This window comes from Emys orbicularis, chromosome 7 (assembly GCF_028017835.1).
Source record: "Emys orbicularis isolate rEmyOrb1 chromosome 7, rEmyOrb1.hap1, whole genome shotgun sequence".
NCBI lineage: Eukaryota > Metazoa > Chordata > Testudines > Emydidae > Emys > Emys orbicularis.
In genome coordinates this window covers 98,250,843-98,318,932 of record NC_088689.1, presented here as the reverse complement: position 1 = coordinate 98,318,932, position 68,090 = coordinate 98,250,843, and the positions used below count along the sequence as shown (strand labels likewise).

The following is a 68,090-nucleotide window of genomic DNA, read 5'->3' as shown; positions in this document are numbered from 1 at the left end:
TCCCCCGGTGGTGACTCCAGCGCTGCGAGCTTCCCTGTGGCAGTGCCCCAGCCAGGGACTAAAGCGCTGCGAGCTTCCTTGTGGCAGTGCCCCATCCAGGGACTCCAGCACTGTGAAATTCCCTGTGGCAGTGCCCCAGCCAGTGACTACAGCGCTGTGAGCTTCCTTGTGGCAGTGGCCCAGCCAGGAACTCCAGTACTGCGAAATTCCCTGTGGCAGTGCCCCAGCCAGTGACTCCAGCGCTGTGAGCTTCCCCGTGGCAGTGCCCCCAGCCGGTGAGTCCAGCACTGCGAGCTTCCCCGTGGCAGTGCTGTGGCAGATACTCCATCCCCGCCCAGTTTGCGGTTCCTTACCTGCGCCATCAGCCGGGCAGCGCTCGCAGCGGGCCCCCCAGGCCTTGCCAACGCTGCAGCAGCACATCTGGCGGGTCAGCTTAGTGGGCAGTGGGTGCTGACACTGGAGTTCCGGGCTCACCAGCCGGAAACACAGGCTCTTCTCCCCTGACTTCTCTGCTGCAACCCCGGGAGAGACAGGGTCAGTGCTGCTCCGAGCCCCTCTCCTCATCCCCCCGCCCCCAGCTGGGTTCCCCAGAGAGACACTGAGCCCCCATCACCCCCCCAGGAGACAGGGTCAATGCAGCTCCAAGCCCCCTGCCCAACCCTCCCAGTCCCCCTGACCCCCCAGCCTACCCCCGGTCCCCCTACATACGGACACACTGGCTGCGGGATGGGCCCAGCATGTGGCCAGGTTTGCATGCGCAGCGAAAGCTGCCCTGGGTGTTGAGACACTCGCCATTCTGGCACACGCCCTGCATGGCACACTCGTTAATGTCTGCACGGGGAGAGAGAGGGGTCAGCAACACAACACAACAACACAATGCACACACAACACACATACATCCCACAGGGCACACTCGTTAATGTCTGCACAGGGAGGGAGAGGGGTCAGTAACACTAGGACACACAACACAACGCACACTCCCCACAGAGCACACTCGTTAAAGTGTGTTTGGGGAGAGATGGGTCAACAGCACAGCACAGCCCAACACACGACACATTCCACGGACACAACACACACACAGAAGCAGGTCTTCAGTCCCCCCACCCAGAGAGTGCCCGCCGGGTACCCTGGCAGTGGGTGCTGTTCAGTCTCTTGTATCCCTGTGGGCAATCACCCCCGTGCTCCCCTCGGATCGGGCCTGTCTTCTGCACCCCCGAGTCTGCAACACACAACAAACCCCAGAGGGGGAATCAGCGGGAGCGAGGACGCAGCGTGGTGTACAGGTGAGGGCAGGACTCTTGGGGTCTAGCCCAGGCTCTGGGAAGGAAGCGGAGCCTAGCGGGTTAGAGCAGGGAGAAACTGGCACTCAGGACTCCTGGGTTCTATCCCAGCTCTGCCACTGACCTCAGGCAAGTCCCATTCCCACTCGGTGCCATTCCTTCCCCTCCTATTCATTTGTCTAGACATTGAGCCCGACAGGGCAGACACTGTCTCTTGTATCTGTGCAGGGCCTGGGGCAGGGCCCAGACCTCAGGCACGGGGGAGGGGGCTATGAGGGTCTGCACGGCACCTAGCCAGACACGGCCTAATCTCCAGCTAGGGGGGGCTATGGGGGTCTGCATCACCATTGCAATAGCAGAGGCACAGACACAGCCCAGCACGGGTGCCAGACGCTTGCACAGACGGCGGTTTGGACGCACTGCCTCTTGGCCCAGGGTCTCTGGCTCCTCGCCCCCCTCAGCAGCGGCCCCGGTGGGGGTGGTGCTGGGGGAAGCAGTGATCAGCTAGCCAGCGCCTGCGCTGGTCTCACTACCACAGCCAGGCCAGCAGGCGCGGGGGGCGGGGACATGGGACGATGTTCATTCCAGCAGGCGTGTGCAGCCAGGCTGCTCCTGATCCGTCCAAGCTGGGGAACATTGGGGGGGGGGGGAAGCGATGGAAAGAAAGACTGAGAAGAAAGAGAAAGATGCACTGGGGGGATGCTGGGGATGAGGGGGGTTGTCCCAGTGAGATTCAAAAGGCAACAGAATTCCAAGGGACCATGGGAATTATTAACCTGAGGGACTCACCACCACTGGCCTGTGCAGAGGGCAGGGCTGGGAAAAGGGTGAGGCATTATCACAACTCACATGGGCAACAGAGGCAGTGAGAGACAGGGGGAACAGGGACAGCCCCCCACCCCCGAGTCACAGCTGGCTACTGACTGATGGGTAAGGAGAAACTGCCCCCAGGGGCAAGTTAGCTCAGAATGGCCGGCTGAGAACTCCCCCTGTGCTCCTGCCTCACTCCACACAGTGCCCTCTGCTGGGAGAGGCAAGGGCTGGAGTAGCCAGGAGCTCCCCCGCAGCCAGCTCCTGCCCCACTCCCTGCAGCACCCCCTGCTGGGAGAGGCCGGGGTGGCAGCACCCGTGCACTCCCTCAGGTAACAAACGGTTCCATTCTCCTACCCCACATGCTCCTCTCACCCCCAGGGGGTGGGCAGTGCTTCCCACAGGGATGGGTGGGTGGCGGCTGCAGACAGGAAGTTGCCCAGAAGAGCCAAAGCGTGATGAAAGGGAGCGGGGTGGGGGGGCCCTGCCCAGCCGGAGAACAAGGAGCCAGGCCATGAAGCACATTCTTGGCTACCTCTAACACAAACACCCTGCGGCTCACAGATCCCCGGGAGCTGGAAAAGCCATTGAGTGGGAGCGCCAGGAAGGGGGGGTAGGTGCAGGGGGAGGGGAAGAATGGAGGGTTGGAACCTGCCACCTGATCCATCTCCTCCCCATCTTAGCCAGCTGGGCATAGGGCACAGTGCCCCGCATCCCCCGCCATGGTGCCCTGGAAGCTCTGGGAGGGACCGGTGGGCACTGCCCAGCCAGCTCCCAGGGCGAGATGCTGGAATGTGGCAGCCCAGCTGGCCACAGCCTGGCTACGTAAGGCCCCATCCAGGCTTCCCGTAAACCCCGTGCCAGGCTGGGAGAGGTCGATGCCAGGCCAGGGGGAGAAGTGGGAGCACCAGCCAAACACCAGCCCTCACCGACCCTCAGTGGGTCCGTCCTGGCTCCCCCGCACTGGGCAGCCCCTCTTGGCTAGCAGAAGGGCTGCAGGGTCACTGGCTGGGGGAGCTCCTGGCTACTCCGGCCCAGCCTCTCCCAGCAGGGGGCGCTGTGGGGTGGGGGCAGGAGCGCTAGCAGGGGGCAGGCCAGGGGGGCTTGTGAGGCTGTATGGGGAAGGGGGCCGCAGGCATTACTTACACTGCAGGTGGGGGCATTTGTGGCACTTGTTCTGCCCCCAGGAGGTGCCGATGCTCCCGCAGCAATCCTCCTGCTTGGTCAGGCCTGGAAGGGGGTTGCTCCCACACTGAGAAATGGTGCCCCCCATCGCCAGAGAGAGAAACGACAGGTAAGTGAGACCACGAACGCCACCTTCCCTTGCAGCACAGCACCCCCTGCTGACCCCACTGCTCCCTGCAGCACAGCACCCCCTGCTGACCCCTCCCTGCAGCACAGCGACCCTACTGATCCCTCCCTGCTCCCTGTACCACAGCACCCCCTGCTGACTCCCGCCCCCCTCCCTTCAGCACAGCGCCTCCTGGGGGAGTGGGCAACTCACAGATTGCTTGGGCAGGGTCTCCTGGAAGCAGCGTCCCAGGGGTTTGTGCGTGTGGGGCCGGGCATGGGGTGTGGGGGGTTTCTGGCCCATGGAGCTCTGGGCCGGGTGCTGGATGAGGTGGTGTTGGGCGCCCGGCCCGGTGCCCTCGGTGCTGATGCTGTCGATGCGGTGGACCTGCACGGAGGCATCGGGCGGGTGGTGGACGCGCACATTCAGCAGAGGGGGGTGGACCTGTACTGGAGTGGGGCCCGAGTGGGTGTCAGCACATGGACCCTCCCCTGACACTGACCCCCACCTCCCCGGGCAACAACACCTGGCACTTCCCCTAAATGAGAGAGGCTCCCCCCACCATTAACCCCCTGCCCCCATCACCCCTCTGCCCAATCATTCACCCCCAACAACCCCTGCCCCCATCACCCCCACCCAATCACCCGTCTCCTGCCCCCATCACCCCTCTGCCCAATCATTCACCCCCAACAACCCCTGCCCCCCATCACCCTCACCCAATCACCCCTCTCCTGCCCCATCACCCCCTCACTCCAAGTTACCCTGTCACCCCACTCGCCCTATCACTCCCTCCCTTGCCCTCCATCCCCATCACACTCCCCAGGACCCCACCCCGCTCCCAGCAGCAGTACCTTCAGACGAGTGGTGCCCAGGCCCCAGGGGCACCATGAAGGTGGAGTGGCTGACGGTGGCCTTGGGGCTGTGGCCGGCGGGTGGCTCCCCGGCACCATGCGCGTCGGAGATCACCTGCACGGCGTAGATGGCGTGTTTGCTGGAGCCCGTCTCACCTGCCGGGCCCTCGAGGGGCCCCAGCGCTGCCGGCTGCAGCAGCTGCTGCCCCCCCTGGGCCTGGGCCTGGCGGCTCGCCGGCACCTGGCAGAAGCGCCCCGTAAACTCGGGGGGGCAGAGGCAGTGGTTACGGGATGTGCACTGCCCGCCATTCATACAGGGCAGCGGGCACACCACTGGGGGGAGAGAGAGGGAGATTAGACCAGGGACCCCGACGCTGCCCCCACTGCCGCACCGCCTGTGTCCACCCCGCAGTCGCCTGGCCCCACCCACCCGCAGCCACTCCCTGCTCCCTGCCCCCACCCCATCTACCTCCTACTCCCTGCCCCACCCACTCCCTGCTCCCTACCCCCACCCCATCCACCTCCTGCTCCCTGCCCCTACCCACCCCCTGCTCCCTGCCCCCCCATCCACCTCCTGCTCCCTGGCCCCTGCCCCCACCCACCCCCTGCTCCCTACCCACCCACCCCACCCCATCCACCTCCTGCTCCTTGCCCCCACCCACCCCCTGCTCCCTGCCCCCACCCCGCCCCATCCACCTCCTGCTCCCTGCCCCATCCAACCCCTGCTCCAGGGCACACACGGGGGGAGCCGGCGGGCAAGTCAGGGCACATGCCGGGGGGAGCCTGCAGGCAATCCAAGGCAGACGCGGTGGGTGAGCCGGTAGGCAAGCCAGGGCACACATGGCGTTGAGCTGGCAGGCAAGCCAGAGCACACACTGTGGGGGCAGCCGGCGGGCAAGACAGGGCACACGTGTGAGGGGTAGCCGGCGGGCAAGCCAGGGTACACACAAGGTGAGGGGGAAGCTGGCCAGAGCACAAGAGGCAGGAACTCTTCCTCTGTGTGAGTCTGTGATCTCAGCTGGGCCTCCAGGGACTAATGTAACACCAATGTGTTAACATCCCTGTTAGTATTGGGGCAGCACCTGGAGGCCCCCGACCAAGATCAGGGCCCAGTGAGCTGGGTGCTACCCACACACACAACACCGAGATTAGGGCCCAGTGCACTGTACGTACACACACACACACACACACTCACACACACGAGATCAGGGCCCAGTGTGCTGGGTGCTGTATACACACACACAACCGAGATCAGGGCCCAGTGCGCTGGGTGCTGTATACACACACACACACACACAACACCGAGATCAGGGCTCGGTGTGCTGAGCGCTGTACACACACACACACGAGATCAGGAACCATTGTGCCAGACATTGCACAGACCCATGGTGAGAGACAGGCCTTACAGTCTAAATAGACACAGGATGGGGGGGACACAGGCCTGGAGGGGGAAGGGGCTCACCCGAGGTCACACAGGGTGTCTGTGGCAGAGGCAGGAAAAGAAGCCAGGTCTCCTGGCCCCAGGGCCTTAACCACAAGCCCTTCCTCCCCCACATCCTTCCCCGCAAACCCACACAGGGTGAAATACCCAGCTGAGGCCATTCAGGCGGGAAGTGACATCCCTCAGGTCACAGAGTGAATCAGAGCTGGGGACAGAGCTGGTGCCCTTACTCCCAGCCCCCTGCTCTAGCCACTAGACCCCACTCCCCTCCCAGAGCCAGCAGTCCCAGCAAACACCACCATCCCTGCTCTGACTCCCAGGCTGAGGCTGGTTTGGTTTATTTCCCTGAGTGGGGAGTTTGCAGGGGCAGCTGAACAGCCGTGGCTCAGGGGAGGGAGTGGTGCGTATATACCCGGTTCCCAGGCCCAGCCAGCTGCCCTGGCTCAAGCGCGGGTGACTCAGTGTTGGAGCAGGGATTATCCAAACACTCAGGACAATAACAAAAAGACAGCAAATGGCTCCTGCAGCAGTCCCATCATCGGAAAGGCCGACACACTGCGCACTCAGGGCTTGAGATGTGGCCACCTCTGGGGTGGGGCGTGAAGGGCTGTTGATCAGCCGCACACCATGGTAGGATAGGAAGTGAAGGAGAATCATGGTGTCGAGTTGAAAAAGTGTGCTGGGGTGGGAGAGGGATTTCAGGGACAGAGAAAATTGTAGGTCGGGACTGAGGGATTGTGTGGCAGAGCTCAGGGCTGGGATGACAGGGGGCTGCGAGTCGGCACTGGTGGGCGAAGGGGGGTCACCTGGCGCCTGCTCCAGCCCCCTCACTTCCAGCAGTGACTCAATTTCATTCCCTCCCAAGTGCAAAGTCAATAAAGGCCGCGGTTTCTCGAGCCTGAGGTATTTTTAGTCTCTTTGTGTCACTAAGACAAAACGGGGGAGAGAGGGCACATGCTGGGGTGGGATTGAGTGAGGGGGGCAGGGGAAGCTGTGGAGAGCAGAGTGTGTGTGGCTGGTGCACACGGTGGGAGGGGGGCTGGATGGAGGATGGGGTGAGGTGCATGGATGGGGTGCAGGGGTGCATGGGGGTGAACGGGAGCAGGCAGGGAAGGAAGGGGTATTGGGGGGAGGATGGAGCATGGGGGGAGGAGTGTGGAGGGCAGGGACATGTGGGGTGGGCCAGCTGGGAAGCAGGGGGAGGGTCTCCCCAGGGGTCTGTGACTGGGTGACTGGAGGGGTTGAGGTCTGGGTCAGATCCACAGTGGGGAGGTAGAACTGGTTCAGCAAGGATCAAAGAGTTCACCCCCCAAAAAAACCTCTCCTCCCCTGAACCCTCCACCCCTCCCGCTCCCCCACCAAAGGCTGGGTGCAGGTGCTGGGCCCGCCCTGGGCCAGGAGGGGATTTTCCGGGCTGGATCCAGCCCAGCTCTGGATTCAGTTAGCCCCAAAGGTCACTCCACCCCCAACACCAGCCGTCCCCCAGCAGGAGGATGAAGGGGCACCAGGGATCTTTCCCCCAGCTGGGGGGGGCTGGCATGGTGCCTGGCAGGAGGGGCACCAGCATCAGCTGAGGAATGTTACAAACCAGGGAATTCGCAGCCGGAGCTGGCCCAGGCTCCTGTGAGTGCAAAGGAGTGTGCGTGTGAGAGCACATGTCCGAGTGTGTGCCAGTGGGAGGGGGGTGAGAGTGTGTGGGGGAACCTGCATGAGTGTGCATGGGTAAGCAAGATTGCACGCACGTGTGTGTTAATTGTGTGAGTGGGTGTATGCATGTGCATTTAATTGTGTTTGTGTGTGCACATACATGTGTTAGACTGGGTGTGTTAGCTTGTGCATACGGTAGATTGCGTGGTGTGTGCATGAGATTGCATGTGTGCAAGTGTTAGATTGGGTGTGTGAGAGTGTGTGTATGTTAGATTCCTTGCCTGTGTGTGCGTTGGATTCCATGTGTGTGCGTGTGACGCATGTGCGTTAGACTGGAGGCCGGCTGCCGGAGGTGCAGGCGTCGGACGGGCCCCAGGGGACGGGAGCTGGGACGGGGCCATTCGCTGAGGCGAGATTTTCCTCCAGCCCTGAACTGCTGCTGGAAGAACTGCCAGGGAAGAGGGGAGAGTGCACACACGGCTAAGTGAATGCCAAGCGTGCAAGCCTCTGAGTTCTAGTTAGTGCGTCGGCAAGTGCCCACAGGAGGAAATGCACCCACTTGAGCACGATGGTGGCACAACATGCGAGATTTGTGAGTGCGCAAATGTGTGCGCAGACAAGGGGCCCGGCCACGCACCGTGTGTGGGTGAGGGGCTGGGGGCCTCTACTGGTGTCGGCATGTCAGGGGCACACGCATGTGAAGAGAAGCATGTGACAGGTGGAATGGAGCCGTATGAGCAGCTCCATGTCCAAAGTGCGCCAGGGTGAGTGTGCAAAAGCCTGCGTGGAACCGATGCTGGTGAGACAGGTGTGAGCCACACAGGTGAGTGCAGCCACACAGGCAGAGCCTGCATGCTGATGCAGAGCGGAAATCAGGGAGACGTGTTCCAATAGCCCCTTATCCCCCATGTCCCTGATCTGCCCCCAGCACCTCCCTCCGCCCCAGAGGGGCTCTCCAGTGCACCCCCTCCCCCATACAGCTCCCCCATCCCCAGTGCAGCTCAGTCCCCTCCCTGGACAACCAAAGCCCCCAATGCCCCTTTTCACATAACTGCCAACCCCTGCTGTCCCTCCTCCATGCCCCGTGCTCACCCACGCGGAAGCCCGAGCCGGTCAGGGTGTCAGCCGAGTGCCCGTTCTCGCCGATCAGGGTCATGTTGCTGCCCTGCTTGCAGGTGTCCCGGCACTGGCCCTTGAGGCAGGTCCGCTTGCAGACCAGCGGGGCGAAGACCACCTTGAAGCGCTCCCGTGCTACGGCCGCCCGCTCCGAGGCTGCGGGCGCTGCGGGCTGTGCCCCGGGGGCACAGAGCCAGGGCAAGAGGAGCACCCAGAGTGCCAGCCCCCGGGGCATCTTTACATCGTTCCCCAGCCCCGCCCTGGCACCAGCCGCCTGGCAGGCGGTCAGAGGGGGCAAGGGAGCCCCTGCAGCCAAGAGCCAGCAGGAGACAGCTCAGCCGCCCAGGGACCGCCTCCACACTCCTTCTCCGCAGCTCCTTCCTCCCCTTTCCGCTGGCCCGGGCAGAGGGAAACAAAGAGGGCGAGGATGGAGGGAACGGATCGGCGAGGAAGGAAGGAACGTAACCCCTCGCTCCCCTCCCCGAGCCCCCTTGGCCACCCCGCCCTCTCTCCGGTGCCTTTTCTCCTTCCTTCGCTCCCCCCGGACAGACAGCGAGGGCAGAAAAGACGGACAGACAAGCTCTGCCCCGCTCCGGAGGCCCCTCGTCGCCACCCCCGCCTCCGGCCGGCGCCTGTCTCCCCGCGCGCCGCTGCGGCCGGAGCGAAGGAGAAGGGAGAAGGGGAGAGGCGCAGGGCCGGGATGGCGGAGCGAGGGAGCGAGACAGGGCGGCTGGCCGGCCGGCTGTTTGTGCCGCGCTCAGCCAATCCCGGGCCGGGGGCAGGAATCTGGGCCGGGGGCCAAGAGCCAGGGCTGGCTCCGGGCAGCAGGGCGGCTCCGAGGGGCTGCCCCCCTCCCCGCCTCGGAGCCCTGCCCAGGACACGGCCACAAGGGGGCGGGATGGACAGAGGGGGGCAGCACCCCAATCGGAGCGGCATGGGCTCTCCGTAGGGGGGGATAGATAGTTAGGGTGTATGGGGAAAGATAGCTAGATAGATAGAAGGGGTGCAGGGCCGGATTAACTTTTTGTGGGCCCAGCGCCAAACATATTTGTGGGCCCCCATGGGGTAAGGTGCGGGGGTCGGGATGGGCAGTCTCCAGAGTGAAGGGTGGGCTGGGGGCAATGAGGCACAGTGCGGTGGGAGCAGCCCCGCTCTGTGCAACCCAGCAGGAGGGCTCTGTTTACAAACCTGCAGCTGCCAGATGCACACTGGCCTGCCCAGCCCTGTGCTGCCAGCATGTCCCTTCCCCTTGAAGGTGGGCCCGCACCACACCGCTCCCCTGCCCAGCAGGGCCGCCCAGAGGGGGGGCAATTTGCCCCGGGACCCGCAGGGGCCCCACGAGCCCTGGCCCGTCGGCGGTCTGGATCTTTGGCGGTGGGGGGTCCTTCAGTGCTGCGGAAGACGCGGAGCGACTGAAGGTCCCCCCGCCGCCAAAATGCCGCCGAAGACCCAGACCGTTGCCAGGTGAGTACAAGCGCCACTGCTCCCCCGCTTTGCCTCAGGCCCCCTGAATCCTCTGGGCGGCCCTGCTGCACACTGCCCCACCCTTATGCTCAGCGCCCCCTCGCCCAGAGACCTCCACCACAGATCTCTGTGCCCAGCCACCACCCCTCCCAGAGACCTCCCCCGCTGTCCTCCCACCACAACTGCACAGCACCCTGCACACCACACCGCTTGCCTAGCGCCCCCCGCCAATAGACCTCCCCACTGCCCAGCACCTTCCTCACAGTCCCATCATCACAGCTGCACAGCACCCCATATTCCTGAGGGGATTCTGCACCAAAAAATTAAAAATTCTGCGCACAATATTTTAAAATTCTGCAAATTTTATTTGTCAATAAATAAATGTGGAGGCTCCAATATGGCAGTGGGGAGCACAGGCCACTGGTTGCATGGAGGTGGGAGATTACCCTGCAGCCTTCCCCCACCCCACCCCGGGACAGGGACTCGGCAGTGAGGCTGCACCCAACCCTGACACAGTGCAAGGCCGAGGTCTGCCCCAGAAACACCCTAGGGCCCTGCCCTCCTGTGCCAGGCACAGCAGGTGTGGGTGAGCAGGCTCAGCCCGGCAGCAGGATCCAAGTGCAGAGGGACTTAGTGTGGGGGGATCCAGGTGGGGGTAAGAGTTCTCTGTGGGGCAGTCTGGGCGGCTCAGTGGGAGATCTGGATGCACAGAAGCTCATTGAGGGGTTCCAGGTGCAGGGGCAATGGGACTCTGCGGGGGATCCAGATGAAGGTGTTTGGGGCTCAGCAGGGGGGGTCTAGGTGCAGGGGATGTGGGGTTCAATTGGGTGGGGGTCCAGGTGCAGGTGGTTGGGGCTCAGTGGGGAGGGTGTCTGGGGGGGCTCAGTGGGGTGGTACAGATGCAGGGGAGGTGGGGCTTGTCAGGGTGAGGGTTCGATGGGCCTGCTTAACGGGAGCCCCAGGGTCTGCCAAGGGGATACCGCATGCTGGGCTCCAGCTTCCCCCCTGCCCCCGCTTCTGCCATCCCCTTCTCTTCCCCATCCCATGCCCCTTCCCCACCGCTTCATCTCCTCCTCATCCCACCCCCTTCCTTCTCCCCTGCCCCTGCTTCCCCTATCCTTCTCTTCCCCATCCCATGCCCCTTCCCCACTGCCCCATTTCCTCCCCACCCCATTCCCTTCGTCCCTACTGCCTCTTTCCCCCAGCCCCCACTTCCCCATCCCTCTTCTCTTCCCCATCCCACGCCCCTTCCCCACCGCTCCATCTCCTCCCCAGGCTTGGGGGGCAGGGGGGAACCGCCCCCCAGCATGAGCCGGCGGAGCAGGCTGGGTCCAGGTTGCTCCAGTTCCTGCCGCCCAGTGATTGCAGGGCAGGCCCAACCCTGCACTCATGGGGCGGCGGGAAGTGGAGCAATCCGGCCCCAGCCCACTTCACTCTGCTGTCCTGGCTCCCAGCCTTGGGACTTGGGGGGTAGGGGGGAACCGCCCCCAGCAGTCACCAGCAGCGCGGCTGGGAGCTGGCAGAGTGAAGCAGGCTGGGGCCGGGTCGCTCCACTTCCCTCTGGTGAGTGCAGGGCGGCCCGACCCCTGCTGCAGTCCCCCAGGACAAGTAGTTCAGGGGAGGGTTTGGGGGGGGAAGGGGTGGAGTGGGGGTGGGGCTGGGGCAGAGCAGGGGTGGGAAGAGGCGGAGCAGGGGCGTGGCAGCTGGCAGGGATATCGGGCTGGCCGGGGCCCCTTCTGACTCTGGGCCCGGCGCCATGGTAAACCTAGTACTGAGGGATTGTATGGGGATAGATAGATAGAGGGGGTGTATTGGGATAGATAGGGGTAGGCAAACTTTTTGGCCTGAGGGCCACATCAGGGAATAGAAATTGTATGGCGGGCCATGAATGCTCACAAAATTGGGGTTGGGGTGTGGGAGGGGGTGCAGGCTCTGGCTGGGGGTGCAGGCTCTGGGGTGGGGCTGGGGATGAGGAGTTTGGGGTCTAGGAGGGTGCTTTGGGATGGGTTCAGAGAGCGGGAGGGGGATCAGAGCTGGGGCAGGGGGTTGGGGTGTGGGAAGGGGTGCAGACTCTGGGGTGGGGCTGAGGATGAGAGGTTTGGGGTGCAGAAGGGTGCTCCAGGCTGGAATCGAGGGGTATGGAGAGCGGGAGGGGGATCAGGGCTGGGGCAGGGGTTGGGGCGTGGGGAGAGGCTCAGGGATGCAGGCTCCTAGTGGCACTTACCTCAAGCAGCTCCCAGAAGCAGTGGTGCGGCCCCCAACCCTGTGCCCCGGCTGGATAGCTGGAGCAGGGCCATGCCACATGGTGCGGCCCCCGACCCAGCGCCCCGGCTGGAGCGCCAGAGCAGGGCAAGCCCCAGACCCCACTCCCCAGTGGGAGCTCGCGGGCTGGCTTAAAACGGCTCGCAGGACGTAGTTTGCCCACCCCTGGGATAGATAGATAGAGGGGGTGTTTGGGGATAGATAGATAGATAGATAGATAGATAGATAGATAGATAGATAGATAGATAGATAGATAGGACTGGAAGGGACCTCAAGAGGTCATCTAGTCCAGTCCCCTGCACTCATGGCAGGACTAAGTATTATCTAGACCATTCCTGACAGGTGTTTGTCTAACCTGCTCTTAAAAATCTCCAATGATGGAGATTCCACAACCTCCCTGGGCAATTTATTCCAGTGCTTCACCACCCTGACAGTTAGGAAGATTTTCCTAATGTCCAACCTAAACCTCTCTTGCTGCAATTTAAGCCCATTGCTTCTTGTCTCATCCTCAAGAGGTTAACAACAATAATTTTTCTCCCTCCTCCTTGTAACAACCTTTTAGATACTTGAAAACTGTTATAATGTCCCCTCTCAGTCTTCTTTTTTCCAGACTAAACAAACCCATTTTTTTCAATCTTCCCTCATAGGTCATGTTTTCTAGACCTTTAATCATTTTTGTTGCTCTTCTCTGGACTTTCTCCTACTTGTTCTCATCTTTCCTGAAATGTGGCGCCCAGAACTGGACACAATACTCTAGTTGAGGCCTAATCAGTGCGGAGTAGAGCAGAATTACTTCTCATGTCTTGATTACAACACTCCTGCTAATACATCCCAGAATGATGTTTGCTTTTTTTGCAACGGTGTTACACTGTTGACTCATATTTAACTTGTGGTCCACTATTACCCCCAGATCTCTTTCCGCGGTACTCTTTACCAGGCAGTCATTTCCCATTTTGTATGTGTGCAACTTATTGTTCCTTCCTAAATGGAGTACTTGGCATTTGTCCTTATTGAATTTCATCCTATTTACTTCAGACTATTTCTCCAGTTTGTCCAGATCATTTTGAATTTCAATCCTATCCTCCAAAGCACTTGCAACCCCTCCCAGCTTGGTATCATCCACAAATTTTATAAGTGTACTCTCTATGCCATTATCTAAATCATTGATGAAGATATTGAACAGAACTGGACCCAGAACTGGTCCCTGCTGAACCCCACTCGTTATGCCCTTACAGCTTGACTGTGAATGACTGATAACTACTCTCTGGGAACGGTTATCCAACCAGTTATGCACCCACCTTATAGTAGCTCCATCTAGGTTGCATTTCCTTTGTTTGTTTATGAGAAGGTCATGCGAGACTATTAAAAGCTTTACTAAAGTCAAGATATATCACATCTACCACTTCCCCTCATCCACAAGGCTTGTTACCCTGTCAAAGAAAGCTATCAGGCTGGTTTGACTCGATTTGTTCTTGACAAATCCATGCTGTTACTTATCACCTTATCATCTTCTAGATCAGTGGTTTTCACACTTTTTTTCTGGGGACCCAGTTGAGGAAAATTGTTGATGCACGCGACCCAATGGAGCTGGGGATGAGGGGTTTGGGGTGTGGGAGGGGGTTCTGGGCTGGGGCAGGGGGTTGGGATGCAGGAGGGGGTCAGGGCTCTGGGCTGGGGCTGAGGGGCTTGGGGTGCAGGAGGGGCTCTGGGTTTGGGGGGGCTCAGGGCTGGGGCAGGGTGTTGGGGTGCATGAGGGGGTCAGGGCTCTGGGCTGGGGCTGAGGGGCTTGGGGTGCAGGAGGGGCTCTGGGTTTGGGGGGGCTCAGGGGTGGGGCAGGGTGCTGGGGTGCAGGAGGAGGTCAGGGCTCTGGGCTGGGGCAGGGGATGAGGGGTTTGGGGTGCAGGAGGGTTCCAGGTTTGGGGGGGCTCAGGGCTGGGGCAGGGGATTGAGGTACGGGCACAGGCTTACCTCCAGCGGCTCCCGGTCAACGGCGCAGCCAGGGTGCACTGCAGACTGTGCTGCGCCCTGGAAGCAGCCAGCAGCAGGTCTGGCTCCTAGGCGGAGGCACGCAAGCAGCTCCGCGTGACTCTCGCCCAAAGGCTCCATGTCCCCCCTCCCCCCCCCAGTTCTCATTGACTGGGAAGCCAGTGCTTGGGGTGGGGGCAGCGCGCGGAGTCCCGTGGCTCCCCTGCCTACAAGCCGGACCACTGCTGGCCGCTACTGGGGCACAGCATGGTGTTGGAAAAGGTAGGCACTAGCCTGCCTTAGCTGGGCAGCACCGCTGATGGGGCTTTTAACGTCCCAGTCAGCGGTGCTGACCAGAGCAAGGCGACCCAGCGCCTTACATGTTGTGACCCAGTACTGTGTAGTGACCCACGGATTGAAAAACACTGTTCTAGATGTTTGCAAATTGATTGCTTAATTATTTGTTCCCTTATCTTTCTGGGTACAGAAGTTAAGATGACTGGTCTGTAATTCCCCGGGTTGTCCTTATTCCCCTTTCTATAGATGGGTTTCAGAGTAGCAGCCGTGTTAGTCTGTATCTGCAAAAATAACAGGAGTACTTGTGGCACCTTAGAGACTAACAAATTTATTAGAGCATAAGCTTTCGTGGGCTACAACCCACTTCTTCGGATACATATAGAGTGAAACATATATTGAGGAGATATATATACACACATACAGAGAGCATGAACAGGTGGGAGTTGTCTTACCAAGTCTGAGAGGCCAATTAAGTAAGAGAAACAAAACTTTTGAAGTGATAATCAAGATAGCCCAGTACAGACAGTTTGATAAGAAGCAAGTGTGAGAATACTTACAAGGGGAGATAGATTCAATGTTTGTAATGGCTCAGCCATTCCCAATCCCTATTTAGCCCTGAGTTGATTGTGTCTAGTTTGCATATCAATTCCAGCTCAGCAGTCTCTCGTTGGAGTCTGTTTTTGAAGTTTTTCTGTTTTAAGATAGCCACCCGCAGGTCTGTCATTGAATGGCCAGACAGGTTAAAGTGTTCTCCCACTGGTTTTTGAGTATTATGATTCCTGATGTCAGATTTGTGTCCATTAATTCTTTTGCGTAGAGACTGTCCGGTTTGGCCAATGTACATGGCAGAGGGGCATTGCTGGCACATGATGGCATATATCACATTGGTAGATGTGCAGGTGAATGAGCCCCTGATGGTATGGCTGATGTGATTAGGCCCTATGATGGTGTCACTTGAATAGATATGTGGACAGAGTTGGCATCGGGCTTTGTTACAAGGATAGGTTCCTGGGTCAGTGTTTTTGTTCAGTGATGTGTGGTTGCTGGTGAGTATTTGCTTTAGGTTGGGGGGTTGTCTGTAAGGTTGTCCTCGCTTACAGACAACCCCCCAACCTAAAGCAAATACTCACCAGCAACCACACATCACTGAACAAAAACACTGACCCAGGAACCTATCCTTGTAACAAAGCCCGATGCCAACTCTGTCCACATATCTATTCAAGTGACACCATCATAGGGCCTAATCACATCAGCCATACCATCAGGGGCTCATTCACCTGCACATCTACCAATGTGATATATGCCATCATGTGCCAGCAATGCCCCTCTGCCATGTACATTGGCCAAACCGGACAGTCTCTACGCAAAAGAATTAATGGACACAAATCTGACATCAGGAATCATAATACTCAAAAACCAGTGGGAGAACACTTTAACCTGTCTGGCCATTCAATGACAGACCTGCGGGTGGCTATCTTAAAACAGAAAAACTTCAAAAACAGACTCCAACGAGAGACTGCTGAGCTGGAATTGATATGCAAACTAGACACAATCAACTCAGGGCTAAATAGGGATTGGGAATGGCTGAGCCATTACAAACATTGAATCTATCTCCCCTTGTAAGTATTCTCACACTTGCTTCTTATCAAACTGTCTGTACTGGGCTATCTTGATTATCACTTCAAAAGTTTTGTTTCTCTTACTTAATTGGCCTCTCAGACTTGGTAAGACAACTCCCACCTGTTCATGCTCTCTGTATGTGTGTATATATATCTCCTCAATATATGTTTCACTCTATATGCATCCGAAGAAGTGGGTTGTAGCCCACGAAAGCTTATGCTCTAATAAATTTGTTAGTCTCTAAGGTGCCACAAGTACTCCTGTTATTTTTCTATAGATGGGCACTATATTTGCCCTTTTCCAGTCTTCTGGAATCTCTCCCATCTTCCATGACTTTTCAAAGATAATCACGAATGGTTCATATATCTCCTCAGTCAGCTCCTTGAGAATTCTAGGATGCATTTCATCAGGCCCTGGTGACTTGAAGACATCTGACTTGTCTAAGTAATTTTTAATTTGTTCTTTCCCTATTTTAGCCTCTGTTCCTACAGATAGATAGATAGATAGATAGATAGATAGATAGATAGATAGATAGATAGCCAACCAGGGAAGGCTATGGCTAACAAGATCCAGTGGCGAGAAGTTGAAGCTAGACAAAATCATACTGGAAATAAGATCCCCATTGATCCCAGGGAGGGTCACTAGCCAGTGGGACACCATACCCACGGTGCTGGATTCTCCATCACTGCCCGTTTTAAAATTTCGCAGGGATGTTTCTCTAACAGAGCTGCTCTGGTAGAAGAAGGAACTCATGCAGGGACGTCCTATGGCCCATGCTATGCAGGAGGTCAGACTAGTTGAGCACAGTGGTCCCTCACAGTCTAAATAAATCGGGGGCTCTGTGTAGTGCCCAGCTCGACGGGGGTCTGATCTGAGGAGGCATGTCTGTGTGGCACCCAGCTCAATGGGGGCCCTGCTCTCAGTGAGGGTCTGTGCAGCCCCTGGCCCCGATCTCAGTTGGGGGGGGGCATGTATTGGTTCTACAGTAGTACACATAATAACAGCACAACCAATCTCTTGCAATCAGAAGTGGTTCCCCCTCTCTACCCATGCTCCAATCCTCCAAATGCCCCCTGGGGCAGAAACTCTTCAGGCCGGGCTGGGCCCCTGCACAGGTCATGGAAGGGGGGGGCTTCTCCCATCAGAAGTGTGTGTATGTGGGAGACGGAGGTACCCCCTACACCTGCATGTGTCAGGGGCGAGCTGGGAGACTGTGTCCATCCCCTTGCTGGGGAGAATGAGCCCTGCTCTGTGTGTGTCTCTCTTGCCCCCTGCTGGACACAGTCCCAGCTGCTCCCCCGCAAGTGGCTAACAGCTCTGGGAGATTCCTGCTTTGGCTGGAGGCTGCGGATGCTGATGCTCTGGGAAGTTCCAGCCCCACTGATGCTCAGGGTGGGTGGGCGGAATCCCCTCACCCAGGGAAGTTCACTGTGCAAAAGGGTCATGCTGGCACACGTGTGCAGCAGTCACTGGTGCCCCTCTTCCCCCCGTGTGCCAGGGGCGCACGGCACCAGCAGCACTGCCGGAGACCTGCATGTGTGGGCACACAGAGTACCTGGGTCAGTGCTGAGCCCCCAGTGATGTTCAAAGCCACACTTGGCACCTCCGCGGGCGAGGGGCATGCATGCACATACATGGGTGTGCAAATGGGGCCGAGCCACTTTGGTGTCCTGAGCTTCCCTGGGGCTGGAGTCGGGGTCAGCCTGAATGAAGCCAGGAGCAAAATGTGGCACCTGCAAGAGTCATGCATGCCCTCGCACAGGCACCAGAGCCACGTGCCCTAGATAGCACCATGAGCCCAGGGCCACCGTGAGAGCAAGGCAGTCAGTGTAAAGCAGCAGTGATTGGCACTGCGGCAGGCAGGCATGCGAGGGGCATGCACACAGCCGAGTCCTTTCTGCATCCAGAGGTCTTCGCACACCCACATTTGCTCCCTCCCATGCTAGGCTCATGCCCATACCGGGCAGGTGTGCAAAGGTGGCCAAGCCTCTCAAGGGCCTGCCCTGGGCCTAGTGCACCCTGTGCATTCTCCTACTGGTGCTCTGAGATCATAACCCGGGGGAGAGGGTGCAGCGAGCTGCAGGGGGTGGGTGGGTGGGGACGGAACCAAAGCAGGGGCAAGAATGGAAGCAGCAGGCAGCAGCTGGAGGCAGCTGGGAGTTTATTTGGTCTCAATCCACAGGCAGCCCAGGCTTCAGCTGCTCCCCAGCCTGGGGTCTTGGTGCAGTTACAGGGGGTATTGACATGGCCTGCCCCCCCCCCCCGCCCCCAGGGCAGGAACTCACAGCAGGAGGAAGGGATGGAGTTAACGGGGACCCCACAGATGGGGGAGGGAAGCAGCAGACTCCCATGCTGGAAGTGCAGGTGATGGCACAGCTGCTCCCAAGCACACCTGTCTCCAGCCCATGCATGGGCGAGCATGCCCAGCTTCATGTATCAGTACAGCCCCACCCAGGCCAGCCCTCACACGTGCTCCCACGCCTCCGGCTTCGCACGCACCCATAGATACCAGCACAAAGGCACTTGGGCAGCTGCACACACGCGCACCCCCTGATGCTTTGCACACTCGCCTGAGTACACAGCACTCCCAGCCTTGCACGCACACCATCACTTACACACCAAGGCGCATGCTCACCTGCAGCCAGTCCGTGCTCGGGAATGTAGCAAGGGGGGGAGGGGTGATCCCGAATCGACCCCTCCCAGTGTCCTCCCCCCCACCCAGGGATATCCCCAAGACACCCCCTGCTCTCAGCAAAAGGGGCTGCTACCTTGTGGGAGGGGTGGCTGGTCCCCAACCCAGACACCAGAACCCCACGCTGGGAACAGAGGGGGCCCACTATTAGTGTTCAATAACAGATAGGCTGAGCCAGTGCCCCTCACTCCTTCTATCCCAGCCCTAGGCTCCCCCAGCTCTGCCAGTGCCCCTCACTCCCAAACAGTGATCACTACCTATGCAGTGGTTCTGAGGACCAGGGTGGGAGTTTGGCAGAGACCTGACAACCTCATGCCATGTGTAACATGGCACCAGGCTCAGAGGGTGTCCAAGCCATTGTTAGTCTCTTCTTTAAGGAGAGGGGAGGTTGCCCCAGTTACCCCACAGGAGCTCCCCCGAATTCCCCCACCTTTCCAGTGTATAGTGAAAGCTCCCCTCACTCCCCAAACATCCAACACAGAGACCACCCCAACCTGAGCCTTGTATCTGGTACAATGATCCATGCAAGATGGGACTTCCTGTGCCCAGAACTTGAGGAGGGCAGGACTTCCAGTGTGCAATTGTCCAAAGAGGGCGGGACTTCCTCCATGCAAAGTCTGAGGAGGGTGGGACTTCCAGTATTGCCCACTTTCGTTGTAGGACTTCCTGTGTGCAACTGTCCAAAGAGGCCAGGAATTCCTGTATCGCCCATTTCACTTTGGGACTCTGCTGTCCTCCTGCGGGGATCTGGCCACCCACCATGGCAGGGGGTGGGTCTCTTTGGTCTGCTCCAGAGGGGCAGGAAAGCCAGAGGAGAGGCGTGGAGGGGGCGAGGGGTAGGGACTGAGCTGGCCATGGTCCAGGCGGCAGGAGAGACCGGTCAATCTGGGCGCCGAGGCAAAAGGGTCGAAGGTCTCCGAGTCAAAAGGTCCCGGTGAGGGGTGGAAGAAGGGGTCGGAGGTCATGAAGGGGTTGCTGGAGTCGGGGGTCCCCGCCCGACACCGGCGTGGCTCTGGCTGGGGGGACTGGGCTGGGGAGGGACGGGGCCCAGCCGACACAAAACTCCAGGGGTCGATGCGGCTGCGCACAGGGGAGGGGCGGGGCCGGGAGATGAGGCTGGTGTGTGGGGAGGGGCGTGGCGAGTGGGGGCTGCAGGGGGATGAGGGCGATGGGAGGGACCCACCTACGGTGAGAGAGAACAGGGGATGTTAGAACAACAAGTGGGTGGGCACCTACTGGAAAAACCCAAAGCCAAACCCCATCCCCCAAGCTGAACCAGCCCATCGCCTGCCCTGGGGCTGGGTCAGAGCCAGCACCCCCTAGAGGGGAAAGGCCCCATTCCCCATCCCCCTGACTCAACCCATCCCCCATCTGGAGCTGGGTTGGAGCCAGCACCCCGAGTGGGAAAAGTATCTGCATCTTCGTCACTCCCCACTTACCCCACTTATCCGCCCTGCTGCCAGGACTCCACTCCTCCTCACATCCTGGGCTCTTTGGTGACCTCTGACCCCACAAGGGGGTCAGGGACCCTCTGTCACCACCTGGGACCAGGTGGATGAGCAGCTCCGTGGACCCTGGTGTCCGGGCCGGCCCCTCCTGGCCCTGCTCCGTGGACCCTGGTGTCCGGGCCAGCCCCTCCTGGTCCTCCTTCGTGGACCCTGGCGTCCGGGCCAGCCCACCCTGGTCCAGCTCCACCAGCAAGGTGGGGCAGTGTGTGTCCTTGGGGGAGAAGCGGATGAGCTCAGGAGAAGGCGGGGGGGTGGGCACGGGTGGGGGCTCCCCCTTCTCCTCCCGTCGGGCCTGTGACAGGTCCCGGCCCAGCCCAAGAGAGGCCAGCAGTGCTGTGCCCCTCAGCAGTGCTCTCTGGATGAGTTTGGGGGTGCTGATACGCTCCGGAGCCGGTGCCCGCTGCTCCTCGGACTCCTGGGTCCCGTTGGGGCCTAGAGAGAGGACATCACCTGCAAGGAAGGGACAGAGCCATAAGCAACAACGCCCATGCTGGGAATCCCCTGCCTGGGATAGTGCAGGGAACAGGACACACAGCCAGCATGTCCCATTCCCCCCAGCAAATTCCCCTCCATCCATTCACCCTCCCACAGATCCCTCGCATCCACCCTCCGCTCCTCCTCCGCCCCCATCCATCTTCACACACACTCAGCTATTCAGACTGTGAGCTCTTTGGGCCAGGGACTGTCTCTCTGTGCGTCGGTGCAGTGCCGGGCCCAGGGGGGGCCCCTGATCACAGCTGGGGGGGTCTGTGTGGAGCCCAGCCCAAGGGGGCCCCTGCTCACAGCCAGGGGGGTCTGTGTGGTGCCGGGCCCAAGGGGGGCCATGATCTCAGCAGGGGGAGCATGTGCTGCCCAGCCCTGACCTCAGTCGAGGGCAGCGTGTGGTGCTCAGCACATCAGCAGGAGCTCCTCTTGTACATGCAGTGACACGCTCTCTGGGTGCTGAATTCCCCAGGCCCTATGCTGGGGAGTCTGGGCCTGACACCAGAGCCAGCCCGTGTCCCCTCCCCCATGGGGACTCACCGTTCAGGGCAGGCTGGGGTGGGGCCGGCTCCACAGGATTGGGCTCCTCCGGCTCAACATACCAGGTTGTCTCCTCCGGCCGGGACCTCCTTCTGCAGGGGATGGGGGTGGGGATTAGAATCCTGAGAGGGACAGGGAGGGGGGACAGCCAGGAGCAGCAGCTAGAGGAGGGACAACGAAGACCCAGGAATCCTGACTCCCAGCCCTCCTGCTCTAACCCACTAGACCCCACTCCCCTCCCCAAGCTGGGCAAGAACCCAGGAATCCTGGCTCCCATCTCAGTACCTGGCTCAACATTATTAATATTATAGTTAGTGATCATGGGGGTCAGCCGGGATTTCTCCCCCAACCCCAAACACCAAGGTGAGGGGCTTAGGGAGGGGAAAGGAAGGGTGTATGGGAGAGGGGAAGCAGCATCCCCTACCTGCCATTTTGGGTGCTGCCCTCCCAGGGCTTGGGGGATCCGGGACCCCAGTTCTTGCCAGGGCGGCGCTCCCCATTCCAGGCCTCATCTGTGCGGCGTGGTGCCTGTCTGCCCCAGCTCTGGCTGCTCTCGGCGGGCTCCACTACATGGGAGGGAACACATGGTTCAGTGGGGGATGATGTTATGCCGGGCCCCCTACTCAGGATGGAGAGCATTGGTCAGAAAAAAAGAACATCATGGGTGAATATTTTGTGATGTCAGCATGTCCCCCGTGATATCATTTCTTTCTGATCAACCAGAGAAGCACAAGTAATGTCACATATAATCCTAATTACATCATTTCTTTCTGGCCAATTAGAAAAGCACACATAACTAAGTTACATGCAATCTTTGTGTGATATCATTTCATTCAGACCAATCAGAAATCACAAGCAATGATGTCACATATAATCGCTTGTGATGTCATTTCCTGCTGACCAGGGAGGCCCAAGAGATGATGTCACATGCTCTGATAAAATTTAAGTCTCTCTGATCAACTTGTGTAATGATGTCATAAGCTGTGATGTCATTTTGTCAGCCAATCAGCACAAAGCACAGACCACAATGGAACAGCAAATCCCTGCATCCTCCCCCACCAACTTCTTCCCCCAGTGTAATTTACTCTGGTCCAATCGGAGCTAGTCACAGGAAGTGATAACACAAGCAACTTCCTGTGATGTCGTTTTCCTTCATCCAGTCAACACCATGTTGAGTCATCAGACTCAACAACAGGTGATGTCACTTCACTCCATCCAATCAACATAAAGATGGACATGCTAAAGGCACAGCAGTGATGTAATTTAATTCTGGCCAATCAGTGCTGAGGGGAGGGGTATATGTGTGTGTGTGTATGGGGAGAGGGGGGAATATAAAGCAACCCATGGATCATTATACCCTGTGCAACTGACCTCTGGGAGCGGCTCTTATTGTACAAAATTATATTATGGCCAAATAGTTATAACATCATAGTTAAGGCTAAGATTTTGTCACGGAAATTTTTAGTAAAAGTCAGACAGGTCATGGGCAATACACAAAAATTCACGATTTTTACTAAAAATAACCCTGACAAAATGACAGGTTTCAGAGTAGCAGCCGTGTTAGTCTGTATCCGCAAAAATAACAGGAGTACTTGTGGCACCTTAGAGACTAACAAATTTATTAGAGCATAAGCTTTCGTGGGCTACAACCCACTTCTAAAATGGGGAGTGGGGGGGTCCAGCACCCACCGCTGCTACAACTCACAGCGGCTGGGAGCTGCGGGCCCCCACTGCCCGTGGAGGCTCGGAGCTCCAGGACTGGTGGGTGGGAGCTCCGGAGGCCGCCCATGGTGACTCAGCTCTGTGGAGACCCCTGCTGTAGCTCAGATCTCTGGCAGTCTGGAGCTCTGGGCATGCACCTGGGAGCTGCAAGACCCCCCATTGCCCATGGGGGCTGGGAGCTGTGTGTGTGTGGGGTCCCCTGCCACAGCTTGGAGCTTCAGGGCCCCGGCAGCTGAGAGCTCTGGTGCCCTCGCTGGCTGACAGCTCCAGCCCCATGGCCCTGGAGCTGAAGCAGAAAATGTCACGGAGGTCTCTGGAAGTCACAGATTCTGTGACATAATCGTAGCCTTAATCATAGTTTGTGCTTCTCTGACTGACCAGAAGGAAATGACATCATGGGTGAATACTTATGATATCATCACCTGTGCCTCTCTGATTGGCCAGAAGGTGATGACAGCACAGCTCTCCCTCCCCAACCAGATACACCCCAAATGATGGAGTAAGTTCAGGGGACCACCAAGCCACTATTCCCTAGAGTGGGGGGCATGGTGCAAGCACAGAGCCTTAATCCAGCTCCTGGCCCCTTACAGCTGCAGTGTTTCACTCACACTGGATGGCTCTTAAGCGCGGGAAGGTCGGGGAGCCCCCAGCCCCAACCTCAAAGACGTTCTTCCTCTTGTCCAGCCCGGGGGAGGCCTGCACCGTGATGCGGTGTTTGAAATCTAGGAGGCAGGGAGAACGAGATGGGTGAGAACAGCCCTCTGCCCCTCCCCCGGAGTCACCACCTCCAAAAGATCACTGCACCCCACTGTACTGGGGTCAGGGCCGGATTCTGATCTCAGCTCCCCAGGGTCAATCCAGAGTCACTCCCTGACTGCAATGGGGTCAGGGCTGGATTCTGATCTCAACTCCCCAGAAGGTTTCCACACTGGTGTCTGCCCGGACACTCCAGATTTACACCAGGTGTCTCCGTTAGCAGCATTACCCGCACCCGCCCCTGCTGGGAAAGAAGAGTAAACAAGGTAATTAGCTTTGAGTAACCACAGCCTGGAGCCCTCCATACTCCCAGCCAAAGCCCAGAGTGGGGCGTGGCCTGGGCACATGGCCACGGAGGGGAGCAGGGTGGCAGAGGGAGAAATGGGGACTCAGAGCAAGGGAGGGGGAGCAGCCCTCCTGCTATGAGCCCTGGGTTGCCCTAGCCCTCAGCCCTGCTAGTGCCCCCAATCCCAACCCGTAGCCCCCTGCCATCCCAGCCCTGGGCTCCCTCCAGCTCTCCCGGTGCGTCCCAACCCGCAGCCCCCAGGCCTGTACCGAGGGGCATGCTGATCCTCTCGCTGTCCCGCCCCTTGAGCTTGTTCCTCTTGAAAGTGCCCTTCCTGCGCTTCACATTGGGGGGCTCCTTGTTCATCTGCTGGATGAGCAGTGTGAGCTCCCGCTCAAACACCTCCAGCTCCCACTGGGCCAGCTGGTGCTCCCGCTGCCGCAGGAACTCCTCGTGGGACTTCTGCTCCAGCGCCGCCCGCTGCAGCTCCTCCTCCCGGCTCAGCAGCTCCTGCCGTGAGGTGAGGATGGGGTCACCGCGCCGCTGGGGGGAGGGCAGGGGGCTCACGCTTCACTGGCAGCACTGACCGCAGTGCCCCTGGGCACCATTAGGGGGCGCGAGGGAGCAGGGAAGGGGCGCTGTGCTGCAGGGAGGGGGGCAGGAGTGGACTTGGCATGGGGTGCTGTGCTGGAGGGGGGCTCAGAGGGAAATGGGAATGCCAGGCTGTGGGGAACAGTCAGGGGGCTCAGTGGGGAGTCTCAGTAAGGAGTAGGAGCCAAGGCTGTGGGGGCTGAGTGGGAAGGGGGGGGCTCAGTAGGGTGGGGGGGCTGGGCTTTGGGGGATGAGTGGGGGGGCCTGGCTGCGGGGGCACAGTGGGGAGTGGGGGCTGGGTTGTAGGGGCTGAGTGGGGGGGCAGACTTTGGGGACTCAGTAGGGAGTGGGGGGGACTCAGTAGGGAGTGGGGGGGCTGGGCTGGGGGGGCTGAGTGCAAAGTGGAGGGGTTGAGGGGGGGACTGGGCTGCAGGGGCTGGGCTGCAGAGGTTCAGTGGGGAGTGTGGGGCCTGAGTAGGGAGTGGGGGACTGGACTGTGGGGGTTGAGGGGAGGCCAGGCTGTGGGGGCTCAGTGGGGAGCAGGAGGCTGGGCTGAAGGGGGCATGGGGGAGTGGTACCTTTTCCTTGGCTCGGAGCTCATCGAACATGCCCTGGATCTCCAGCTTCCAGTCATCTTGCATGGAGTGGAAGGAGTCCTGGGGCATCTCCTCCAGCACCTGGGCCTCCAGTGCCGTCAGCTGGGCCAGGATGGAGTCGAAGCTGGGTCGCCCATGGGGGTCCTGGTCCCAGCACTCTGGGGGGGGGGAGGGGAGAAACAGGACATGTCAGGGTCTGTCTCATCCAGCAGAGGTGGGGCAAACTCTGCCTCGCTCAGACTCTGCCCAGCCATGCAGGATCTGGCCCTGGTGAGACACAGGTCCTGCTGTCTCTCTACTCACTAGGCCCCACACCCCTCCCAGAGCTGGGACAGAACCCAGGAGTCCTGACTCCCTCCCTGCCCTTACCTGCCATGAGCTGGGCGAAGGGCTGGGGACAGGTGGAGGGGATAGGCAGCGTCAGCTTGTTGACGGCGACGCCGTAGGCCACAGCCAGCCCGTCGATGCCGCGGTACGGGACCTCCCCAGTCAGCAGCTCCCACAGCAGCACACCATAGCTGGGAGGGGAGAGAGTGTTAGTAGGGATGAGGGGAGACCATCCCCAGCATCCCTCATCCCCGTGGTAACCCAAGGTGGGGCAGGAAAGAGGGAAATGGGCATTAGACCCCCTCCCCCCACAGTACTAGGATGGAATCCAGGCATCCTGCCTCCAAGCCTCCTTGGCTCCAACCCACTAGACCCCCTTTCCCCTCCCAGAGCTGGGATGGAACCCAGGCATCCTGGCTGGCCTGTGAGTGCTCACCTCCAGACATCGCTGCCCTTGGAGAAGGTGGAGGCCTTGATGACCTCGGGTGCCATCCAGGCGTAGGTGCCAGCTGCGCTCATCTTCGTGGTGCGGTGCCACTCTCGCGCCAGCCCGAAGTCTGTGATCTTCAGCGTCTTCCCATTCATGTCCTCCTCTTCAATGCGCTGGGACAGCAGGACTTGGGGGGTGAGGGAGACAGGGGTCAGTGCCCCTGCAGGGGAAAAGCGCCATGTCCCACATATTGGAGCCCACACCTCTTAAAGGGGACAGGCCCCAAGGCCACCCAGCCATGGCTGATGTGCTGTTTGCAGCACGTTTCCTGTTGTTGTAGAGACATAAGCTCTTATATTAGAGGCCTGGTATCACTTCCCCTTTCCCAGGGCTCATGGGCTAGTTCATGCTGAGGTAGGTGCCAGTGGGGACGGATCACCAGCAGCTGCTCCTTGGCAAAGCTGGCTCAAGAGCATTTCACAGCTGGGGAAACTGAGGCAGGGAGGAGGGACCTGGGCAAGCTCTGCGCAGAGTCTCAGTAGCAAAGCCGGGGATAGAACTCACGAGCCCCAACTCCCAGCCCCCCTGCTCTAACCACTAGCCCGCACTTGCCTCCCAGAATTGGAGAGAGAACCCAAGAGTCCTGGCGTCCAGCTCCGCCCAGCTGGGCTCTGTAGCCCCATGACCCGTAGGCGAAAGCGAAACATTCCCTGGGACTGTGCTGCACTAAGCGGCCCATTGTGCACGGCTGGCTGGAGAATTAGTGCTTTGTCTTCTGCCCCCGCCAGTCCGTCCCCCATCCCCCCCCAACGCTGCAGCCACACTCCCAGTGCTGCCCCACCAGCTCCGCCCCCAACGCTGCAGCCACACTCCCAGTGCTGCCCCGCCAGCTCCCCCCCAGCTGCAGCCACACCCCTAGCGCTGCCCCCGGCCATTTGCCCCCATCACTGCCCCCTGCCAGTTCTCCCCCGAGCTATAGCCACACCCCCAGCACGGCCCCGCCAGCTCCCCCTAGTGCTACAGCCATACCCCCAGCGCTGCAGCCACACCCCCAGCGCTGCCCCCGCCAGCTCCCCCCTAGTGCTACAGCCATACCCCCAGCGCTGCAGCCACACCCCCAGCGCTGCCCCCGCCAGCTCCCCCCTAGCGCTACAGTCACACCCCCAGCACTATACCTGCCAGCTCCCCCCAGTGCTACAGCCACACCGCCAGCACTGCCCCTGCCAGCTCCCCCCTAGCGCTACAGCCACACCCCCAGCACGGCCCCGCCAGCTCCCCCCTAGCGCTACAGCCACACCCCCAGCACTGCCCCTGCCAGCTCCCCCCAGTGCTACAGCCACACACCCAGCACTGCCCCTGCCAGCTCCCCTCAGTGCTACAGCCACACCCCCAGCGCTGCAGCCACACCCCCAGCGCTGCCCCCGCCAGCTCCCCCCAGCGCTACAGCCACACCCCCAGCGCTGCCCCCGCCAGCTCCCCCCTAGCGCTACAGTCACACCCCCAGCACTATACCTGCCAGCTCCCCCCAGTGCTACAGCCACACCGCCAGCACTGCCCCTGCCAGCTCCTCCCTAGCGCTACAGCCACACCCCCAGCACGGCCCCGCCAGCTCCCCCCTAGCGCTACAGCCACACCCCCAGCACTGCCCCTGCCAGCTCCCCCCAGTGCTACAGCCACACCCCCAGCACTGCCCCTGCCAGATCCCCTCAGTGCTACAGCCACACCCCCAGCGCTGCAGCCACAGCCCCAGCGCTGCCCCCGCCAGCTCGCCCCAGCGCTACAGTCACACCCCCAGCACAGCCCCGCCAGCTCCCCCCAGCGCTACAGCCACACCCCCAGCGCTGCCCCCGCCAGCTCCCCCCAGCGCTACAGTCACACCCCCAGCACAGCCCCGCCAGCTCCCCCCTAGCGCTACAGCCACACCCCCAGCGCTGCCCCCGCCAGCTCCCCCCTAGCGCTACAGCCACACCCCCAGCGCTGCCCCCGCCAGCTCCCCCCTAGCGCTACAGCCACACACCCCGCGCTGCCCCCGCCAGCTCCCCGCTAGTGCTACAGCCACACCCCCAGCACAGTCCCGCCAGCTCCCCCCAGTGCTACAGCCACACCCCCAGCGCTGCCCCCGCCAGCTCCCCCCAGCACTACAGTCACACCCCCAGCACAGCCCCGCCAGCCCCCCCCTAGCGCTACAGCCACACCCCCAGCGCTGCCCCCGCCAGCTCCCCCCTAGCGCTACAGCCACACCCCCAGCGCTGCCCCCGCCAGCTCCCCTCTAGCGCTACAGCCACACACCCCGCGCTGCCCCCGCCAGCTCCCCCCTAGTGCTACATCCACACCCCCAGCGCTGCCCCCGCCAGCTCCCCCCAGTGCTACAGCCACACCCCCAGCGCTGCCCCCGCCAGCTCCCCCCAGTGCTACAGCCACACCCCCAGCGCTGCCCCCGCCAGCTCCCCCCAGTGCTACAGCCACACCCCCAGCGCTGCCCCCGCCAGCTCCCCCCTAGTGCTACAGCCACACCCCCAGCGCTGCCCCCGCCAGCTCCCCGCTAGCGCTACAGCCACACCCCCAGCACGGCCCCGCCAGCTCCCCCCAGCACTACAGTCACATCCCCAGCGCTGCCCCCCTGCCAGCTCCCCCCTAGCGCTACAGCCACACCCCCAGCGCTGCTCCCGCCAGTCCCCCCTCCAAGCTACAGCCACAGCCCCAGCACAGCCCCGCCAGCTCCCCCGAGCTATAACCACACCCCAGCGCTGCTCCCGCCAGTCCCCCCCGAGCTACAACCACACCCCAGCGCTGCTCCCCACCAGCTCCCCAACGCTACAGCCACACCCCCAGCACTGCCCCTGCCAGTCCCCCCCAGCGCTGCAGCCACACCCCATGCGCTGCCCCCACCAGCCTCCCCACCAACGCTGCAGCCACACCCCTAGCGCTGCAGCCACTGCCTCCCTCCTTCCTTTCTCTCCAGTACAGCCATCCGCCATGGGGACCCTCCAGGAGGGAGGGGGAGGAGCAAGATAGGGGTCCCTTTCCCAGGCACCAGAGCACAGCTGGAATCCCTGAGTCCCTCCCCTTTTCACCTCTGCCATTCCCTCTCCTGGGTCCTCTGCACTTACACTCCCTCCCCGTCTGCTGTTTTCTCTCTTCTCCCCCCACCATTGCCAGCTGAGGGGGGCAGGAAACCAGGGCAGGAAGCTGCCGGAAGGAAGCTGAGAAGGGAGGCCCTGGGCCAGGCCAGGCGCTCCCACAGCTGGGGGCCGGGGGGACGGCTGGACAACAGCTCCAACCGCCCCCTGTCAGCAGCCCCCCATACTCCCTCCCCCACCCTAGGGGCCCCCAGATCACAGCCCCCACTGTCCCATCTCACACCCCCTGTGCTCTCCAGACCACAGCCCCCAATGCCCACCACAGCCCCCCATTCAATGCCCTTCCCCCTGCCTGCATCCCCCAATAACCCCTCCCCCACTGCAGTCCACCAATAGTCCCCACCCCACAGCCACCCCAATAACTCCTCCCCTCCCCCACAGCCCCAATTTTATCCCTCTTCCCCATGCTGTGACCTCCCCCCATTGGATCCTGCCATGCTGCAGTGCTCTACATCCCCACCACAGCCCCCCAATACTCCTCTCCCCAACCTAGTCTCTCTTCCCCATACTGTGGCCTTCCCTCCCCAGTCCCTCTCAGCCACCCCAATACCAGACCCTTGCCCAAGCAGTGTCCTCCCTCCCCGTGTCCCCCAAAGCCCATACGCCCCTCGAGCAGGCCAGGACCCCATTAAAAGGAGTTCCTCACTGTGTGGGGGCAGGATAGGCAGCACTGCCCTCCTCCAAACACCGCCCCAGCTACAGGCACCTCCAGTGGAGCCGGTTCCAGAGCTAGTTGGGCAGACAGGAACCAGTCTAATTTAGAAAGACAGGAAATGGGCAGGGTGGGGGAGGGGCTCAGTCTGGGGACAGGACCCCCGCAGCCGTATCGGGGTGGGTCATAGAGACTGACACATTCCTCTTCCCCCCAGTGTGGGCTAATGACTGCGCCCACCACCAACCACACTGATTTCAGCTCTGGGAGGGGAGTGGAGGCTAGTGGTTAGAGCAGTGGGGGCTGGGCGTCAGGACTCTTGGGTTCTATTTCTGGCTCTGCCTCTGACCTTGGGTAAGTCCCTTTCCTTCCCCAGTGCCTCAGTTTCCCCTCCCACCCTTTAGTCAATTCAAACTGCGCTCTTAGGGGCAGAGATTCTCTCACTCTGGGAATGTGCAGTGCCTGGCCCAACAGGACCTCAATCTCGGTTGGGGGTCTGTGCAGCGTCTGGCCCCACAGGGCCCTGATCTCAATTGGGGTGGGAGTCTGGGTCTGTGTGGAGTCCAGCCCCATGGGGCGCTGATCTCAGTTGGGGGGCTCGTGATCTGTACAGCATCAAGCCCCCAAGGGTCCCAATCTCAGCCTGCGCCCCAATGGTGCCCTCTCCCAGTCCCTGAGGAAGGCCACCCCTGCCTTGGGGGTTGGCTGCAGCCCCGGAAAGGGGAGGGAACCTGGGGATTCAGCCTGGGAGGGGCCATTTGTACAGAGCCAGCTGTGAGCCTGTGCCTCCCACCAGGCACAAGCACAAGGGGCAGCTGGCATGTGTCCCTGTGCCCTCCTGCCAGCGTGTCTAGTCCCTCTCAGTCTCGCCACCCCACCCCCTGCCCTGTGACCCTTTCTAGCCCCAGCTGCCCACCCCAGCTCCTCCCAGTGCTGCAGGAGCGCTGATCCAGGCACCACACAAGCCACAGCCCCTGCCTGCCCACCCCCTGCACCAGGGCATGCTGGGAACTCAATGGTGGCCTAGGCCAAGGGAGTGCCAGCCAATCAGCTCCTTAGGAGCCAGTGGGATCCTAACAGGGACAGGGTCAACAAGGGCGAAAGTCATGACCCCAACCTTCCACTTAACCAATTCATTATTTATTAGGTAGGAACAGGGATAGAACCCAGGAGTCCTGGCTTCTAACCCCACCCCTGCTCTTACCACTAGGTTCGCGAATAGCGTAGCTGAATTCGACGTATCGCAGCCGACTTACCCCGCTGTGAGGACGGCGGCAAAATCGACCTCCGCGGCTTCCCGTCGACGGCTCTTACTCCCACCTTCGCTGGTGGAGTAAGAGCGTCGATTCGGGGATCGATTGTCGCGTCCTGACGGGACGCGATAAATCGATCCCCGAGAGGTCGATTTCTACCCGCCGATTCAGGCGGGTAGTGTAGACCAGGCCTCAGCCTCCCCTGCTCTAACCATTCACCTCCACTCCTCCTAATCAAGCTCAGTCTGGCCCCAGGCTCCCTCACCATTCAAGCCTCTAAGGGGACGTCTACACTGCGATGACAACCCGCAGCACCAAGTCTGAGCCCGGCTCTGCTGACCTAGCTCGGGCTGCAGGGCTGTAAAATTGCAGTGTAGACGTTTGGGCTCGGGCTGTAGCCCAGGCTCTGAGACCCTGGCGAGCCCGAGTCAGCTGAGCCGGACCAGCTGTGGCTGTGCAGTGGTCTTTTATCCCAGTGTAGACATGCCCTAACACTCCTGGTATCTCATTCAATCCAATGGAACCCCCTGAGCCAGCAAGTCCCGGACCCTGGGGCTAGATCGGAGCCAGTGCCCCTGCGAGGGCCAAAGCCTGAATCCCATTCCCCGCCCCCTGCATTTTATGTACATGTTAAAAATCAAACATTTTTCTAAGGTCCCACAACTGTCATCACTTCCTGCTGCCCAGGGTCAGTGAGGTCAGAACTCAGATGCACCACCTGAGCTGTGTGAGAGGTGCAGGGAGGGGGGCAGGGCTGGGATAGCATGAGGCTGCAGGTTGGGATTGAGGTACACCAGTGGACTGTAGGCAGAGGCAGATTAGGGGTTTGTGGGGCCCTGGGCCAAAGCAAGTGGAGGGCCCTCCCCACCCCTTCTGCCTGCAGTCTCCCCACCCCCTCCCGGCGCTCCTGCCAGGGAAATTGGGTTGGGGTGCGGGGGCTTGCCCTGCCCCCCCTTCCAGCGCTCTTGCTGGGGAGCGGGGTTGGGATGCAGGGGCTTTCCCTGGCAGGAGCGCCAGGCAGGCAGAGTTAATCAGGGCACGGGGTGCCCATTTTTCCAGGGGCCACCCAACTGACCAGGGCCCCTGGGCACAGGCCCCGTTGGCCAAATGGATATTCTGCCACTGCCTGCAGGTCGGGTTTGAGGGACACCAATGGAGCTAGAGGGATCCCATGGGACAGTGTGACTGCAGAGTGACACTCACTGTTGTTGGACTTGAGGTCGCGGTGGATGACAGGTACGATGGCCCCGCAGTGCAGGTACTGCATGCCCCTGGCAATCTGTACCGCCCAGTCCACCAGCACATGGGGAGGGATCCTGCGCCCGGCCAGGGCGCGGCTGAGTGGGCCCCCAGCCGCATACTCCATCACCAGGCACAGGTTGGGCTCCTGCAGGCAGACGGCCTTGAGGGTGATGATGTTGGGGTGGCGCAGCATGGCGAAGAGACGGGCCTCCTGGCGCACGCTCTCCGCTGTGGCACTGATGTCTTCATCCGGGTCCTGGCGCGCCGCCTTCACCGCTACCAGCTCGCCCTTCCAGCTGCCACGGTACACCTTGCCGAAGCCCCCCACCCCAATCACCTCCTCCAGCCGCAGCTCCCGGAAGTCGGCGTGAACTGGAGCCTCGCCATAGCCGACGGGCTGCAAGGAGACGTAGCTGGAGGGGAAGATGCCCACCTGGCTCCGCACTCGGCCTGCCCACCAGCCCTCATCACCAGACACAGTGGCATCCCACGACAGCACCTCCACGCGGTCCCCCTGGCGCAGGCTGAGCTCGTCGCTGCTTGCCGCCTCATAGTCGAAGAGCGCCGTCCACACCGGGTTGGTGTAGGCCGCCCCGCCACTCCGCTCCGGCCCCCATGCGCCCTTCCGCAGCAGGTTCTTCAGTGGCTCCATCCTGGGTCAGAGGCTGGGGGCAGCCCCTAGTGGGACCCTGCCCAGGTGTGGCCCTTCACGGCACGGGCATCTTCCCAGAGAGGTGCTGCAAGGCCAGGCTGGGGGTCCTGGCTCGCAGGGGTCTCACGGGAGCAGGGTGGTTATGGGGCTGGGAAACCCGCCCACTTACAGGAGTCCCCTTCCATCTGGGAACCAGGATCAGCTCCTACAATTTAATCCCCCTCTTGCTGGGGCAGGATCATCCCAGTTACAATCTATTCCCCCTGCCAGGGGCCACGATGATCCCTGGCAGTCTATTCCCCCCCCCTCTCTGGGGGGCACAGACTTGTTCTCTCTGGTCTATTCCCCCTCACAAGGGGTGGGATCACCCCCTACAGCCTGCTCCCCCCCACAGGGACCAGGTTCACCCCCTACAGGGACCAGGATAATCCCCTACAGCCTGCCCCCCTCCACAGGGGCTAGGATAGCCCCCTACACCCTGCCCCTCCCCCAGGGACCAGGATCACCCTCTACAGCCCTCCCCCCCCAGGGGCTAGGATCACCCCCCTACCGCCTGTTCCCCCCCACACACAGGGGCCAGGATCGCCTGCTACAGCCTGTCCCCTCTCCCAGGGCCGCCCCCTACAGCCTATCCCCCCAAGGCTACAGAAGTGCCCCTCTGCCTGCAGGGTCCTCCACTCCGATCTAGCTACGGCCCCGGCGATCTCCAAGTACCCAGAGGCCCCGGCTCCCCGCGCCCTGCCGTGCCTAGACCCCGCTCCCTCCTGGCCCGGCCCGAGCTCTGTCCCAAGCCGCGGTAGAGCGAGGAGGAAATGCCTCGGCTGGAGAAGTTCCCCGGCTGGAAGCCGCCGCTCCTGGGGGCGTCTCTCCAGGATCCCGGCCGGTCCGGGCGTGAGAAATGCCTCTGCCCCTCGGTCGCTGGCCACCCCCGGCACCCACAGGAAACCAGCGGGCTCCGGGCGCAAAGATCGATTGTCCGCGGCGGCGGCCCCGTCTCTCCGCCTCTCCCGGGGTGTGCTCCGGCTCCCCCAGTGCAGCGCCCGCTGGCCTGGCCCGTCCCCCCGCCCCGCACAGGCTCTGGGGTGGAGTCTGGGACCAGGAAGGCGGAGCGGGTCACATTGTTACCGGGACAAAGGAAAAGGAACAAGAGCGGAGACACAGTTCAGGAGTCCGACTAGAGTGGGGGAGGGGCTGGGAGCCAGGACGCCTGGGTTCTCTTCCTAGCTCTGGGAGCGGCAGCGGAGTGAGTTAGGCCAGGGGGCCTGTGGTAAGCTTTCTGGGGCAAGGACTGTCTCAGACTGTTAGTGTGTGTATACGATAGTGCTGGGCAGACTCTGACAGAGATCACGGCCCCTCTCCAACTGAATGCTGCACAGACCCTGACTGAAATCAGGGCCATGTTGTGCTAGGCACTGTATAAACCTTAACCAAGATCGGAGCCCCCATTGCACTGGGCACTGTATGGACCTTGACCCCATAGTGATAGCACTTGACTGGGACTCAGGACTCCTGGGTTCTATTTTTGATTCTGACATTGGTCTGCTGTGGGACCCTGAGTCCTTTCCCTCACACTATTTAGACTGTGAGCTCTTTGGATCAGGGACTGTCACTCATGTTTTGTCTGTGCAGAAAGCTTTTGCAATTCATATAATAAATAATCATTAACTGTCAATCCTCATTGCTTCCTATTGGGGCCTGATACTTGGGCATCACTCCATTGACTTCCCCTCAGCAAGGGGGAGAGGATGAGGGGTATGCACCCTGCTTATTCCTAACCCCACTCACTCTGACCCAGTTTTCTACCTCCAATACAAAAGAGGAGCCCTGTATGGAATACTAGCCTACTACTACAGCTGGCGAACAGAGTGACACGTGTAGCTTTGAGGATGGTGCCTGGAGGCCTGGGTGGAGTTGTTCAAGCTCCACTGACAGCCTGTGATGGGGAAAATAACTCAAGCGTCCAACTCGAGGTCACAGATTATTGGCTGTGGGCCCCATACATCTGGGGCAGCCAGTGCCCATCACAGCCCCAGGTCCTACCCAGGAGCCTGGGATCCTGATGAAGCAGCAGTGAACATCATCCCCTGGGAACCTGGTAGGGAGACAGGATGGACATTGCCACAGCCTGGGCTACCCTTCCAAATCCAGCCCCATGGGGACTGCCAGTGCCCAGCAACCGGGCCCCATGGGAAGACACCCGGAAGCCCAGACTGATGCAGCTCAGCTCTCCCACTCACCACCCCCACCCCATTCTTCTCTAGCCTATTATTTGGTTAGGGAGCATTCGCGCCCCCAACACACCCCTTTAACCCTTCCTCAATGCTCATTGGGGGAATAAAATATCGATCAAACTACCCAGTCCAATAGGAATTAAGACCTAGAGAGCGCACGAGCGAACGCCCGGACCATGCGCATGCGCAGTTCACCATCCTGTATCCGCCTTGGGGATCAGTTGCCCATTTAGGGCCCTCAACTTATGTGCGCATGCGCACCTCCGAGCGCCTCAGCGCTCGAAGAACCCGATTGAGAGGGAAGAATGGCGGAGATAAAACCTAATGCGCATGCGTGAACAAAGTTCCGCGAAATCTGCTCACGCGCACAGAGACAATTTCTCATTGGGCCGGGGAGCGTGGTAGTAGTGCGCATGCGTATAGAGGAAACAATTCAGCGCATGCGCAGTGATGCTTCAGCCGTCAGCGGTTTCTCAGTTGACCCAAGCACCTTCACTTCCGCTTCCTGGCTGTGTGTGTGTGTGTGTGTATATGGGGGGGAGGTGATCGGCGCATGCGTGCTTCTCCTGCTGTTCCTGCTGCTCCCGGGGCTCCTCTTCCGGCCTCCCCAGTTTCTAGTTGGGTTGAGGTGCCGCGGCCGGGTGCCCCCTCCGCTCGGGGCTACCGAACTGACCTCTGACCCCGGAAGTGAACAAGATCTTGGGACCCCTTAGCATTCTTGGGTGCCTGGTGGGCGCCGCTCGGGCTGGCTCCGACCCTCCTACCCGCGGGTTCTCCCGGCTGCCTGGGCCCTTCACCCGTGGGTTCCGCTGCCCGCACCCCCCCATTCCTGGGCTCCCCGACCCTCGGGTTCCCCCAGCTGCCTGGGTCCTTCACCTGTGGGGTTCCCTGCCCCTGTCCCCCCATCCCTGGGCCCCCCGACCCTCGGGTTCCCCCAGCTGCCTGGGTCCTTCACCTGTGGGGTTCCCCACCCCTGCCCCTTACCTAAGCTCCCTCTTGCCTTGGCTCCCCTGCCCCCCAACACTCCTGCCTGGGTCCCCACTTGCTTGCCCCCCCAGCCCTGCTCCCCTGCCCCCACTGCACCAGCTACTCTCTCCACAGGGTCGTGCTTTCCCACCCGCGGTCCCCCCTCACCACTGTGCTGACCACTACCCTTCTTGGGCCATTCACCTCACTGAGCCTCCCCTCTCCTGGGATCCCCATCTGCTGGGCTGCTGTTCAGTGGCAACAAGGCAGGTGCCAGCCTGTTCCCCAAGGCGCCCTCTCCTATGCCCCCAGTTGGTCCCACCTCTACTTGAGGCAGTCCCCTCCACTGGAGAGTTAGCTCCCTACCTCCTTCCTCAGCCCCTCCACTGTTTAATTGTAATTTCCTTGTGACAGTGGAGACCACCCCGCTCCAGCAATCATAATGGCATGAACGGAGTGGCGGGTGGTGAACGTGGAGGGAGAGAGGAGGCTTGTTGTCGGGGAGAGAGAAGAGCACCCCGGATGGCTAGTGAGACTTCACAGCAGCGGTAGCTGAGGGTCTCACGTGTGGGTGTGTGAGGTGCCCATCCCCGCTGGAGGAGTGCAGCCTGGTTTAACAGGGAGAGAGGGGTGGGGTTGGTGTTTGGGGTCCCAGCCTGCGGATCATGGCCTTCAAGTTGCCTTGATGAAGGATATTACAGGTGCAAGCTTGGCAGTCACGTTCCCTGAGCAGGAGGAACAGGCGGAGGGGGAGGAGGAAGAGGCACCGCCGTGGCCATGGGCTCGCAGGTGCTGCAGATCCTGCGCCAGGGCGTCTGGGCCTCGCTGACGGGCGGCTGGTTCTTCGATCCCCACCAGAGCACCTTCTCCAACTGCTTCCACCTCTATACCTGGATCTTCCTGCTCACCTTCCCTTTTCTGCTCTACATGGTGAGTCCACCTCAGGCCCCTCACTGCAGACTTGGAGTTAGGCTCCTGACACTAGTGCCACTCATGCATGTCACTCTTGGTAACCTGGGGTGTGGGGTCCTGGCATTGATGCCCCAATTTGGGGTCCTGCGACACCTGATCTTGCATTCATGCCCTGGCATGATTTAGCATATGTATTTCAGTAGGGCTTAGCGCTCTGACCAGGGCCCCTGTTGTTCTGGGTGCTGTAAAGACACCCCTCACTGAGGTTGCCCCCTGCCCCATTTGTGCACAGACAGGCTGTCTGCACTGAAGAGCTCCCAGTCTAAGTAGGCAAAGGGTGGGAGGGGAAATTGACGCACTGAGCAGTGAAGGATGTGGCCCAAGGTCACCCCACAGGTCAGTGGCAGAGCTGGGAGTAGAACTTGTATCTTTCTCATCGTGCCTCCCTGGCCCTGCTTTGCACTGAGCTGTTGCTCTGTAATGTAGGGCCTGATCCCCAGAGCTAACTCTCCCCTGGAGATGAGCTCCCCTCACCACTGAACTTGGCACAGAAATTAGAAGCAGCGTGGGGGACTCTAGGCGAGAGGGGACTCTCGGTCCCTTGTTGTCACTGGGGCCCTGGAGTTCTGAGCCTTTGGTGGAGGGGGTGATTGGCATGTTGGGGTTCAGAGAGGGGTGATGGGTTTGTGTGTGAGGGGTTGGAGTGGAGTGCAGGATGCCTGTATTCAGTACTGCCCTGCCTCGGTGTCTCACTTCATCTGTAAAATGGGGAGATGATCCTACCTTTGCCTGTTGTTGTGAGCTCTCTGGGGCAGGGACCACCTATCACTGCGTCTGCGCAGCTCCTAGCACAACAGAGCTGCAGCCTTCAGTTGGAGGAGGGGGATCTGTGCAGTGGTGGGGGGCTCTGGTCATGATTGGGGGTAGGGATCCAAGCAGCACCCAGCACAATGGGGGCCTCAGTCTCAGTGGGGAGAGGAGTCTGTACAGTGCCTGGAGCCATGGGGGGAGGGGGGCACAGTCTTGGTCAGGGGGTCCTTGCCCGATCTCTGCCTAGGGCAGTTGAGTGGTCTGTGTGGCATGAGGGTGCCCCTGATCTTGGCAAAGAGCAGTAGAGGGGTCCAGGCAGCTCCTGGTGTGACCAGGGTGCCCAATTTCAGTTGGAGGCTGGCGTGCTATGAGCATACCTGCTGAGGAAGAGAAGGCTTGAGCTTGCAAGCAGTTCGTAAGCGCAACCGTAACACAAACAAATAATGACAAGGCCTTGCTTGAGCTGCTGTTACAAGTGATGCCCGAGGCAGTGAAAACCGAGAGAACCAGAGCAGGCCTGATACCGGCCCTCCGAATGCCATTCCCTGCCCTGTACCTGCACTGATTGAAATAGCCTAGCTGTGAAAAGGGCATTGGAAGCTACTTTCACTCCTCTGACCCAAGGCTCGGGGTGGGGCAGGGTGGAGGGCATGTGGCAGATGCTGCAGGGGAATGTTTGTAGCCAAAGAGAACAGGGGGATATTTTGTGAAACTCGCACAGTTTGTGTTGGGGACAGGGTGCTGGGCCATGGCTGGGGCTCCTGGCACTGTGGTGTTATGGGTGGTAAATAAAAATCAGCTTCACTTGAGTCAGGGTGCACAGTGTTGCACACCAAGTCGGTGGGCAGTGCTGAGGATAGAACCCTGCTGTCACCCACTAGGCTGCACTGCGCTCCCAGCACCGGAGATAAAACCCAGGAGTCCTGTGCGTGAATGTCCCTTGGCAGCTGAAAACACTTAAACACTATCTCAACAAGCAGCTTTAACGGAGGCAATGGCAGAGAAAGTGACCCAAACACTGCTGCCAGTGAAGCTCTGTTACCAGCTTCCCCAAGGGGCCAAGAGACTGGGTGTATAGAGCCCATGTATTACAACCAGAAGTGTTACCCAGTGGTTGGGGGTGAGGGGGAGGGGTTGGGAGGCAGGACTCCTGGATTCTATTTCTGCCTCGTGGAGTGGGGTTCAGTGGTTAAAGTAGGGCTGGGGATGGCTGGGAGGCCAGGTTCTTTCCCTGGCTCTGGGAAGAGAGTGGGGTCTAATGGTTAGAGGGGAGGAGGAGGAGGGCCTGGGAGGACTCCTGGGTTTAGCCTGACAAGTCATGGTCAGTGCCTGAGTTTCTGTGTAGCAGGCGAAGTAGGCTGAGGTCCCTGGTGGAGAGCACGGTGGCCCCCTAATGCCCCGATTGGTGCTAACCCCGTGCTGTCCCGTCTTTCTCTGCCAGGTGCTGCCGCCCAGCATGCTGGTAGCCGGCGTATATTGTGCGGTTATAGCCGTCTTCTTCACCACCATCAAGACCATCAATTTTCGGCTGCACACCATGTTCGACCAGGGCGAGATTGTGGAGAAGGGCGGCTCGGTGCTGACTGATGGGGCCAAGGCTGAGGAGGGCACTGCAGGGGATGACAGCAACCTGGCCAGGTGGGTCTCCAGCATCTGGGGTGCATGAAGGGGAGAGCAGTGAGGTCCAGGGATGTTTGTACAGGGATCCTTCACCTCGTGCTAAGATACAGCTGCCTCTGGGGTGGGGTGTGGGGGCGGTTTATACAGGGATCCTTTACCTGACATGGAGATTCAGCTGCTTCTCAGGTTGGCTCATTGTGTGTGTGTGTGTGATTGATATATATCTATACAGATATAGATATATAATCAGGCATTGGGGGCCTGTTGCTCTTATCCGGGGCAGCAGGTCTGTTCGCACTGCTGTCCTCTGTGCTTGCGTTAACTGTGCTCAACCGTCAGTGCATGTCCATGCAATGCACCCTCCCTCTCTCTGCAGAGACCCGGGCGGGGGAGTCGAGATGACAGTGTTCCGGAAAGTCAGCTCCACGCCCCCGGTGAGATGCAGCTCCCAGCACTCAGTATTTGGTTTCAACCAAGTCATGGTGAGTACTGGGGGGATCCTCTGGGCTTCCTGTTGCCTTCCTGGCTGGGAGGTGCCCATTGGCGATCCCTCGTCCTGGGAGAGCTGGGTTTCTACAACCTTCCCCAGCCCAGGGAGTTGAGGCGTGTGTGTGTGTGTGAGTGCTGGGCAAAGGGTCCATGTACAACTAGCCCCTCTGCCTCATCCCAGAGGTGGCTGCATGTGAGTGGTGGGTGTTGGGGGTGGAGAGTCCTCTCTAATTTATAAAGCACTTTGGCTCTTTGGGGTGGGGGGAGGGAGAGTTGTCTTTCCTCACCCCAGTGCAATCAGTGAGGCGCCTGGCCCTCCCACAGCCACTGCTGCAGGCTCTTTGCAGCCTGAGCCTGGCGTTTGGGTCAGTTACGCTTGCATCAGGGTTTGCGGTGGCTGCCCTGCAGCAGGGAGTCTAGAAAACCCCGTCCGTGCCCCGCAGGCCCCATCGGTGCATCAGGAGGGCTGGGCGTTGGGCCCTCTGCAGCGAAGGGCTCTCTTGGGCCTGCCTGGCTGCGGACATTGGCATGTAACCCCCTGACTGATTCCCCCTCGTAGGAGCTGCTGCCCCACTTGGAGGACACGGGAGCAGTGAGAGGTGAGTGGGTGGCAGGCTCCCCGCCCCCAGTAGCCCAGCTGGCCCAGTGCAAATGTTTTGCCCCCCCACCAGGGTCCCTGACCCTTTGGGGAGCCTGCCCCGGGCTGCAGCTGTGGGAATTGCCCCCTCCAGGGTGTTCCCTGATTGCCTTTTGCTGCTTAATATCCTGCCTTGTCCCTCCCCTGGCAACCAGAACCACAGAGTTGGGGGTGGATATTCCATTGACTCCCCTGCCTTGGGGCCAGACTGGAGCTAGGGTCCCCTAGAGAGGAAAGGCCTTGTATCCTCTTCTCCACCCCCAGGCTGTCCCCCAACCCTGGGGCTGGATCGGAGGCACCACCCCCTAGAGGGGAAAGGCCCCATGTCACATTCCTTGAGCCACCTAGACCAAGGTTTCCCAAAGAAACTCAGACTTGCAGGTACCCAGGGGGTGCAGCTGCAACATCTGTATATTGGAGCCCCTTTAAGGTGACTTGAGCCCCACTAGTTGCTGGATCCATTGTGGATATTGAAGCCCTACCCCTGACCCCACTGCCTGAGGTGGGAACCCGGCGGTGCCCTAGGTGTCTCTAGCCGGTGGTGTAAGGTGGGGAGAGGGCAGCAGTGTAGGCGATTCAGGGTGGCGTGGGGTGCGAAGGGAGTGGGGAAGGCAGGTCTCCCCTTGGGATCAGCAGCCCCTGCACTCCAGTAATGCCTCCTTCCCTCTCCATTCGCCCTTCAGACATCAAGGAGCTAGTGCGGGAGCAGGGCAGCAATAATGTCATTGTCACCTCAGCGGACCGCGAGCTGCTCAAGCGTGGCTCCCAGGAGAACATCAGTAGGTGCCCTGCATGGGGGGTGGGGGGGCTGTACAGCCTGGGGGGAGCCCGGCTCCCAGGAGAACATCAGTAGGTGCCCTGCGTGGGGGGTGAGGTGGGGCTGTACAGCCTGGGGGGAGCCCGGCTCCCAGGATAACGTCAGTAGGTGCCCGGGCTGTACAGCCTGAGGGGAGGCTGGCTCCCAGGATTCCTGGGGACAAAATGGAACCGGGCATCTCCACCTCCAGTGCAGTAAACAGCTTGTGAGCCGCACCCAGGAGGGACCTGGGACGGGGGCACTGTGTTATTGCTGGAAAGGGTCTACTGCTTGGAGTGCAGTGTCAGGATTCCTGAGGTCTGTCCCAGCTCTGGGAGGGGACTGGGTCTAGTGGGTTAGAGTAGGGGGGCTGGGTGTCAGGACTCCTGGGGTCTATTCCCAGTTCCCGGCTCATTGGGTAAGCATGGTGCCCTACCCGTGCCTCAGTTTCCCTGCTGTTTGTGTAACCCATGTTATCTTGCTCCCTTGCAGTTGGCGACTCGCAGCTGGCCTCTCTCGCCCCAGGGTCCTGTGGTGAGGCCCCAATGCCCCCTCCCAAGGCAGAGCCCCCTGCAGCTGGGAAGAAGCCACCCCCCTCACTGCCAGCTCAGATGTCCATCCAGAGCACAGACTCCTCCGACCAGTCCCCCCTGGGCATGGGATCGTTGTCAGGGGTGGGGCCGGGGGGAGGGCCCCCGCGTCAGCTGCCTGGCAGCTGGCATGCCAGCGAATCAGAGAGTGCGGGCGACACCCCCCTCAGCCCCCTGATCAAGAGCAGCCTGAGCGAGGAGCTGAGCCAGAGCTTCCTGAGCCTGGCGCTGCCCGAGCGCACCATCCTGCGCACCAGCAGCCGCAAGGAGAAGCGCCGCTCGGGCACTGACTACAGGCCCCTGGAGGGGCGGGGTGAGCCCAGCGAGGAGCGCCCCCGCAAGGCTGGTTCCTCCGACAGCTGCTTCAGTGGCACCGACAAGGAGACGCCCAGCACCCTCAGCAGCTACCGCAGTGAGAAGACCAACTCCACCCACCTGGACAGCCCCTCGTTGGAGCCAGCAGGGGTCGCGGCGCCGGCCCTGGACACTGGGGTCCTGCCGGATGGCAGCGACACTGATGCCCTGTCGGACAGCGAGCTGCTGCGCTCGCCCGAGCAGGGCCTGCTGGGGGAGCTGAGCTTCGCCAGCCACACAGATGATACCCAGAACACCCTGGCCTCGCTGGAGACGGTGCGGGGCGACGGGGAGCCCTGGGAGGGCCCAGCCGAGCAGGTGGTGCGGCCCAAAGACCTGGCCCTGCTGCGCCCGGGACACAAGCCAGGGCGCCGGCGCCCCTCCCGCAAGCACGGTGGGGGCAGCAGCAGCTTTGACAGCGGGTACCCGCGGGACTATGCCCCCGTGCGCGCCATCCTGGACAGCAAGGCCTACAGCGAGACCTTCTTTGAGGATGAGGACTCGAGCGATGGCAGCGACCTGAGCCATGCCTCCAGCCTGCCCTCCCAGCACAACTACAGCTCCGACACCTCCTCCAGCACCTCCTGCTACTCCCCGGATGCCGCACCCCAGCGCCCGCGCCGCACCCCCAAGGCCGAGCCAGCCCCCGAGGTTGCTGAGCCCCCCAAGCGGCCGCACTACGCCCAGCGCAGCGCCAGCACGGCCAGCGCCAAGACCCATGCCCGCGTGCTCAGCATGGACGGGGGCAGTGGGGACAGCAAGGCCACTGCGGTGCTCACTGTCTCCAAGTCGGACCTAGAGGCCCGAACAGGGCAGCAGGAGCACTTTCCCCCGCGCCGGCTGGAGTCTGGGGGCAGCACCCGCAGCCAGTCGGCGAACCAGCCTGGTTGGAGGGGGGAGCTGCTGGAGGAGGGGGCCGTCGGGGGAGGTGAGCAGCCGCGGGGGGCCCTGGCTCTGGCAGCCCTGGGAGCTGGGGTGGGGAGTGATGTACCCCTTCCCCCCACACACACACACAAACATGCACACTGCCCCCACCCCAGCCTTCAGCCCCAGGGTCCTGTGTGTGAGCCCACAGATGGCATGGAGACCCCCCAGCCCAGGGACAGAGTGGGATTTAGCCTTTGTGGTCTGTTCAGTCTCTGGCCATCCTGCTGAAGGGCTGGGGTTGGTGTGATGGGGCCTCCCTGCCCATTAGGAACCTGGTTGAGACCCAGCACGCTCATCTCACAGATGGGGCTGACTTGTAATCGTTATTGACCTAGAGCTGGATCGGAGCCAGCGCCCTCTGGAGGGGGTCCCCATTAGGTGGGGTACTCTCAGTCTGGGGCTCCTGACAGCTCTCTCTCTCCATTGCAGCTGCCACAGGTGAGGAGGGGAGCAAGCGGGATCGGGCGAGCAGTGTCAAACGCACCCAGGCCATGAGGCGGAGGCACAACGCGGGCAGCAACCCCACACCCCCGTCCTCGGTGATGGGGTCCCCACCCAGGTGACACTTCTCCCCACACGAGACACTGACACACCGGTCCACGCAGATGTTCGCTCAGTCCCACCCCAAACAGCCCGGAGTCTGCTAACAGCATAGCCTGGCCCCATGCCTCAGCCTGGCCCGGGCACCCTGATCCTGACCCACAGCCCCCTGCTGTCCCAGCCCTGGGCTCCCCCCAGCCCTGCCAGTGCCACTCTGTCCTGACCCGCAACCCCCAGCTATCCCAGCCCTGCTCCTCCGTCTTGCTAACACTGCCTCCCCACACTGTGCTCATGGCTGAGCCTTGGCTGGCGCAGCCTGACGCCCCGTCCCCCTCTCTCTGCAGCCTGCAAGACTTGCAACGGGGCCGTGCCTCCTCCCACTCACGGGCGCTTACGCTGCCCTCAGCTCTGCAGTTCGCCAGCTCCCTGCTGCTCCCGCGAGGCGCCATCCACGAGGCCTGCAACTTCGACGACACCTCCGAGGGCGCCGTGCACTACTTCTACGACGAGAGTGGTGAGTGCACTCACTGCCCATGGCTTGCCCTGCCCCCTCAGGGGCCTTGGAGCTTGCGGGGAGGTTACAAAGTGTGGCAATCTAACCTCCCCCCCCCCCCAGCCCTACCAGTGCCCCCAATCCCTATCCACAGCCCCTGGCTATCCCAGCCCTGGGCTCCCCCCCAGCCCTGCCAGTGCCCCCAATCCCTACCCACACCCCCCTGCGACTGCAGCCCTGGGTTCCCCACACACAGCTCTGCCAGTGCCCCTCAATCCTGACCTGCAGCCCCCTGCTATCTCACCCCTGGGTTCCTGCCCAGCTCTGCCAGTGCCCCCAATCCCTATCCAAGCCTCCTGCTATCCCAGCCCTGGGCTGCTGCTCTTATAAATAATCTGCAGCGGGGGGGAACTGCCCATTCCCTATGGCACTCTCCACCTGAGGTAGAGTCGGGGGGCATTCCCTTGCAGAGGGGGGCCTGTAATTTGCCAGGGCTTCCCTGGCTGATGTGGTGACTGTAGCCAGGGGCTGGTCCCATTGCGGGGCTGTTCCTTCCAGCCCCATGGCTGTGGGGTCTCCCCTCCTCACCTGCTACACATCCCCCAGTCTAGCTGGCTCCCTGCCTCCCCCTGCAGGTGTGCGGCGCTCCTACACCTTTGGCCTGGCAGGAGGCGGCTACGAGAACCCGGTGGGGCAGCAGGTCAGTGTGGATCATGTGACCAACAGCGCCTGGTGAGTGACACCCCCTTCCCCTCCGCTTGTCATGGCACGCTGCTCCCTGTCCCCAGCACTAGCGAGTGCCCGGGGAGGGGCAGGGCTTGGGGGAAATCACTGGCAGGGTCTGTGGTGCCCTCTACTAAGCTGGGAGGGGCCAGGTCAGCGCTTGGGTGGCAGACCACCAGGGAAACCCTGGGAGCTGCAGGGAGCAGGGCAGGGGCCCAGTAGGCAGCATTCTTACAGGCAGTTCTGGCCCCAGCATGGCCCTAAGGGGTGCTGTGCTGCAGGGTTGGGGGAGCCAGCACGCTCTCCCCTCACAGGCAGTGCTGGCCCTAGGGGGCGCTGTGCTGCAGGGTGAGAGGCCAGCAGAGGGCACTCCCCCCTCACAGGCAGTGCTGGCCCCAGTGTCCAGTGTGGCCCTAGGGGGCGCTGTGCTGCTCATTATGCAGTGGTGGAGCCATGAGTCCAGGATCTGGAGCTGTGGTGGGGAGGGGGCTGCTTCCTTCACTCTCTCCTCTCACGTCCCTGCCCCCTGCTGCCCTTTCAGGGACCGGCATTCGCACTCCTCCAGCTTCAACTCCACCGACGTGCCCGAGGGGACGCCCGCCCTGTCACTGCTGCAGCCGCGCCCTGTGGTGCTGCAGGGCATGCAGGTGCGCAGGGTACCGCTGGAAATCCCTGAGGTAAGGGGGGTCAGTGCCCTGGGAGTTGGGCTGTTAAGGGGGCTCTATTGGCAGATGGGGGGAGGTTTCGGGGGGGTCTGATGGGGGGAGGGTTGACTTTGGGCCTGGTCTCTGTGATGGAGCAGGGTCTCTGCGGTGGGGGGCACCCCGTTCAGTGTGAGTGGGTTACCCATGAGAGGGGTGGGATCTCTGTTGGAGGGGGTCTCTTTGGGGGGGTTTGCATGGGGTGTGGTTTGCTGGGGGGGTTCTGTGCTGTCTGGAGGGGGCACCCCCTCATCATAGCTTGGCTTGGCTGTTGGTGGTCTATGGGCAGGGTGCCTGCACCCCACTGAGCCTGCTCTCCCCCCAGTTTGACCTGCTGGATCAGGAGTCCCTGCACGAGTCCCAGGAGAACACACTGATGATCGAGGACAAGTCCAAGCCGCGGCAGTACTACAAGTACTGGGTGCTGCCTGGGCGCTGGATTCGGGTGCGCTACGACCGGCTGGCGCTGCTGGCACTTCTCGACCGGTCAGTTGCTCCCCCACCCCCTGATCAGCCCCATGGGCCCGTCCAGCCTGATTACTGCCCCCCACCCCCCCTGATCAGCCCCATGGGCCCGTCCAGCCTGATTACTGCCCCCCACCCCACCCTGATCAGCCCCATGGGCCCGTCCAGCCTGATTTCCCCACCGCACACACCGATCAGCCCCATAGGCCCATGCAGCTTGGTTTATCCCCCCCACCGGAACCAGCCCCGTGAGCCCATCCAGCAGGCTGCCCGGGTTATGGCTGTATAGACTGGGGCCCTGGCAGCACTGGGTGCCTGGGGAACCTGCTGGCAACTGCCCACAGTGGCTGACACCGCCTCATGCTCTGGGCCCCCCAGGAACCGGCGGGTGATGGAGAATATCTTCGTGGTGTCTCTGGGGTCCTTAGTGGCCTTCCTGGGCTACCTGCTGCTGCTGCAGGGCTTCTTCCGCGACATCTGGGTCTTCCAGTTCTGCCTGGTCATCGCCAGCTGCCAGTACTCGCTGCTCAAGGTGAGAGCCCGCCTGTAAGGCCATGCCCTCTGGGCATTGCACAGCTTTGCCATTGCCCTGCAGTCCTCACCCACAGTCCCCTGCTATCTCAGCCCTGGGCGCTCTCAGACTGCCCCAGCTTTGCTGGGATCACTTAAGCATGACCTTCAGCCCTACTGTGACAGTTCTCGGGGCACCCAGCACAGTGAGCCGCACTGGTACCCCTCCCTCCAGAGTGACGGAGTCTTGCCTGTGCCTGGCTGCTGTCGGTGCCCAGACAGCCCCGGCCTTTCAGCCACTCACGCACTGTCCTCTGGCAGTGCCAGCTCTCTTCCCTGGCAGGCTAACAGGGGCACCCCAGCCCTTTTGAATTGCTCCCCTGTGAGATCCAGCCCCTGACACTGGCTAGTCACAAAAATTTCAGCTCCTCGCCTCCAGTGGGGTGCTGGGCCCGTTTTACTTCCCAGCCCCGCTCCGGTGAGTGCTTACTGGGGAAACGGGCATCATTAAGATCACCTTGATTCTGTTTTTCAGAGCGTCCAGCCTGATGCTGCTTCCCCCATGCACGTAAGTGACCTTCCTGGGGGACTGCAGGGCCAGGAGGGGGCACTCTCCCCTTGCAATCAGTGCTGGCCCCCATGCCCCTGTGCTGTGCTACAGGGAGCGGGATATTACAGCTCCGGGTGAACCATTCCTCTCTAACCAGCCATGTGCCCCACCCCAGAGGCAGCTGCATCTCAGCACCAAGCGCTGGATCGCCTTATAAATGGGCCATGGAGTCCTCAGTGTAGGTTGGTGCCTAGCGCTGCAGCCTCTGAGGCTCCTGGGAACTGGGGGTTTCTGGGAGTTGGGTGCAGGCCCCTTGGTCTGTGCAGTGCCCGGTCTGTCGGCTGTGGCTGGCGGGACCCCTAGTGCCAGCTGGGAGCTCGGCTGCCCCCCACCCCTGAGATGTGGGGAGGGCCAGCCCCTTGGCTGCCCCCATGCCCCTCACCCCATGCTGTCTTGCAGGGGCACAACTGGATCATTGCCTACAGCCGGCCTGTCTACTTCTGCGTGGCCTGCGTGCTGATTTGGGTGCTGGACTTGTGCGCCCGGGCTGTGCCCGTCCCACCCATCACCTTCTACGGGCTCACCCTCTTCTCAACAGACTTCTTCTACGGTGCCCGGGATGTCACCACCGGTGAGTGTGGGGCACCATCCCCCTGCGCCCTGCTGCCGCCCTCCCCAGCCGGGGGTAGGGGGCACCGCCTCCCCGTGCCCTGCTGCCGCCCTCCCCAGCCGGGGGTAGGGGGCACCGCCTCCCCGTGCCCTGCTGCCGCCCTCCCCAGCCGGGGGTAGGGGGCACCGCCTCCCCGTGCCCTGCTGCCGCCCTCCCCAGCCGGGGGTAGGGGGCACTGCCTCCCCGTGCCCTGCTGCAGTGCCCCCCCCCCCCACCGGGGGTAAGGGGCTCTGTGATTCTGCAGTGCCCCAGCGAGGAGTTAAAGGGTGCTATGCAGGTTTCTCTGTGGACCCCATTCACCAGTATGAGGGGGGCTCTCTCTCTAGGTAGGGGTGAGGGCAGTCCTGCTCTGCAGTGGGAATTGGGGGGTGGGGGGTCACTGATTTAACCCCCGCATTTGTGGTGTCCTTCACAGTCTTCACCCTCTGCTTCCCTGCCATCTTCCTCTTCGGGCTACTGCCCCAGGTCAACACCTGCCTCATGTACCTGCTGGAGCAGGTGGATATGCACATCTTTGGCGGCACAGGTACTGCCCAGATGCCTGGGTTCTGTCCCAGCTCCACAGGGGGAATGGGATCTAGTAGTGAGAGCAGAGTGGGGCTGGGAGCCAGGACTCCTGAGTTCTGTCCCAGCTCTAGGGAGGGAGAGGGGTCTGGTGGGTTAGATCAGGGGGGCTGGGAACCAGGACTCCTGGGTTCTCTAGCTTGGCTGGTGTGTTGCTGTTGCTGCCCCGTGCCAGTGCTGGGCAGCAGGTGGTGCTGCAACCTTGGTGTGTGCACAGGGCCTGGACGGGGTAATTGGGGGATATTCCTATTTGACACTGACCCTGCCACCTCTCTTGTTTCCCAGCTGCCACCAGCCCCCTCACTGCCCTCTTCAGTCTCCTGCGCAGTCTCCTGGTCGCTGTCCTCCTCTATGGCTTCTGCCTCGGAGCCATTAAGGTACCTGGGTGCATGGGGGAGGAGGACTCTAAGGGGCGCTGGCTCCGATCCAACCCTAGGGTGGGGGACTGGCTGACTCAGGATGGGGTATGGGGCCTTTGCCCTCTAGGGGGCGCCAGCTCCCATCTGGCCCTGCGGTGGTGGGACGGGGGTGGCGAATGGGGTATGGGGCCTTTCCCCTCTAGGCAACCCTGGTTTCAGTCCAACCCCAGGGTGGAGGACTGGCGGAAATCCCAGGACTCTGGTTCCGTGTGGGCTGGGCTGTGTTTTGAGGCACAGTGGGATGTGTGAGTGCCGATGGGCCGGGGGTTCTGAGGCTGGGGGGGCCTCCCTGCACCGGGACTCATGCTCTCTCCTCTCTCCTCTCCAGGCCCCGTGGGGTGACCAGCACGTCCCCGTCCTCTTCTCCGTGTTCTGCGGCCTCCTGGTCGCCCTGTCTTACCACCTGAGTCGCCAGAGCAGCGATCCCACTGTGCTGTGGTGTGTACCCTAGGGCTGGGGGAGGGCCAGGCCGGGCCATCTTCCACTGGGGGGACTGGGAGCCAGGGCCCCTGCCTGCTATCCCCACTCTGCTGGGAGTCAGGACTCCTGGGTTCAAGCCCTAGTTCTGGGAGGACAAAGGTTTGTCCCCTGGCCATGGATGGCAAATCTGTCCTGGGGAGTGCGGCGGGGGACGCTCTGTCGTGGGGATGCCAGGCTGGGCCCCGTGGAGAGAGGCTGAGGTGTCCGGGGCCCACCCCCGATGCTGCTCCTGTGAGGAGGGAACGAACTCCTATAACCCCCTGTAACGAGCTGGTTCTGGCGGGACCCAACTGAGAGTGCCAATTCAGGACAAATTGCTTAAAACAGGGCAGTTACAGCCCAAGGCTGGGGTTTTTCCACCTCTAAGGCAAACCAAACCAGCCACACAGAGAAGACTTTGGTTTTACCCCACTGGCTAACCACAAGTCACACAAGCAATTCCCTTAGACACTCCAGTTTCCCAGTATCACCACCAGTGCCACTCATTATGGGGACAAATGGTTATGAAAACCAATACCTCAGTAAAAGGGAAAAAAAGGTTCTCTTGATCCCGAAGGACCAAGCCTCAGACCCAGGTCAATATACAAATCAGATCTTACCCACAAATCACGCTGTTGCCAATTCTTTAGAATCTAAAATCTAAAGGTTTATTCATAAAAGGAAAAAGATATGGATGAGAGCAAGAATTGGTTAAATGGAATCAATTATGTACAGTAATGGCAAAGTTCTTGGTTCAGGCTTGCAGCAACAATAGAATAAACTGCAGGTTCAAATTAAGTCTCTGGAATACATCCCCAGCTGGAATGGGTCATCAGTCCTTTGTTCAGAGCTTCAGTTTGTAGCAAAGTTCCTCCAGAGGTATGAAGCAGGATTGAAGACAAGATGGAGATGAGGCATCAGCCTTTTATAGTCTTTTCCAGGTGTAAGAACACCTGTTTGTCCTTACTGTGGAAAATTACAGCAAAATGGAGTCTGGAGTCACACTGGCAAGTGCCTGAATACTTTGCTGAGTTACAAGGCATATCTGCCTTCTCTCAATGGGTCAATTGTATAGCTGATGGTCCTTAATGGGCCATCAAGCAGGCTAGGCAGAGCTAACACCAACTTGTCTGGGATGTCTCCCAGAAGCATAGCATAAGTTTGAAATACAGACAGTATAGAGCCAATATTCATAACTTCAACTACAAAATTGATACACACATATAGACAGCATAATCATAACCAGCAAACCATAACCTTGTCTTAGACACCTTATCTGACCCCCTTTATACAAGATTTGGTGCCACTACAGGACTTTGGTTGCAAACATGTTCTATATCATCCCAGTTCAAATCAATAAAGTGACACCGCCCTGCCTCCTAGGTCCCTGATCCGGACCAAGCTCTTCCCCGAGTTTGAGAACCGAAACGTGGAGAACGCACCAGCTGAGATTCGGGACCCGCTGCCTGAGAAACTGCGCAACTCCCTGGTGAGGCGGGGCGGAGTAGATGGCTGGGCTTATGGGGCAGGGGATGGGGCGTAAATGGCTGGGGTTACTGGGGGGATGGGGGTGGGTGGGTGGGGGAGGGGGCGCGTGGCTGGGGTTACGGGGGGAGGGGCTGGGTGTGGGGCAGAGGGGGCACGTGGCTGGGATTATGGGGCAGGATAGGGGCTGGATAGGTGGGTATGGATATGTGGGGGCAGGGCACATGGCTGGGAAGATTGGGGCGGGGGTAGGGGAGAATGGAAGCAGCTAGTGCCTGGATTAATGTGGTCTGGTGGCACATGGCTGGAGGTGGGGGGGTATGGTTGGCTGAGGGGTTGCACAGGGGGAGGGAATTAGGACTAGGCATGGCTGGAGGTGGGTGGTGGGGGCCCATGGCTGAGCAGGGGGAGGCCCATGCATGGCTCTGTGTGGAGGGGTGCATATGGCTGGTGGCTCCAGCTGCTCCCTCTCACACACACACCACCCCCCCCCCCCCAGCGGGAGATCCTGCACTCAGACCTGGTCATGTGCGTGGTCATCGCAGTGCTCACCTTCGCCGTCAGTGCCAGCACCGTCTTCATCGCCCTCAAGGTACCACCTGGGTTGAGAGGGAGGGGTGCCGCCAGCGATGGGGCTCCTCGGGCAGCCTGGGGCCATCGCAGCTCATGGCGGCAGTGGGTGCAGGAGGGACAGGTAGAGGGCATGGCAGCTTGGTGGGGTCAGAGACTAGGCTGTGTCAGGGGCCCCTTCTTGGTAGTTTATGGTGATGCTAACAGCTGAGCAGGCAGACAAAGGAACCCAGGAGTCCTGGTGCCCAGTCTCCCACTGGTCTAACTCACTATACCCCATTCCCCTGGCAAAGGTGGGATAGAACCCAGGAGTACTGACTCCCAGCATCTCCTGCCCTGACCCACCAGACCCCAGTGCCCTGGCACCGCGGGGGTAGAACCCAGCAGTCCTGACCATCACACCAGCCTGCTTCTCTGAGTGGACCATAGAGGGAGTTACAGCAAGCTGGGAGGGGAAGGGGGGGGCTGGGCTATGAGGAGGGCGGGGGAGGGGGTTGCCGTGAGTGTGGTGGGTGGCAGCTGGATAGGTGGGGCGGGGGGGGGGTTGTTTGGGAGAGGGAAGCTCTGGGGACCTCTGTGTGGGGTGGACTGTTTGGGGGCAGACGGGGGTCCCATCAGATGCCCTGATCCCTCTGGGCGCTCAGTCTGTTCTAGGCTATGTGCTGTATGCCCTGGCTGGGTTGGTCGGGCTGCTCACCCACTACCTGCTGCCCCAGCTCCGCAAGCAGCTGCCTTGGTTCTGCTTCTCGCTGCCTGTGCTGAAGCCGCGCGAGTACAGCCAGTTCGAAGTGCGCAGTAAGTGCTCCCGAGTGTGCCCAGCAGGAGGCACTTTCCCTTCCCCATCAGCGCTGGCTCCAATGCCCCAGGATGATGCCAGCGGGTGCTGTGCTGCAAGCAGCAGGGTAGAGGGGCTCCTGGCGCCAATGTCCTAGTGCCGTGCTAGTAGGGCGACCTGTTCTTCTGGAGGTGTCATCTTTCACATGACGGAAAACATCTCAGCGCAGGGGAGGGATCCCTCTAAAAACCACCCCAGAGGCAGCTGCATCTCAGCGCAGGCGAGGGATCCCTCTATAAACCGCCCCGTGCCCCACCCCAGAGGCAGCTGCATCTCAGCACAGGCGAGGGATCCCTCTATAAACCGCCCCGTGCCCCACCCCAGAGGCAGCTGCATCTCAGCACAGGCGAGGGATCCCTGCTGTTGGGTGTGGGGTTCATTGGGACTATCTGTGCATTAGAACCACGTGCTGTCCCCGTGTTGCTGCCTTCTGGTGGGTGTGGGGAGTAACCGCGTGTGCCCCACAGGCGCGGCCCAGTTAATGTGGTTCGAGAAGCTGTACGCCTGGCTGCAGTGCGTGGAGAAGTACTTCATCTACCCGGCTGTGGTGCTCAATGCCCTGACGGTGGATGCCCACTCAGTCAGTGCCCCCCACCAGGACAAGATCTGCATCTAGTAGGTACCTGCAGCCCCCTCCTGGGGCTCCACCCCCTGCGGCACCGGCCAAGCCTCCCTGGCTACAGCTCCCCCTAATGCTGCTTCAGGGGGTCTTTCCTTTCCCAAGGAGCAGATCCCTGCAGGGTCCCTCTGCCTCCCACACTCCCTGGGGCTGAGTCGGCAGCACACATCCCAGCCCCACCCAGCTCCCCCCACTAGTGGCGGTGCTGTTCACACGCAGCATGAAAAGCAATTGGGAGCGAGAACTGGATACAGCACAGGAAGGGGGGCCTGGGACAGGAGTAATAGGCAGTGAGCTGGGCAGGGGGCGGCAGGCCCTCGCAGAGGGAGAGTTTCTAATCTTCCCCTTTGCGCAGACAGGTTGGGAAGTAGAAACTCACAATAGAAAAGGGGGGGTCTGGAAACTGCTTCTTGGTTAGTTTTTAAGCATTCTCTCCCATCTAACTAACCAATCTAGGAAGGGGGGCAGGGCTACCTGCCCCACACCTGGCTGGGCTGAGGGTTGCATGCTCCGGTGCCCCCTCACATTCTCTCTCTTGCCCCCAGCTGCCGCGCACTCCTCATCACCATGGCTGGCATGAAGCTGCTGCGCTGCTCCTTCTGCTGCCCGCCCCAGCAGTACGTGGCACTAGGTTTCACCGTCCTCTTCTTCCACTTCGATTATCAGCGCTACTCGGAGGGCTTCCTCATCGACTACTTCGTCATGTCCATCCTCTTCAGCAAGGTGCCCACGCGCCCCTCGGCTTCGCCGCCGCCCCGGGCCCCACGTACCCAGAGTGACTGCCCCCTGCTCTGCTTCATGGATCCACAATCCCCTGCTTCCCCTACTCAGCAATATTCTGCCTCCCACACTCCCTGGCACTCACTCCTACTGGGGTTTCCGCTGATGCTGTGCAATAGGTACCAGAACTGCCCTGCCCAGCATGATCCTGCTGTCTGAGGATCCCTCAGCATTTGAGTCTCACAGGGAGCCTGAGGATAGAACCCCGGCGTTCTGGCTCCCAGTCCCCCCACTCTAATCCACTACACCCCAGTCCCTTTCCTCCCTAACTGGGATAGAACCCAGTGGTACTGGCTCCCTGTGGCTGAGCTGGGCTCTGTGTTGTGTGACATATTGCTCTCTCTCCCCCACTCCACCCCAGCTATGGGACCTGCTCTACAAGCTGCGCTTCGTGCTCACCTACATCGCCCCCTGGCAGATCACGTGGGGCTCGGCCTTCCATGCCTTTGCCCAGCCCTTCGCCGTGCCCCGTATCCTTGGGAGCTGCCTGTGGGTGCCCCAAGCTGGGGGCAGGGCAAGGGCTGCATGAGAGTTGCTGGGAATGTGCATGGGGGAAACTACTGGAGGGGGGTATGAGCTAAGGAGTGTTGGGTGGAGGGGAATTACTTAGGGGGCTTATGGGATAGTGAGGGAGTCTGGGGAGGGGGCTATAGGATAATGGAGTGCTAGTGGGATAATAGTGGGCGGTGGTTGGGCAGTGATGGGGTGTGGCACCAGGGCGGTTGAATGGTGGCAGGACAGGGTGCCATGGCTTTGTGGTGGTTGGGCGGCGGTGGGACGGGGCACTGGGGAGGTTGGGCAGGGCGCCAGGGTGGTTGGGCGGTGGCAGGATGGGGTGGTAGTAGGGCAGTTGGTAGGTCAGCGTGGCAATGCAGTGGCGGGGCAGTTGGGCGGGGCCCTAGGGCGGTTGGGCGGCGGTGGTTGGGCAGCGGTGGGGCGGGGCCCTGGGGCGGTTGGGCAGCGGCAGCATGGGGTGCCATGGCTCTGTGGCAGTTGGGCGGCAGTGGGACGGGGCACTGCGGCTCCACAGGGGTTGTTGCCTTGACGCCCCCAGACTCAGCCATGCTGTTCGTGCAGGCCGTGCTGTCGGCCTTGTTCTCCACCCCACTCAACCCATTGCTGGGCAGCGCTGTGTTCATCATGTCATACGCCCGCCCCGTCAAGTTCTGGGAGCGCGACTACAAGTGAGTGAGAGACGCCCTCACCCGCCAGCAGGGCCCCCTGCATCCCCACCACATACCCTCACGCAGGGCCCCCTCACATCCCCCACCCCACCTAGCCAGCTTCCCTCCCCTTCATGCCCCCCCACTGGGTCAGCCGGCCCCTCCCCACTCTCACACATGCTAGCCCAGTCTCCCCTGTCCAGGCTGGCCCCCTCCTGGCCTAACCGAGAGCTGCAGGGGGCCACCCCAGCTGGGAAACCTGTGCAGGGGTCCAGTGGTGCACCGCTAACCTGGCTCTCCTCCTTCCCCAGCACAAAGAGGGTCGACCATTCCAACACCCGCTTGGCCACCCAGCTCGACCGCAACCCAGGTGCGTACCCAGTGTGCCCGCTGAGCCCCCATGTCTGCCGTGTGCCCCGGGCCAAGGGGACTGGCCTCCCCAGCCCAGAAAGTGGTGACTGCAAAGGGAGAGCACGCCCCACTGAACACTCCGCTGCATCCTGCTCTCAGCAGCACGACCCCTAGCACCACACTGGAGACTTAGGACCAGCAGTGAGTGCAAGGGGAGAGCACGCCCTGCTGAGCCCTCTGCTCTGTGCAGTGCAGCTCCCCCTAGTGAAATGCTGGGGCTTTGGGGCCAGCACTGACAGTGAGGGGAGAGCTCTGGCTACTGACCCCCCCCCACTCCCTGCAGCACAACGTCCCCTAGTGCTGACTTGGGTCAGCACGGACTGCGAGGGGAGAGCGCCCCCTGCAGCACAGCGCCCCCTAGTGCTGTGTTGGGTCAGCACGGACTGTGAGGGGAGAGCGCCCCCTGCTGAGCCCCCACAGCCTCAGATCCCTTTTCTATGCCAGGCGCTGATGACAACAACCTGAACTCAATCTTCTACGAGCACCTGACGCGCTCCCTACAGCACACGCTGTGTGGGGATTTGCTGCTGGGCCGTTGGGGCAACTATGCCACCGGTGACTGCTTCATCCTGGCCTCAGACTACCTGAACGCGCTCGTGCACCTCATCGAGCTCGGCAACGGCCTCGTCACCTTCCAGCTGCGTGGCCTCGAGTTCCGGGGTGAGGGCCGGGCCCTGGCTGAGGGGAGTGGGGAGCCTTGCAGTTCTGCCTGGATAGGGCCCTTCTCGCAGACCCCATTGGCCCCTAGCCGTCTAGCAACCTCACTCATACATTCATAGCATGTGCCAGGCCGCCATCAGCCCACCCAGCCTGGTACTGCCCCCCTCCCCCCAGATCAGACCCATGGGCCCACCCAGCATGGTATCCTGCCCACTCCCTGCCTCTGTGCCAGCCCAGCAGGCCCAGCCAGCCCAGTGTCCTGTCTGCCTGTTCTCGTCCCATCCCATGGCGGTGGGTTGCCCTGAGGGAGTCCCTGGCAGCTCTGCTCACACCCTGCCCCCACAGGTACGTACTGCCAGCAGCGTGAGGTGGAGGCCATCACAGAGGGTGTGGAGGAGGACGAGGGTTGCTGCTGCTGTGAGCCAGGCCATCTGCCCCATATGCTGTCATTCAATGCGGCCTTCGGGCAGCGCTGGCTGGCTTGGGAGGTGGCGGCCACCAAGTACGTGCTGGAGGGGTACAGCATCAGCGACAACAACGCCGCCTCCATGCTGCAGGTCTTCGACCTGCGCAAGATCCTCATCACGTACTACGTCAAGGTGAGGGGGCCAGCGCTGGAGGTGGCGCCTGGGGCAGGGAATGGGGGCAGGGCCTTGAGGATGAGGCCAGGGGGCCCAAGGCAGAGGGCAGACAGGGTGGGGGATAGGGCTTGGGGTAGGGAGGGTGCAGCTGAAGGGTACAGGGGGTGGGAAAACCCATGGGAATTGGGGGCAGGAACAGGCAAGAGAAGATGGGTTGGGGGCTCAGCAAGAAGGGCTAGAGGAGGTCGGGTGGGAGGCAGGGAAAGCTGCAGTGCAGGGAGGGAGAGAGAGGCCAGGAAATGGGACCCGGGGCCTTCCCCCTCTAGTGGGCGCTGGCCCTGAGCCGTCCCCAGGGCAGGGGACTGGCTGGCTCATGGAGGTCAGTGCCGAAGTCTGTGCCCGGGTGGCACTCTCTGTGTGCATATGCTCTGGACATCTAACTCTGTGTGCCCCGGCAGAGCATCATCTACTATGTGACATGCTCATCCAAGCTGGAGGAGTGGCTGGGGAACACTGTGATCCAGGAGGCACTGCGCCCCTGCATGACCCCCAGCTACGCCGACAGCGATCCCACCTTCAACCTGAACATCGACGAGGACTACGACCCCCGCATGGCCGGCGTCACCCTGTCCTCCTTCTGCAACGTCTACCTGGACTGGATCCAGTACTGCGCTGGCCGCAGGGACAAGGTGGGCACCTGGATGCCAGGGTCCGCACCCAAGAGCGAGGGGAGCCTGAGAGCCAGGACACCTGGGATCTGGCTCAGCTCTGGGCGGGGAGTGGGGTCTAGTGGGTTAGAGCAGGGGGGGCTGGGAGCCAGGACTCCTGGGTTCCATCCCGGCTCTGAGATAGGAGGGGAGGGAATGGCAGAGGAGGGGGTCTAGTGGGTTAGAGCGGTGGGTCTGGGAGCCCCGACTCCTAGGTTCTATCCCCATGGGGCAAGTCCTACATAGGAAGTTGCGGGTCTGTTAGAAGCAAGGGGTGTTGCGCTCCATGGTGGGTGGGGTTTCTGTTCTCTCCTCCCTCCCCCTTACAGCTGCCTCTCTCTCCCTGCAGCCCATGGACAAGGAGTGGGACTCCCCGTTGGTCACCCTCTGCTTTGGGCTGTGCATCCTGGGGCGCCGGGCACTGGGCACGGCCTCCCATAGCCTGTCTGCCAGGTGAGACACCCTCCCTCATTGCCCCTGCCCACAGCATGTCTACCAGGCAAGAGAGCCCCTTCCGTGCCAGCGAGGCCCGCCCCCAGCCTGTCTACCAGGCAAAATAATGGGAAAGCAGATATGGGGTTCGTTTAATAACAAATGGAAGGCTGGGAGTATAATTAATGCTAGTCAAATAGGTCTTGTCAAAGAAACGTGGTTTTGTTCGGTGATGAGATGGGTTGATGCTGTGCAGATGTAATAGACTGTTGTACAGTGTTCTGATAACACACGAGCGCTGTGCAGTACAGTAAAGCCCACGTTCAGTGGCTGAATCTCTGGCTGACTGACAGCTCTCAGAAAGTCATCGGGGGGACTGCTCACCCAGTGCTGGTGGTTCTATGGGGATCGGTTTGTGGCCACACACGAGTCAACATTTTCATCACTGATTCATAGCTTCCCAGGCCAGCCGGAACCGTTGTGACGATTTGGTCTGACCATCTGTATCGCACAGGTCAGAGGACTTCCCCAAAATACTTGCTAGAGCAGCGTTTTTAGAGGAAACATCCTGTCTTGGTTTTAAAAAAGGCCAGTGATGAAGAATCCACCATGACGCTGGGTAAATTGTTCCAGTGACCCTCACTACTGAAAACGTATGCCTTATTTCCACTCTGAATGTGTCTAGCTTCAATGTCCGGCCACTGGATCGGGTCAGACATTTCTCTGCTAGATCAAAGAGCCTGTGATCAGTATTTAGTCTCTCTGTAGGTACCTATAGACTGTGATCAAGTCGCCCTCCTCTTGGATCAGGAAGTAAATATAAAATCACTGCTGATAAAATCTGTGCGTAGCACAAAGATGGGTGGAGTGATAAGGACAGGGCAGCCCTGCAGAACTATCAGGATCACTTGCTAAGCTGGTCCTATGCAAACAAACTGTTTTAATATAGCCCAGTGCAGAGATATACACTCAGGGGCGAGGAGTGTAGGTCAGACCCTGCAGAATGGTGGACGGCATCCTGGCAGAGCCCTGAGGGACAAACAGCTCAACATGAGCTCCCAGCACAACGCCGTGGCTAAAAGCGCCAATGTGGCCCTTTTGTGGATGAACAGAGGAATAGTGAGTAGGAGCAGGGAGGGGTTTTACTTCTGGCTACGGCATTAGTGAGAGCAGGACTAGGGTACTGCGCCCCCTTCTGGGGGCTGCATCTTAAACGGAAAGCTGGGGCCGGTGCAGAGAAGAGCCACAGCAGTGGTTGGAGGACTGGAGAAAACCCCTGCAGGGAGAGAGTGGATGAGCGCTGTGTCTTTAGTTGATCAGAAAGCCGATGGAGAGGTGACTTGATCACTGTATAAATACCCTCCCGGGTGAACCCCCAGGTGCCAGAGGGCCTTTAAGCTAGTGGGGAAAAGCAGGACAAGAACCAGTGGCTGGAAGCTGACCAGACGCTCTCCAATGAGAAACAAGACCCGTGTTTGCCAGGGCGGGCGATTGACCATTGGAACAAACACCCCAGGGCAGGGGTGGAGTCTCCATCTCCAGTGCAGGCAGCACAGGGATGTCTGGCCTGGGCTGTACAGCAGGGCAGACGAGGCGATCCAGTGGTCTCTTCTGACCTGGCATGCCATGAATTTGTGAGACACCCCACCTCACTGGCAGGACCTGCCCGCAGCCTGGTGACCAGATCCCCCACCCCCCGCTGAGCCGTGCTATCCCCACAGCCTGGAGCCCTTCCTGTACGGCCTGCACGCCCTCTTCAAGGGCGACTTCCGCATCACCTCGCCCCGCGACGAGTGGGTCTTCGCCGACATAGACCTGCTACACCGCGTGGTGGCACCCGGTGTCCGCATGTCGCTCAAACTGCACCAGGTACCACCCCTGCCTACAGGCCCCTCCCCTAGGGCAGATGGGCACTGGGTTCCCCTCCTCCATGCCCTAAGGGGCGTGCGCAGGGGGAGGGGAGAGGGCTTGTCCTGTTGTCTGCCTGCATGCTAGGGAATGGGGGGAGAGGGAATGGCCTGGGGGTGGGGGTGACTGGCTGGGGGAGAGGGGGAGGGTGAGGGGTGGGCTGGCCCACTGGCAGGGAGGGTGTTGGAGCACTGGGAAGGAGAGGAGGGGTAACCCTATTAGCTTGTTGAGGGAGGGGAGATGATCCAGCTCCTGATCCTGCCCTCCAGACTGTGCTGGAGAGGAAGGGTCTGGAGGTCAGAGGTTCGTGACCCCCCCCCCCCCCGTGACCACACCCCCCCCCCCTTCCCACACAGGACCATTTCACGTCACCAGACGAGTACGAGGACCCGGCCGTGCTGTATGACGCCATCACAGCCAACGAGGAGAAGATGGTGATCTCGCACGAGGGTGACCCAGCCTGGCGCAGCGCCATCCTTGCCAACACACCTGCCCTGCTGGCGCTGCGCCACGTCATGGATGACGCCAGCGACGAGTACAAGATCATCATGCTCAACAAGCGCTACCTGAGCTTCCGCGTCATCAAGGTGAGACCCCCCCAGCCCCCATTCCCCTCCCGGAACTGGGATGGAACCCAGGAGTCCTGGCTTCCAGCCTCCTCCGCTAACCACTGGACCCCACTCCCATCGCAGAGCTGGGGCTAGAACCCCCGACCACCCCTCACCCCGTTTTCTCTCCTTGGCCAGGTGAACCGGGAGTGCGTGCGAGGGCTCTGGGCCGGGCAGCAGCAGGAGCTGGTGTTCCTGCGGAACCGCAACCCAGAGCGGGGCAGTATCCAGAACGCCAAGCAGGCTTTGCGCAACATGATAAATTCATCCTGCGACCAGCCCATCGGCTACCCCATCTACGTGTCACCCCTCACCACCTCCTACGCTGGCAGCCACCCCCAACTGCGCTCCCTCTGGGGCGGCCCCATCAGCCTGCACAACATCTCCACCTGGCTCATCAGCAGCTGGGAGAGGTGAGTGCTCCGGAGCTCCTGCCCTGCTTCCCATAGCGCCCCCTGCTGGGAGAGGCCAGGGCTGGAGTAGTCATGAGCTCCCCTCACAGCCAGTGCTCCTCCCCCGCTCCCTATAGTGTCCCCTGCTGGCTAGCTGGGATGCAGTGCTCTCCATGAACTGATGCCCCTGTGCCTTATCTCCTTACAGGCTACAGAAGGGCTGCGGTGCCGGCTGCAACAGCGGTGGGAACATTGAGGACTCGGACTGTGGCGGAGGCTCCTCGTCCATCAGCAACAACCCTGCAGGGCATGGGCAGCAGGGGAGCAGTGCCCCAAGCGGGCTGAGCATGGGCATGGCCACCCTGGGGGCTTCAAACCCCCAGGAGCCACCCGTCACCACTGCCCAGCCTCAGCCAGGTATGGAGACCACCAGCAGCAAACCTCCCTGCTCTGGAAGGGGTGGGGTGTAGGGGGGCTGGGAGTCCTGGGTTCCCTCCCCAGCTCGGCGGGGGGATGGGGGGAGTTTAGTGGGTTAGAGCAGGTGTGGGGGAGTCCTAGGAGCTGGGACTCCTGGGTTCTGTTCCCCTCTCTGCCCTGACCCCTTGCCTAAGTGTCCCCTCCCTGGATAAGAGCCATCTGGCTGCAGGCACAGGTAGGGCCCATCTGTGCAGTGCTTGGGGGTGTTTTGGGAGGCCTGGTGGGATGAGGTGGGTGGCACCAGGCTGTCTCTGAGTGGTGGGGGTGGGGCTATCTCGCTGAGGACTGGGAGCTAGAGCAGGGGGATGGAGTGGGTGCCAGCGCCATGGGTGGGCTCAGGGTGCTGTCTCTGGGCCATGCCAGCTCTAACCTTCCCATCTCCCCACAGGATCAGAGCAGAGCCTTCCACTGGGCCAGAACTGGCTAGTGCGGCCGGTGCCAGGGAGCCAGATGGAGAGCCGGCGCGAAGCCCCCCCTGCCGCCCCCTGGGTGCCTGCCCACCGCCTCTCCGGCAGCCAGCTGTCCTGCACCAGCTCGCTGGCCTCCATGGCCTCCCAAGTCGAGGGAGCAGGGCCAGGCCGGGCCCCCCTGCCGCTCCCGCTGCCCCTGCGGCCAGCACTGGGCACCTCAGCCACCTTTGCCTATGAGGGACTGTGCGGAAAGTGGAGCCTGCCTGGCCGCAAGGGGCTCAATGGGCTGGGGGGGAGCGAGGGAGATGCCTCCCCAGGGGCCCCCGCCAGCATCGGCACCACCCAGGGCACCCCCCCCCGGGGGACCAGTGCCAGAGCACAGGTGAGAATGCGCCCCCCCACCCTCAGGGAAACCCCAGCCCCTGCCTGCCTCCAAGGGGAGACCCCGCCTCCCTCCACACCGTGTGGCCTGGGGGAGCTACTTTCATTCCCCCCACTCCCACACCCAGGGCACCACGGATGGCTGCCCCCTCCCATAGGGGCTGTGTCTGCTGCACAGAGCTCCCCTCCATATCATACACGGCTGTTTCATTGTGCGTGGGAGGGATCACCCCTGGACACACCGTACACCCCCCTGCCAAGCAGGTGGCTCAGGCCAGCTCCGGCAGATCAGCTTAGTGCTAATGGAAAGCCCTTAAGCCGGCTTGGGGCACCCGTGTGCCACCTCCGCCCCTATGAGAAGCCATTTGAAGGGCACTTGGGATTAGTTTCAGCTTGGATGTTCCACACCTCCGCCAACCCGTTCTGTCCCACATAGGGCCCCATCCCAAGCAGCCCAGCCTATCCCTCATGGGGCCCCATCCTGGCCAGTCCCCCATCCCTTCCATCTAGCCTGTAACCCATCTGTTTCTTTGCCCACAGCCCTCTGTGCCCCCGGACCCAGGCCCTCTTGCTGACACCATGGAGGCCAACTCCTCCCAGCAGTGCTCCTCACTGGCAGAGCCAGAGCAGCAGCCGCCCGGCCCCGGTGCCCCACCACCTGAGTGGGGCCGTCAGCGGGAGAAGGAGAGCCCCGCCGCCCAGCCACTCCTGGAGCACCAGTACTGAGGGGGGGCAGTGGGAGCAGCCATTGTCTTCCCCATCCCTCGCATTGATACCAATGGGCTGGTCCCACCACACAGTGCCCCCCGCGCTCCTTCAGGACCCTGGACAGCAATAAGGGGGCTAATGGCTCCTCCTCCACCTGCCCCTGCCTCCCCCCACCGGACTCCAGAGGGGACCCTATGGACAACAGTACTGTCCCCCCTGTAGTGGGGGAGGGGCAGGCGGGGGTCCCCTCCACCAGAGACTCAACTGCTCCTCGGTCTCAGTACTGCTCCCCTGGCGCTGCTCCCCCAGCGCTGTATTTAAGGGGGGGTTGGGACCCAAGCGAATAACACTATTTTTGATTTTTTTTGATGGTTTATTTTTCTCTGATCCTGGATTTTTGGTTGATACAAAAAATTAAAAAATACCCAAAAAAAAAAAAAAAAAAAGCAAAACACCCCATGCCCCAGACATGCAACCTCCCAACAAGTCTGGGTTGGGTTGGGGAGGGACCAGACTCCTGGGTTATAGCCTGAGGCTGGGGGGGGTTAGAGCAGGCTCAGAGGGTTCCTGGGTTCTATCCTAGGCTGGGGACGGGGCTCTCGTGGGTTACATCAGGAGGGGCTGCATTAGGACACGTAGGTTTCAATCTCGCCTTCCGCACCTCCGCTCAGATTTCCCCTCTGTCCAAAGGAGACGATATCCCTTTATCCTGCCTGGGGTCCCTTTCCCTCTAGGTGCTCAATGATGAGGGGAGAGGTCCAGCCCCTGCCCTCCCCCAGGCTCTTGCCATGGAGTCACATCCTCCCAGGACCAGCCCTTCCTGGGCGAGTTGGAGGTGCCTCCATTGTCCAGCTGCACTCCTCCAGAGAAACGGGGCAGCCCCCTCTCCTTCCCCTTCCACATCCAACCTGCCTCCCCGAGGGGAGCCAGCCCTGCAGGGGGCTGGGGCTTCCTGTCCTCCCCCATCATTGGTGAATCTCTGGGCCCAGGCTGTGGGGGAGCACATAGTTCTTAGCCAGGGGGATGCTGCAAGGTTGGTTGTGGGGTGGGCCCAAGGGGGAAAGCACAAGCACTGCAGGCCTCATGAAGGAGCGATTCTCCCCTAGTGCCAGGGGTGTGCCCCAAGGCTGGTTCCTGTGTGGGTCAAAGGACCCCCTTGCAGGTGAGAATCCTGGGCCTGCCTGAAACCTGTTGTCCTGCCTAGCAGAGTGCAGTTAGTGGCAGGAGTGGGAATTGGGGGGGGGGGTCAAGGAATGAATGGGGTGCAGCTTGCCTGGCTGCATCCAGTGACTGGGTTATGCTGCCCCCACCCTAAATATTCACTGAGCCAACTGCCTTCCCGCATCCTCTTTGTACATGGGGTTCTCTCCATGGGGTCTGCATGCCTGGTCATGGGTCCTGGCAGCAAGGACCCTGGCCCTGTCCTGTGATAGCAAAGCAGGGCCCTCGTCCTGTGTCTGCTGTCCCCCATCCCTTCCCTCGCCCTCGGGTGGGGGAGTCTGTCCTTCCGGGTGTTCTGTCCATCCATCCCTCCAGTATGCAGGTTGATGGGTCAGTCTGTCTATCTGGCCCTTGCCCGCCCCATCTCTCACTCTGTGCTCAGACTCCTGGTAGCGCACCGCACGTCTCTGTCTGTCTGTCCGTTCTTTCCCCCACCCCGCCTTTCTGCCTCTCCTTCCCACCCTCCTGCTTGTCTGTCCGTCCTAGGGTGACCAGACAGCAAGTGTGAAAAATCAGGACATGGGGTGGGGGGTAATAGGAGCCTATATAAGAAAAAGACCCAAAAATCGGGACTGTCCCTATAAAATCGGGACATCTGGTCACCCTAGTCCGTCCTTCTCCCCCCCCCCCCGCCTTTCTGTCTCTCCTTCCCACCCTCCTGCTTGTCTGTCCTTCCCCTCACCTACCCCCGCCTGCCTGTCTGTCCGTCCTTCCCCTCACCTACCCCCGCCTGTCTGTCCGTCCTTCCCACCCTCCTGCTTGTCTGTCCTTCCCCCCGCCCCGCCTGTCTGTCCGTCCTTCCCACCCTCCTGCTTGTCTGTCCTTCCCACCACCACCACCCCCGCGCCGCCTGTCTGTCAGTCTCAGTTCCTCAGTCTGCAGCAGTGGCGGCGGCGCTAGGACACCGCGGGGAAGGGGGGGGGTACTGTCAGCTGGGAGGGGAGGGAGCGGCCGGTGCGGAGGCTGGGGGGAAACGCGGGACGCCGGACCCGGAGGTAGGAGCCCCCCGCTCCCCATCACTTCACCCGACACAGCGCCCTCGCCCATCCCAGCTCCCCCATCCTCTTCACCCCTCACAGCGCCCCACTCCCCATCCCAGCTCCCCATCCTCCCCTCACCCCCACAGCTCCCCCGCCCCCTCACTGCACACAGCGCCCCCGCCCATTCCATCTCCCCATCCTCTTCACCCCTCACAGCGCCCCGCTCCCCCGCCCATCCCAGCTCCCCATCCTCCCCTCACCCCCACAGCTCCCCCGCCCCCTCACTGCACACAGCGCCCCTGCCCATCCCAGCTCCCCATCCTCCCCTCACCCCCACAGCTCCCCCGCCCCCCTCACTGCACACAGCGCCCGCCATCCATTCCCCAGCACCCCCATCCCCCTCACCCTACACAGCGCCCCCTGCCTGTCCCAGCCAGTGCCCCCTGCACCCCCAAACAGCATCCCCCACCCATCCTCCAGCGACCCCTGCTCCCCACCCCCTCACCTCTCCCCCGCCCATCCCAGCTCCCCCATCCTCTTCACCCCACACAGCGCCCCCACTCCCCACCCCCTCACCGCTCCCCCGCCCATCCCAGCTCCCCCATCCTCCCCTCACAGCTCCCCCGCCCCCCAGCTCCCCCATCCTCCCCTTACCCCTCACAGCACCCCTGCCCCTCACAGCTCTCCTGCCCCATCACTGCACACAGCAGCCTCCATCCCCCTCCCCTACACAGTGCCCCCGCATGTCTCAGATAGTGTCCCCTGCTCCCCATCCTCCTGCACCCCCAAACAGCGCCCCCACTCATCCTCCAGTGCCCCCCTGCTCCCCATCCCCCTCACCTCACACAGTACCCCCACCCATCCCAGCTCCCCCATTCTCCTCACCCCATACAGTGCCACCACCCATCCTCACCCCACCCAGCACCCCCCATTCCCCAGCACCCCCCCATTCCCCACCCCATCACCCTACACAGTGCCAACTGCTCATCTCAGCCAGTGCTCCCCACTCCCCTAACTCCCACACTGTGCCCCCACATATCCCAACTCCCCCATCCTTCTCACCCCACCCAGCACCCCTGCTCATTACCCCCCACACAGCACCCCAGCCCATCCCAGCTTCCCCATCCTCCTCACCCCACCCAACGTCCCTGTTCCCCAGCCCCAACCTCCACACAGCGCCCCCAACCATCCCAGCCAGTGCCCCCCACTCCCCACCCACCAGCCAGTGCCCCGCTCCCCAGCCCCACTCTCCACACAGTGCCCCCAACCATCCCAGCCAGTGCCCCCACCCCCCTCAACCCACACAGCACATCCCGCCCATCCCCCTGAACCCCACCCCCTCCCCCTCACCCCACACAGCATCCTCCATCTATCCATCCCCCTAATCCCACACAGCACCCCCACTCCCCACCACCATCCCCCTCACTTCATACAGCGCCCCCACCCATCCCCTTGCACCCAGCGCCCACCATTCTCTATCCCCCTCACTCTACACAGCACCCCCTGCCCATCCCATCCATCCCCCTCACCCCATATAGCATCCTCACCTATCCCATTCTTCCCTCTGCTCCCCTACCCATCCCCTTCCCAGCACCCTGCACCCCCTGCTCCCCCACCCATCTATCTATCCTGTAGCCCTACCCAACGCAGTGCCCCCTCTGCAGCTGTCCTTCCCAGCGCCCCCCAATGCGCACCCCCCCCTCAAAAGGCACTAGGTTTCCACTTTGCAGGTGAAGGGCAGACCCCCAGTGTGGGGGGGATATTGGTGCCTCTGAGCTGGGGAGATTTGCTCCCACAGGGGTAATGGAAGGATTTACGGGGGGCTGCCCCCCATTTATCTCAGGTTTGCTTCCACTGAGGGGAGGGAGTACCCGGCCGGGCATCATCTGGGGCCTTTTATAAAAGAATGGGATAACTAGAGGGTGGGAGTTGGGGAGAGCCATGGGGCAGAAGGGGCTGAGGGTTGGGGGGCTGGAGCTTGGATGGCTGGAAGGGGGCAGTGGGGCTCATTTCTCATCTTTTAAAAATTCTTTTATTAATATTTTAAAACTTTCCCGACACCCGCACAACACAGCCCCCACCACAATGCCACCCCTCCCCCAACATCCATATAACACAACCCCCCAACACAATGCCACCCCCTCCCCAGCACCCACACACCACCCCTCCCCCCACTCAACACCATCCCCTCCCCCAGTGTCCACACAACACAGCCCCTGATCCAACGCTGCCCATGCCCCAATGCCCACACAACACAGCCCCCTGCCCCAACATAACACAGATTCTCTCCGCTTATGCCCACACAACACAACCCCCAACGCAATGCAGCCCTCTTCTCTCCACACAGCACCCACACAATGAAACCCGTCTGGCACCGTGCTCAGCACACACAGCACCCTGTGCACAATCCACAATTCAACCCCCTTGCCCAGCACCCAGGCACAGCCGGTTGGGAACCACAAGCAATGGGCAATTCTGACATTTTGGATTTTGTTTTTCTTTCCAAATCGGAACCAAAAAGCCGGAATCTTGGGCAAAACAAATGTCCCGAAACGGTGATTTAGGGGCTCGGCCCTGCTTGGGTTTGATTAAAAAGTTACACCATTTTGATTTTCTCATTTTGATTTGTCCAGCGTATTGAAATAGTAAATCCAATACGTTCTACAGGGGATGAGCTATTTATATATATAATAATAATATTGGAATTAAGATTGTAAACTAGTATGTCTCCAATATTGTATATCACTATGCACATATTACAATATTAAATATCTACAGCTATTTTAATATGACAAATGTCCCAGCAGTGCTAATATCTTGATATTTATAGCTAGTAGATTTAGTATTTTCATAAAACATAAAAGTCCAAAGGAAACTAACCAAAACAATAAAAGTCAAAACCGACCATTTTTCCTTCATTGAACTGGGGATGTCAAAACAATTCGTTTTTTTCCCCATGTAAAATTTTGTCGGAATTGGCAAGTTCCCGCAAAACATTTCACATTCAAAGAACGGCTGTTAGCGGAGAACTCCATCCAAAAATTCCAAGCACAACACATAATGCAATACACACAACACAACACAACACAACACAACCCCCTCACTTCGGGCCCGGCGTGACCCCATATGCACAACACAACTCCCTCACTTGATGCTCGGTGAAACCCAATATACACAATGCAACACAACCCCTTCGCTCAGTGCCCGTTGCGACCCGATACACACACAACACAGCACAACATAACCCCCTTACTCAGTGCCTGGCACAACCTGATATCCATAACACAGCACAACACAACCCTCTCACCCAGTGCCTCCTATGGCCTGATATACACACCACAGCCCCACTTACGCACCACACAGTGAACACCTCCTCCCACCATAGCACACCCACAAAATGCAGCGTAGCTCAGACCCGGCCC

The 68,090-nt window shown here is 60.9% G+C and overlaps 3 protein-coding genes across 4 annotated transcripts in view; 1 reads left to right on the top strand and 2 right to left on the bottom strand.

Moving 5' to 3' along the window:
* Nucleotides 1-8,572, bottom strand: part of LTBP3 (latent transforming growth factor beta binding protein 3) — a 20,518-nt gene extending 11,946 nt beyond the window's left edge. For both annotated transcript variants that reach the window (XM_065408127.1, XM_065408128.1), the window contains exons 1-7: nt 8,413-8,572; nt 4,233-4,565; nt 3,595-3,830; nt 3,237-3,342; nt 1,127-1,219; nt 709-831; nt 354-512 (exon numbers count right to left, since the gene is read on the bottom strand). In XM_065408127.1, the coding sequence (XP_065264199.1) occupies nt 354-512; nt 709-831; nt 1,127-1,219; nt 3,237-3,342; nt 3,595-3,830; nt 4,233-4,565; nt 8,413-8,476 (1,114 nt within the window). In that variant the 5' untranslated portion in view covers nt 8,477-8,572. The remainder of the gene's footprint in view (nt 1-353; nt 513-708; nt 832-1,126; nt 1,220-3,236; nt 3,343-3,594; nt 3,831-4,232; nt 4,566-8,412) is intronic.
* Nucleotides 8,573-19,449: 10,877 nt separating this feature from the next.
* Nucleotides 19,450-32,914, bottom strand: MAP3K11 (mitogen-activated protein kinase kinase kinase 11). Its single transcript, XM_065408129.1, has 10 exons — nt 32,224-32,914; nt 25,982-26,162; nt 25,588-25,736; nt 25,201-25,376; nt 24,301-24,541; nt 23,598-23,711; nt 21,692-21,833; nt 21,268-21,359; nt 20,176-20,694; nt 19,450-19,919 (listed from the first exon to the last, which is right to left on the bottom strand). The coding sequence occupies exons 1-10, from the start codon at nt 32,912-32,914 to the stop codon at nt 19,450-19,452; spliced, it is 2,775 nt and encodes a 924-aa protein (XP_065264201.1).
* Nucleotides 32,915-36,888: 3,974 nt separating this feature from the next.
* On the top strand, nt 36,889-62,888 carry PCNX3 (pecanex 3). The gene is made up of 35 exons (XM_065407089.1): nt 36,889-37,041; nt 39,275-39,471; nt 39,830-39,935; nt 40,502-40,541; nt 41,263-41,358; nt 41,868-43,247; nt 43,676-43,805; nt 44,131-44,300; nt 44,915-45,011; nt 45,544-45,679; nt 46,029-46,189; nt 46,547-46,700; nt 47,214-47,246; nt 47,688-47,859; nt 48,314-48,424; nt 48,748-48,839; nt 49,210-49,319; nt 50,724-50,829; nt 51,325-51,417; nt 52,040-52,190; nt 52,698-52,845; nt 53,395-53,572; nt 53,991-54,099; nt 54,684-54,813; nt 55,104-55,162; nt 55,648-55,863; nt 56,209-56,462; nt 56,903-57,133; nt 57,501-57,604; nt 59,305-59,452; nt 59,848-60,078; nt 60,238-60,512; nt 60,700-60,908; nt 61,357-61,760; nt 62,300-62,888. Exons 1-35 carry the CDS (start codon nt 36,889-36,891, stop codon nt 62,483-62,485), a joined length of 6,570 nt encoding a protein of 2,189 aa, XP_065263161.1. The 3' UTR covers nt 62,486-62,888.
* Nucleotides 62,889-68,090: the final 5,202 nt, after the last annotated feature.

Bases quoted from the DNA above. Each gene is read 5' to 3' on its own strand.
- PCNX3 (XM_065407089.1), top strand. From the start codon at position 36,889: ATGGGCTCGCAGGTGCTGCAGATCCTGCGCCAGGGCGTCTGGGCCTCG. The intron at 47,860-48,313 runs GTGAGTGTGGGG...TGTCCTTCACAG, and splicing joins TGCCCGGGATGTCACCACCG to TCTTCACCCTCTGCTTCCCT. The intron at 52,191-52,697 runs GTAAGTGCTCCC...TGTGCCCCACAG, and splicing joins CAGCCAGTTCGAAGTGCGCA to GCGCGGCCCAGTTAATGTGG.
- MAP3K11 (XM_065408129.1), bottom strand. From the start codon at position 32,914: ATGGAGCCACTGAAGAACCTGCTGCGGAAGGGCGCATGGGGGCCGGAG. The intron at 26,163-32,223 runs GTGAGTGTCACT...TCACCCCCCAAG, and splicing joins CGACCTCAAGTCCAACAACA to TCCTGCTGTCCCAGCGCATT. The intron at 24,542-25,200 runs GTACCACTCCCC...ACCTCACGGCAG, and splicing joins AGCTCCGAGCCAAGGAAAAG to GAGCTGCTGAGCCGGGAGGA.